Raw genomic sequence first — 72089 nt, 5'->3', positions numbered from 1 at the left:
CAGTCTAGTCACAGTCGATGCACGTTCCAAAATAACAGTCTTAATGGCAGCCCGTTTCCAGGGTCTGAGCGATGGAGCTTTAGCCCCTTCCCTCTCTTTCGCAGGCAAATACAGTCCAAAACTCCCCCCCCCTCTTCTCCTGCTTCCAAGGGGGGGGATTCACTATTTTTAATACTGGAAATCTAGACCTTTGCTATTAACTTTTCAAAGCTTTAGCTTCAGTCTTTTTGCTTCCGTCTATTTACAAAAGAGGAAGGCGGACTTCCTGTTTTCAGCCTCCCCCGTTCGTTGCCAAATGCAAACTTTTTAAAAACTCCAATTCTTCACTTTACTCACGGGTAGTTACTTTAAAGTCCAAGTGTCCTCAGGAAAAAGTCAGCGCTCTCCGGCAACGGCTATGCGGCTTCATTCCGTGGAAGTAGCGGTCGATTCACAGCACCGCGCCACTCACCCCACTTCACTTAGGATCGCCCGAAAATGGGTTTCCCTGAGATTGGGGGGGGGGTGCTAATGGTGCCCGCCGAATCCCAAGTTCACAGGCTTCACCCGCCTGTGATTTTTGATGGGTCTCCGCCTTCGCCGTGGCGGCCAGACCCGATTTCCGTGGAGCGGGTTCCTCTCTTTCAGAGGAATTCCGCCATTGCCGATGGTGCTAACCCAGAAGTCGAATCCGGACAGTTTTTGCCCACTGCCGTTTGTGTCGGATCCTGCCCAAGCCTGCCACACTCCACACTGCAGCTTCTATCCTCCAACATCGGATCTGAAATCACTCCTTTAAACCGGCACGTGGATTTTGCTGCTCCCGACCGGGCTCGAGCTGGAAGGGTCTCAGTTTCTCATTACAGATTCCCTTCATTGCGCTGTGTTGTGGTTCTTGGGATTGCTTGTGTGTAAATTGCCTTTACTCGTGGCTGTCTTGCATGGTTGAACCCTTTCTGACAGAGGAGCCTCTATCTCATGGCTGCCTCAGTCGCTGGCAGAATCCGTCAGTGGGCGTTTCTTAAACCTTTTCCAAAATAAAAGCTGCTTGACGCCCAGTCTCCTCCCCCGTTGCCTGCACGAAAGTTTTTTGCGCACTGTGGGCGTGGGCAACGGAGCACTTGTCCCCTCTCCGCTTGTCTCAAGCGAAGAGTCCTGGAGCCCAGTCTCTGCTTCCTCTATCTCTTCCCCTTCTCCACTGGTGTTGCGCTGATTTCCTTCCCCAGCGTATGGGCTATCCCTCCTCCTACTGGGACCCTCTCCACCATCATCCGGGAGCCCTCTCACCTCCTCCCGCTCCGATGGCAGTTCCCTGACACGCCGGCTGCTGTTTCATCAGCCCAAGTGTCAGAGGATTTCTCCGCGTGCCTTCCCACCCATATCCCGCTCTCTGCCTTAAATTTAAGGATCGGTAACGTATAAAGCCCCTTCATGGATTTCTGCCTTGCCGTGGCGAAGGGGCTTGAATGACTCAGAAGCTATGAACTATGCAGAGCAGGGCACCCAAGATGAACAGGTCATAGTGGAGAGTTTTGACCAAACGTGATCCACCTGGAGGAGGAACCGGCAAGCCACTCCAGTACCCCTGCTAAGAAAACTCCATGGACAAAGGCAACAGGCATATAAAAGTTATGATGCTGAAAGATGAGCCCCTCAGGTCGGAAGGTGTCCAACATGCTACTGAGGAAGAGCGGAGGACAAGTACAAGTAGATTCAGGACTTCCGGGTTGGCGCCTCCGGCAATGGTGGATTTCCTCTGATCTGGAGGAATCCGCTCCTTGAAAATTAGGGTCTGACCGCCACGGCAAGGCGGAGACCTATTAAAAACCACAGGCGGGAAAAGCCTGTGGACTTGGGGTTCGGCTGGCACCTTTTGCGCCTCCCCTACTCGCGGGGAGTTTCGGGGATCCGGAGCAACGTGGGGTGAGCGGCGCGGTGCTTCGAATCGATCGCTTTTTTCAAGGAGTGAAGCCGCATTGCTGTTGCCGGAGAGCGTTGACTTTTTCCTGTGGACATTTGGACTTTAAACAACTACTTGTAAGTAGAACGGAAAATTGGATTTTTAAACATCGTAATTTGGCTTTGAAATGGGAAGGTTCTAAACAGGAAGTCCGCCTTCCGTTTTGTAAATAGATCAAAGCAAAGACGTCGCAAGCTAAAGCCTGAGAAAAGTACTTTGTAAAGGATTAAATTTTCATCATCTAAAATATCAAACCCCCCTTGGAAGCAGGAGAAGAGGGGGAAATTCTTTTTGGACTATTTAAGCCTGCAGGAGAGAGAGCGAGGAGAGATAAATTACCACTGTTTTGAGCCTGGGATCGGGCTGTCAGTAAGATCGACGGTTTGAGAAAACTTATTGACTGTGAATAGTACATATGCTGACAGACAGCTAAATAAGAGATATACGTTGTTTCCACTGTTTCCTCTGCATTTAAAAAGGAGAAAAAGTAACTGAAATTTGAAAGGTAACTTTGTTATTGGATTTGGATTTAAAAGGACAGATACAAATAGAAACTGTTTCCTCTAGAGGGAGCCTTTGAAACTGTTGCAACAGTGAAGTGGAGCCAGGGAATTTTCCACTAAGAATTAAGGACCGTGAGAAATAAAAGTGACCTTGGATAAGAATGGCAAAACAAGAAGCCCTAGTGAATGCATTTTGCAAAATAAGTGCTCTGCTGGAACAACTTCATGAGAAGACGGATGTGATGGTTAAAAAAATTGACAATTTGGGACAAAAAACAACTGATTTTAGACAAAAAGTGAACATTTATACAGAAAATATTCGGGATTTGACTCAGGAACCCATCTCGAAATGGCAAGCTGTGGAGAAGACGATGGAAAAAACTGCTTTTGCATCTCAAGAAATACAAGTGGAGGTTTCATCCTCACAGAAACAATTTGATGGATATAAGTTGATGCCAGGGGTGATTGAGTTTGAAAGTCAGATTTGTAGAGACGGTGTCCTGCTTGGATCGGAGAAGGAATATTGGACAAACTCCCCTATGAAGGGATGCTCTGGACTTCGTGATTCGGATCTGGGCCAGGGGGAGATTGGAGTTGTGGAGGCCTTTAGCTCCAAAGGGACTTTGGAGCATGTCCTGAAACATTTTTTGGACTTCAATCCTGAATATGGAGCACGGGGTGACTTGTTAAGAAGGAATAAAGGAATTGTCAAGATGGAAATCCCTTGGGACTTACTCTTCGGCACCAAAGGAAGGAAACCAAGAACAAGCTCAGCAGAAGATAAAAGAAAATGTAAGCACAATTTTGAAGAAGATCTGCAGAAGGGACAGGGAGAAGAGTTAAGAGCCTCAGATAGAAGATCACCAGGTTGATGAGTCATATAGAACTGATAGAAAGACCTGACAGAATCCGAGACCAGGGAGAAGAGACGGTGGAAGATTGGGAAAAAAATATATAAAAATTTATTTAGAGAAATAATGTATAATTAATGAATGTTAGGAAATGGTGGAATGAAATTACATGACTTTAGTAGAAATATTATAAGGAGTTAAGTATAAATAAATTATAGGATTTTGATGGTAAGATAAGGTTAAAATAAACTAAGATAACTAAATGATAGAAAGCAGTGAAAGACGGAAAGGATTTGCTGATATAATTAATAACTGGAATACAAAATGGGAGGTGTGAGGAGGTTGAGGAAATAAGTTAATGAAAGATATGGATAAAGATTGGAGGTGCTTTTAATTGTTTTTGTGCTTTTTGTGTTTTGATGGATTGTGCTCTTGTTTTTGCTTTTCTATTATGTATCCCCCCCCCCCCACTTTTCTCTTTTTCTCTTTTTTCTTTTGTTTTTTTGTTTTTGTGTAACTTCTAAACTTTTAATAAATATCATTAAAAAAAAAAAAAAAGTACAAGTAGATTCAGAGCTGATGAAGTGGCTGGGCCAAAGCCGAAAGGACGCTCAGTTGTAGATATGCATGGAAGCGAAAGGAAAGTCCAATGCTGTAAAGAAAAATATTGCATAGGAACCTGGAATGTAAGAACCATGAACCTTGGTAAGTTGGATGTGGTCAAAAATGAGATGGCAAGAATAAATATTGACATCCTGGGCATCAGTGAACTAAAATGGACGGGAATGGGTGAATTCAGTTCGGATGACCATCATATCTACTACTGTGGGCAAGAAACCCGTAAAAGAAATGGAGTGGCCCTCATAGTCAACAAAAGAGTGGCGAAAGCTGTACTGCAATCTCAAAAACGATAGAATGATCTCGATACGAATCCAAGGCAGACCTTTTAACATCACAGTAATCCAAGTTTATGCACCAACTACTGGTGCTGAAGAAACTGAAATTGACCAATTCTATGAAGACTTACAACACCTTATAGAAGTGACACCAAAGAAGTATGTTCTTCTCATTATAGGGGATTGGAATGCTAAAGTAGGGAATCAAGAGATAAAAGGAACAACTGGCAAGTTTGGCCTTGAAGATCAAAATGAAGCAGGGTTCTGAACTAATAGAGTTCTGTCAAGAGAACAAGCTGGTCATCACAAACACGCTTTTCCAAGAACACAAGAGACAACTCTACACATGGACATCACCAGATGGGCAGCATCGAAATCAGATTGATTATATTCTCTGCAGCCAAAGATGGAGAAGCTGTATACAGTCAGCAAAAACAAGACTGGAGCTGACTGTGGCTCAGATCATCAGCTTCTTATAGCAAAATTCAAGCTTAAACTGAAGAAAGTAGGAAAAATCACTGGGCCGGTAAGATACAATCTAAATCAAATCCCTTATGAATACACAGTGGAAGTGAGGAACAGGTTTAAGGATTTAGATTTGGTGGACAGAGTGCCTGAAGAACTATGGATGGAGGCTCGCAACATTATACAGGAGGCAGCAACGAAAACCATTCCAATGAAAAGGAAATGCAAGAAAGCAAAGTGGCTGTCCAACGAGGCCTTACAAATAGCGGGGGAGAGAAGGCAAGCAAAATGCGAGGGAGATAGTGAAAGATACAGGAAATTGAATGCAGATTTCCAAAAAATAGCAAGGAGAGACAAGAAGGCCTTCTTAAACGATAAATGCAAAGAAATAGAGGAAAACAACAGAATGGGAAGAACCAGAGATCTGTTCAAGAAAATCGGAGAAATGAAAGGAACATTTCCTACAAAGATTACCATAATAAAGGACAAAAGTGGTAAGGACCTAACAGAAGCAGAAGACATCAAGAAGAGGTGGCAGGAATACACAGAGGAATTATACCAGAAAGATATGGATGGCTCGTACACCCCAGGTAGTGTGGTTGTTGTCCTTGAGCCTGACATCCTGGAGAGTGAAGTCAAATGGGCCTTAGAAAGCACTGCTAATAACAAGGCCAGTGGAAGTGATGACATTCCAGCTGAACTATTACAAATTTTAAAAGATGATGCTGTTAAGGTGCTACACTCAATATGCCAGCAAGTTTGGAAAACTCAGCAGTGGCCAGAGGATTGGAGAAGATCAGTCTACATCCCAGTCCCCAAGAAGGGCAGTGCCAAAGAATGCTCCAACTACTGCACAATTGCACTCATTTCACACGCTAGCAAGGTTATGCTTAAAATTCTACAAGGAAGGCTCAAGCAGTATGTGGACCGAGAACTCCCAGAAGTGCAAGCTGAATTTCGAAGGGGCAGAGGAACCAGAGACCAAATTGCAAACATGCGCTGGATTATGGAGAAAGCTAGAGAGTTCCAGAAAGACATCTACTTCTGCTTCATTGACTATGCAAAGGCCTTTGACTGTGTCGACCACAGCAAACTATGGCACTGCACAGTGGCAACACACAGACAAGCAATGACAAACCTAGACAGCATCTTAAAAAGCAGAGACATCACCTTGCCAACAAAGGTCCGTATAGTAAAAGCTATGGTTTTCCCAGTAGTGATGTATGGAAGTGAGAGCTGGACCATAAAGAAGGCTGATCGCCGAAGAATTGATGCTTTTGAATTATGGTGCTGGAGGAGATTCTTGAGAGTCCCATGGACTGCAAGAAGATCAAACGTATCCATTCTGAAGGAAATCAACCCTGAGTGCTCACTGGAAGGACAGATCCTGAAACTGAGGCTCCAATACTTTGGCCACCTCATGAGAAGAGAAGACTCTCTGGAAAAGACCCTGATGTTGGGAAAGATTGAGGGCACAAGGAGAAGGGGACGACAGAGGACAAGATGGTTGGACAGTGTTGTTGAAGCTACCAGCATGAGTTTGACCAAACTGCAGGAGGCAGTGGAAGACAGGAGTGCCTGGCGTGCTCTGGTCCATGGGGTCATGAAGAGTCGGACACGACTAAACGACTAAACAACAACAACAAAATGTATAAAGGGAAGCTTGATCTTGGGGGCTTGCTGGTCTCATACTGTGCGCGGTTTAAAAACTTCCTACGGAGGGTTTCCTTGGCGTTACGTTTCATTTAAAGTGAAGATTTTGTTTGGGGGCTTCTTTTTACATTGTGGTGGGGGGCAGAGACTTTGTACAGGGGATTTCCTCCCCGCTGCAGCTTAGTGCGGTGCCGGAAAGTACGTGGGGGTTTAGAATTTTATTAGCACTTGCCGTGGTTACCGCTGCATTGCGCAGCCATTTTGTGAGACCACGTGGTAATCCTTTGGCGGCCATCTTACGTGAGGCATCCCCTGGTCCGAATCAAAGTGATACAGCGAATTGGTGCTTACTCGCCTTCCCGCCCACTTGCTAAATCACCTGGGCCACCTTGGGGGGGGGTCATTTACCAGAGCCCTGAGTTCATATTGAAGAAATATTTTCTCCGTTAATAAAGCAGACTCTTAATAGCGCTTTTGGGAAATTATTGGACAGAAAGCATGCCAGGGAGCAGTCGGAGCGCATCTGTTGCATTGGGGAGCGCTTCTTCTTGCATTGGCATAACTTAAGGAGCTTTGCTGGGGTTACATTCTGTAGAGTGTGGTGGTTAAAGGGTTAACCTTCTGTGCTTCGAGTCTGAGGGAAGGGCTTCTACAGGAAGTCAGCCAGGATGTTACGTCACAGTTCTTTGTTCCTTGTTCTGTGAAAGTTGGTTTCGATTTCAGTCAGAGTTGTGCTTTGAGCCGGAGAAGATGTCTGAATTTTCTGGTGGACTGATTTACTGCTTGGCATGTAAATAAACGCTACTTAGATTAGAAGAACCGTGTCTCAGTAAATAATATAACTACAGAAGATATAAGAATAACCAAGGGTACAAGGCAGGGATCTCCTCTCTCCCCATTGTTATTCATTTTGGTACTGGAGGTATTCCTGAAATCAATAAGGAAAAATGAAGAAATAAAAGGGGTGACAGTAGGTCAAAATGAATATAAGGTTAAAGCTTTTGCCAATGATCTGGTACTAACAGTGGAAGAACCACTGAAAAGCGTAAAAAATATATTAGAAGAGATAGAGCAGTTCGGTCAAGTGGCAGGGTTTATACTGAATAAGAAAAAGACTAAAATAATCGCAAAAAATATGAATCAAGAGATGATAGAAACAATGGAACAACAAATCGAGATAGAAGTGGTAAAGAAAATCAAATATTTGGGGATATGGTTAACCCCCAAGAGTATTGATCTGTTTCAGAACAATTATATACCAGTGTGGAATGGAATAAAAAGAGATCTGGAGGTGTGGGGAAGGATGAAGTTATCATTTTGGGGGAGAATTTCAACGATAAAGATGAGTGTGCTGCCAAATATGTTATTTTTGTTTCAGACAATTCCTATAATCAAGGGGGCATCAATATTTAAAGAATGGCAAAGAGTAATTTCAAGGTATATCTGGCAGGGTAAGAAGCCAAGAATTCAATTTAAGTTATTAACGGATGCGAAAGAGAGAGGGGCTTCGCTCTGCCAGACCTGAAACTATATTATGAAGAATCATGCCTCTGTTGGTTAAAAGAGTGGATAAAATTAGAAAATGGAGAGTTGTTAGATTTGGAAGGTTTTGACAACAGATTTGGTTGGCACACATACTTATGGTGTGAAAAGAAGAAAATACATAAAGGTTTTGAAAACCACATTTTCCGTAGATCTCTCATAGAAATATGGGGTAGGTATAAAAACCTATTAGAACCAAAACTTCCTCACTGGTTATCTCCATTAGAGGTGATGAGTGTTAAAAAGATCAATATGAGGGGGAGATGGATAACATATGGAGAGTTGATAATTAAAGAAGGAGGGAAATGGAAAATAAAACCATATGAAGAGGTAAAAGAGTATGTATATGATTGGTTGCATTATTATCAGGTTAATGAAATGTTTAGAAAGGACATTAAAGAGTGCGGTTATGTGGGAAAAGACTCAAAATTTCAAAAAGAAATACTAAGTAATGATTACAAAATTTTATCAAAAATGTATAAAATGTTGCTGGAATGGTATACAAAAGATGAGGAAGTTAAATTGGTAATGGTACATTGGGCCAGAGATTTTGGATATAATATACAATTTGATGATTGGACAAAATTATGGAATGAAAGATTAAGATTTACGGCATGTACTGCGTTAAAGGAAAATGTTATGAAAATGGTATATAGATGGTATATTACACCAGTAAAACTTGCAAAAATGTTTAAAACGTGTAATAAGTGTTGGAAGTGTAAAGAAAAAGAAGGGACATTTTATCATATGTGGTGGGAATGTAAAAAGGTGAAAGGCTTCTGGGAAATGATTTATAATAAATTGAAAAAGATGTTGAAATATACATTTGTTAAGAAACCGGAGGCTATTATTTTAGGAATTATAGGAAATGAAATATGTAAAAAAGATTGTAAACTTTTCCAATACACAGCAACAGCGGCGGGAATACTCATGGCCCAAAAATGGAAACAGGAAGAATTACTGACGGTTGGAGAATGGAGACTGAAATTGACGGACTTTGCAGAACTGGATAAACTAACAGGGAAGATTTGATATTTGCGAGACCAGAAGTTCACCGAGGACTGGGGACAATTTACAGATTATCTGAAAAGTTTATGTGATGAACAGACAACGCTTGTAGGTTTCAAGATGTTCTATGAAAATATGAGGAATATTGTAAAAAAGGGAATAAGACTGAGGAGGTTATATTTCAAAGGCAAGATTAAAATTAGAAAATGCGTGAATAAATGTAATGGTTCTAGGGGTTGCTCGTGCGTAAGCCGGTGCCAACACCTGGCTGGGTTGCCTGAGTGAACCTTTTCTGTCCGGACAGCCACTCACCCATGGCTGTCTCAATCGCTGGCAGAATCCGTCAGTGGGCGTTTCTTAAACTTCTTCCAGCAAAGAAGCTCTTTGACGCCTAGTCTTCTCCTACTCTCTCTGCGTGGAAGCCTTCTGCGCAAGGAGGGTGTAGGCAGCGGAGGACCCTTACTCTCCCTGCTGGTCCATGGCAAGGAGTCATGGGACCGCCTCGCCGATTCCCCCATCTGCCCCCCTTCTCCACTGGTGCTACGCGGATTCTCCTCCCCAGAAGATGGGCTGCCTCTCCCAATCCCGGGACGCTCTCTGGAATCCCTCTGGAGCTTGCTCTCTCCCTCCGGCACTGATGGCAGTTCCCTGACATCCACCTCCTCCTCAGGACCCCCCACCCCACCCCTGGCGCAACTTTCCAATACAACCTCCTCTCTCTCCTCGGCCGACGATGTGGGGAATCCCCTGAAGGAACTGTCATCATCTTCTGAGGATTCAAAACCAGCCTCCCATCCGCTCGGATCTCTTCCCGCTGGTTGAACCTCCCAATCTGATTCTTCTCCCTCGGACACCTCCTCTCCCTCCTCTTCAGAGGCAGGAAAACCCACAAAGTCCCCTTCGTCGTCTGTGGGTCCAAATTCTTCCTCCCAGAATCTAGCTAATGGTTTGGGCTTATCGGGGAACAAACTGTGGAATTCTTCCACCAGATACCCGTCAGTGATTGATTCAGCAGGGACCCACATGTTTTCCGACCTAGGTTCCCCCTCCCAGGCTACCAAGTACTCTACCTGGCGACCTCGCCACCTTGAATCAAGTATTTCCGTGGCTTTGTTACAGTGTTCCCTCTCCTCTAGCCGCGGGTGGGTGGTAACCCCTCCCTCCCGCCCGGGGAATTCCCGCCCCTCCCTGTAAGGTGAAAGTAGGGACCTATGGAACACCGGATATATCTTCATGCTGTCAAGCAACTTGAGTTTAAATGCCACTGGGGTAACCTGCTGTATTACCTCAAAAGGCCCCAGCCACCTCGGCTGCAACTTCTTGCACCCTCCCTTTAGGGGCAACCCTTGGGATGACAACCACACCCGGTCTCCCACCCGTATGGCCTCCCCCTCCCGACGGTGCCTGTCCACCTGCCTCTTGTAAACTTCCTTGGCCCACTCCAAGTTCAGCCTGAGTTGCTGGTGTAAGGCCTCCATTTCCTCCACAAATTGCTCAGCCGCAGGTACACTCCATCCTTCCTCCCCCTGCCCTAGGAAGGCCCTGGGGTGACACCCATAATTGGCCATGAAAGGGCTCATTCCCGTGGACACATGTTCAGCGTTATTGTACACAAATTCAGCCAAAGCTAATTTCTCTACCCAATTTCTCTACCCTTTTCCTCAAACCCTCCATTGACTTCCTTTCCGTCCCCGAGTTCCCTGATTTTTGTCTGAGCAAACTCATTGTCTCTGGTGAGCCCTGCCCGTTCTCGTTTCCCAGCCAACGCTCCCCCCCACACCCACCAGTCCTCGGGGAACACGTGCCTGGTCTCTGGTGGCCCCTCTCCTTCCATGTACTCCGGTTTCCGGGAGAGAGCATCTGCCCTTACGTTTTCCTCTCCTGGCACGCATCGGATCTCTAAGGAAAACTTGGCGAACTCCTGGGACCATCTGATCTGTCTCTGGTTGAGCACTCGCACGGTCCACCAGTATTCCAAGTTCTTGTGGTCAGTTCGGACCTGGATCTTGTGCCACGCCCCTATCAATAGATGTCTCCATTGCCGAAATGCCGCATAGATCGCAAGCAGTTCTCAGTCATACACTGTGTAGTTTTGCTCTGACTTGCTCAGCTTCCTAGAGAAAAAGGCACACGGCCTCCAGTTCTGCTTGGCCCCGGGCTGCAAAAGGACCGCTCCAATGGCGTGGTTGGACGCGTCCGTCTCCAGTCTCATGGGCTTCTCCGGATCCACATGCAGGAGCTGCTCTTCCGAGGCAAACACCTTCTTCAGTTTTTCAAAGGATTGCTGCGCACCCTCTGTCCACGCGAACTTCTTTCTGCTACTAAGACAATCCGTTATGGGCACTGTCAAGTGAGCGAAGTTCTTTATGAACTTCCTGTAGAAGTTGCTGAAGCCTAGGAACCTCTGCACATCCTTTCTGTTTTGGGGGGCGTTCCATTCCAGCACTGCCTTCACTTTGCCCGGGTCCATGGCTAGTCCTTTGTCTGACAACCTGTACCCCAGGAACTTGACCTCCCTGGCATGGAATTGGCATTTTTCTAGCTTGTCCCACAACTGATGCTTCTTCAATCTCTGTAGCACCTCCCTGATGTCTCTGACGTGTTGCTCCTCATTGTCCGAATAGATTAAGACGTCATCCAGAAAGGCTACGCAATTCTTGTACAGCAGGGACCCCAAAACATGGTGCATGGAGGCTTGAAAGCAGGCGGACCCCAATTGTAATCCAAATGGCATGACTAAGTACTCAAAAGCCCCCAGGGGGGTGAACATGGTCGTTTTCCATTCGTCCCCCTCCCTTATCCTAATCAGATTGTATGCTCCCCTGAGGTCCAGCTTGGTAAAAATCTTCCCCTGCCTCACACGTGTCAAAATATCGTCAATCCTGGGCATTAGGAAAGTCACGGGTTCTGACACCAGGTTTAGGGCCCGGTAATCCACGACTAATCTGGGCTGATTGGTTGATTTTTTTGTCCACAAAGAACACTGGACTGCCCCCCACCGCCTTTGATTCCCTTATGAAACCTCTCTTCAGGTTCTTGTCAATAAACTGCCGCAACCCCTGCATCTCCCGGTCGGACATGGCATACAGCTTACCCACCGGTAACTGAGCCCCTGGAAGCAGGTTGATTTAGCAGTCAAAGGGCCTGTGGGGGGGCAGTCTATCTGCCTCCCTCTCGCTGAAGACCTCCTTCAAATCAGCATATTGTGGTGGCACCTTCCCCTTTTGCTCCAGGGCCAACCCAGCCACCCTGGCCACAGTCATTATTGGCTCCTTCCCTCCCAGACAGTGTTCTAAGCAGTAAGCTGACCCAAAGGTGAGCGACCGCTGATGCCATGACACCACTGGGTCATGTATTGCCAGCCAGCTCATTCCCAGTATTATCGGGGGTCCTGCCAGCGTGGCCATGTGAAAGGCAATGGTTTCCGTGTGCCTGGAGACCCTCATTCACATTGGCGGTGTCTGGTGTGTCACTTCCCCTCCCAGGAGTTCCCTGCCATTGATGGTGGTCACCTGCAAGGGAAAATCTAGTGGCAACAGGTGGAGTTGGTGCTCCAGAGCGAAGTCTCTGCTGAAGAAATTACACGAGCTGCCAGAATCTAGCAGTCCCTCCACTTTGACGGGGTGCCCATTTGGGAGTTCTAGCACCACCTCTATGGCTATAGCTGCCTTGGGGGGGTCAGGCTGGGGCACTTCTATTGGTTGCTGGCCTGGCTGCAGCCCCTGCTGGTTGGCAGCCAGGCGTTGTCGTTTCCCTGCACCGGCCCTTCCTCCCCCTTCTCGTCATGGCCTGCAGCCCCCATCATGCCTTGTCAGGCTTTTCGTTGAGGGCAGACCTTTGCAAAATGTCCCGGTCGCTGACAGAGGAAACACTTCTTGGTAGTTTTCGACTCCTTCCCCTCCCTTTTCCGACCTTCACCAGCGTTTGAAACTTCGCGCGCACGCCATCAATTTCCATCGGCCCTGGGAAGGCTCCCTCGGCATCTCCGGAATGCGGTTGTCATGGAAACATTCCGCCCTTATCTCCCGCTTCTCCTGAGCCCGCGCTTCCTGGCATACACCGATCGCAAGCACAGTCTTTGTGAGTTCATCCATCAACCGCGGCGGGCCGCTCGGGACAACTCGTCTTTCACTTTGGGGGACAAACCCGCTTCAAACAACATTTGCATTGGTTCAGAGTCCAGATCCCACCCGAGCTTGTGGACTAACATCGCAAAACGCGACCAGTAGTTTCTGACGAACAGGCCCCCCTGTTTGCACCCCATCAGCTCCCGCCATGTCACGCTTTGCTCAACCTCGCTGGAGAACATCGCGTCCATTCCCTGGTAGAATTTCTTAAGATTTTTCAATGCATCATTCTGCGTCGCCATTAGGGGCCTGATCCATTCGCACGCCCCATCCTGCAGATGTCTCACAATGTAAGCCACCCTCTCCCCCCCATCCGCAAAGTCATTTTTCTGCAATTCCAAAGCGTACTGAATTTCCATTCAGAAGGCATTGTAGTCTTGGGGCTTTCCACCAAACTTGTGTACCAGCCCCAGGACCTTCCTCCCTATCGGGGTGGCTCTGACCTGTGCACCCTGAGCCCGTCTCTCCTCCAGCCGCGCAGACAGGGTAGCTCCATGCACCTCCAGGTCTCGGTTCCTCTCGACCAGACCTCGCACCATGGCTTCTTGCTCTGTCTCTCCGGCCGGCCCTGTTTGGCTCATCGTGCTGCCTCTCCGGGGCTGCGCACAAGCAACGTCAGGGACTGACGGATTGCTGTAATGGTTCTAGGGGTTGCTCATGAGTAAGCCGGTGCCAACACCTGGCTGGGTTGCCTGAGTGAACCTTTTCTGTCCGGACAGCCACTCACCCGTGGCTGTCTCAATCGCTGGCAGAATCCGTCAGTGGGCGTTTCTTAAACTTCTTCCAGCAAAGAAGCTCTTTGACGCCTAGTCTTCTCCTACTCTCTCTGCGCGGAAGCCTTCTGCGCAAGGAGGGCATAGGCAGCAGAGGACCCTTACTTTCCCCGCTGGTCCCCGGCAAGGAGTCATGGGACCGCCTCACTGATTCCCCATCTGCCCCCCTTCTCCACTGGTGCTACGCTGATTCTCCTCCCCAGAAGATGGGCTGCCTCTCCCAATCCCGGGACGCTCTCTGGAATCCGTCTGGAGCTTGCTCTCTCCCTCCGGCACTGATGGCTGTTCCCTGACAATAGATAAACAAAATGGGAGATTGTCAGAGAAACTGAGGGAAGTAAAAAAAAAAAAAAAAATACCGGTATGTGATAAAATTTGATATTGGTTATATAAATTTGTATTTGAAAATGAATAAAAATATTAAAAAAAAAAAAGAAAGAAGAAGAACCATGTCTCTGGAATGTTTTACTCCCTGTTTTTCTTCACGGAAGCAACGTCGCTGCAGCTCTGCTATTTCCTGCCTTAGGTGGAGTCTTTCCAGAAGATTGCACTGAGCAGTGTTTTGTGCACAGGGGAAGCGCACCGGACAGGCAGAAGTTCAAGAGGTTATGGGTCAGTGGTTGTTTGGTTGCTATGTGATGAGAAGGGAGTGCAAGGAGATGCTGTGCCAGCTAGATCTCCTGCCAGGACTACAAAGGCAGTTATGAGGTCGCTGGAGAAGAATGGAGCCGATGTCTTTCTGGACGCCTGGTTGGCAAGAATGAGTGAGTACTCTAGCCACGAAAGGGAAGGGGAAAAGATGGCTCTGTACTTTGAGAGACTAAATGGACAAAATTGGCTTGAGTGGCCTTTTCAGATGGAATACCTGTTAGTGGGGGAACAGCTATGACAGTGTTTGCACCCCCCCCCCCATTGCCTGAAGCTGGGAAAGCTAAGGCTAAGATGGCTGCAGTCCAAAAGGAGATGGAGCAGCATGTGATGAGCATTTTTGAAGAAAGCGTTGAGGCTTGTCTTTTGCCAGTCCTGGAGTGTGTCAAAGAGCCAAGGGCCGTTTGGGAATCCCTCCGGAAAGCTTGTGAAGCTGGAGTGAGAGGCAGGGGCCGAGAAATGGCTGAAGTGACACCAGAGATGGTTGCAAAGAGCTCTGAGAAGGCAGGGAGCCTTGTGAGCCAAGATGGCACTGGCCAGAGCCCTGAGAGCTCATCAGAGATGAGCCTTGTGCCCCCAGAGGGGGGTGAAGGGACTGTTGCTGCGGCTGGTGCTGTTTCTGTGCCTGAAAGCTGTTTGGATGTTTCAGTATAGCTGTGTGAGGAGAAAGGAGAGAGGCTGAGAGCCAAGAGGACAGCAGTGGCAAGTTGTTCCTCAGGCTGTTTTTCTGGAAGCCCTGCATCCATCAGAGGGGGTGCAGGCAGATGTTCTGCTCCCAGCAGTGGGGGGGGGGGGGCAGTCAGCGGTGAAAGCTCTGAGAAGCCAAAAGTCCCCAAGTGCTGTTTACACCACGTCTAGCTGTGGGGAGCTTTGTGCTGCTAGAGTTCCCAAGGTCGCCCAGCTGGAAAAGCAGCTGATAACGGGCCGTTATCAGTCGGGGCAGCATGAGAACACCGGCAGAGATCCTGTCGCCATGACAACTGGGAGAGCTGCAACTACGGCAGCTGTGAAGGCCGTTGGCAAATCCCCCAGTTGGGGGAAGAGCGTTGCCATGGCAGTTCTTCAGGAATGTCAACAACCAGCCACCCTCACTGTTGTGATTGACAGTGGAGCGACAAACACTTTGGTTCCCTCTTCTGACTTTTTGAGGAACTGCAGGAAAGTGACAACTGTTTGATATGTTACGTTAACTGATGGAACCAGAAGACAGCTCACACAAGTTGGGACACTTTATTGTTCCTTTCTTAAACATGAAGTGCAAGCTTATGTTGTACCTGAGTTAGCAAATTGTCTGCTAAGCGTGTCTGATTTAATTGCTGCCAATTTCTGTGTGTCTTTTGCAGGTAACAAATGTGTTTTTTACAGGAACGCTGAAGAACTGTACACAGTGGAATCCAGAAACAAATTGTTTATTGTAGAGATGCCAGTTGCTACTGAGGATGCCACTGAAGATGAAAGGGTGCAATGTGTGAATGTAGCGCCCCATAGTGGTTGTTCTCATCTCTGGCACCGCAGATTTGCGCATTTGGGTTGGGGGTATGTTAAGAAAGCCCCGGAACTGACAGAAGGCTGTCAATTTAAGGATTGTGACAAATTCTTGGATTGTGGCACTTGCAAGCAATCAAAAGTTGTCACATGCTCTTATCCCAAGTCAGAGAGGAAGACCACACAACCTTTTGAGTTAGTGCATGCAAATTTGTGTGGACCAATGTCAGTTGAGTCACTGGGAGGTTCAAAATATGCGCTTCTCCTCATTGATGATTTTTCTAGGTCTGCTTGGGCTTTTTGTTTGCGAACCAAGGGGGAGGCTGCTGGGTTGATTGGATCACTGCAGTTGAGGTGACCTTCTCCACTAAGGTGAGAAACTTTCAGAGTGACCGTGGGGCGGAGTTTACTGGATCTGCTTTGCAGAATTTCTTCAGAGAGAAGGGGATTAGCCACAGGTTGACAGCTCCTTATAGTCCACAGCAGAATGGAATTGCGGAAAGGAAAAACAGGACTATTCAAGAGGGAGTGTCGGCCATCTTGTATGATGCAGGGCTACCCCAGCGCTATTGGGCGGAAGCCTGGAAATTTATTGTGTTCACACAGAACAGAGTGCACAATTCAAGTGTAGGGAACACACCCTATTTCCTGCTGCATGGTAAGAAACCCAAGGTGCATTACCTACGTGTGGTTGGTTGTGAGGCCTGGGTTCTTATTCCAAAGGCTCTACACAGGAAGGCTGAGCCAAGATCCAAGAAAATGATCTTTGTGGGGTATGGGCCTGGCTCAAAGGCTTGGAGGTTTGCGTACCCAAGTGGGAACCAGTCCAGACTGGTGATCAGCAATAGTGCTGAGTTCTGCGAACAGGCTGGTTGGTCACGTCTGCATGCTAATCCAGACGTGCTTTCGCAGCAGTTCTATGACTCAGACGGTGAGGAGGAAGAGGAACTTGTTGCTGAGGACCAAGGTCCGGAGCAACAGGGTCCGCCGCAGGGACAGAGTCCAAGGCAGGGACAGCTCAGGATCCCTCAGAGGGGGGAACCTAGAACACCTCCTACAACAACTGTTAAGTCTGAGCCAAAGAGTGAGCCTTCCTCGCCTGCTGGACCGGCTGTTAGGCCCAAGAGGCGCAGCAGGTCAGAGGGGGAAGTCACTGACATGGAGGATGATTTAGCTGGACCTAGTGGGTCAGAAGGAACACCAGGGTTCACGCTGAGGAGGTCAGCAAGGTCAACCAAAGGGAAGCCACCTGATAGGTTTGAAGCTACTGGTGTGTGGGTAGGTGTGAACATCCTTTGAGGATGTTCAGAATTTGCCTCAGGAAGAAGCCAGCAAATGGCATGAGGCGATGCAGAAAGAGATGAGATCCATGGAAGATCTAGGTGTGTTCTCACTCCCAGAGTTGCCACCAGGCAAACAAGCTGTGAGTTGCAGATGGGTTTACCGCCTTAAACCCACAGAAGCTGGAGAACCACAGTATAAAGCTAGATTAGTTGCCCGTGGGTTCACACAGAGAAAAAGGATTCATTTCACTGAAGTGTATTCGCCTACCAGAAGAGGTCATGGAAATGATTTTTCAAAAAAATAAAACTCCCAGGGCTAGAAAACACACAAAAAACAACTATTGATGTCTCCAGTATCAGAAGTCAAGATTAGGGAAACAATCTCAAATATGCCAAATGGCAAAGCACCAGGGCTAGGTGGCTTTCCAGTGGAATGGTATAAAACATATATTGATCTCCTGTCACCTAGATTATATCAGTTATATGATGAGATATTTAGAGAAGGTATCAGCTCAACATTATTCATCCAGGCTTACATTATTGTTATTCCAAAGCTCGGCAAGGACCTGACACAATGTGCCAACTATCACCCAATTTCTTTGATAAACATTGATACAAAATCTTAACAGCAATATTGGCAAACAGATTACAAGGAGTAATACCAACTATTATTAAAAATGACCAAACAGGGTTATAAAGACAAGACAAGCTGCAGATAACATCAGGCTGGTAGTGGATTTGATCAATTTAAACAGGAACAGTGAAGATTTAGCTATACTATCTCTAGATGCAGAAAAAGCTTTTGATAAGGTCCACAAACTATATATGGGAAAAGCACTACAAAAATTTGCTTTTCAATTAGACTTTATAAAATGGATAAACATATTATATTTCTCCCCTACATCTAGAGTTAAGACAAATGGCATAATGTTTGCACCTTTCGCATTATCCAGAGGTACTAGGCAAGGATGCCCGCTCTTGCCTTTGCTCTTTAATATCTGTTTGGAGCCCCTGGCATGTACTATTAGACATAAGGAAATATTTGTTGTAATTCATAACTCACTTGAATACAAACTAGTAATGTTTGCAGATGATATTCATGAAATCTCACAGTACTGTCCCAATATTAATGCAAAATATAGATGTTTTTGGCAATATCTCTGGATACACTATAAACTTCTCCAAATCGGAGTTGATGTTAATAGGAAATAACTTTTTGGTTCAACTATTTAAACAATACCAATTTCATATTTGCAAAGACAACATTAAATATCTAGGCATACTAATATCACAATACTTATCTAAATTTGTTGATGTCATTAAACATCCCCTCTCTCCACAGCTGTTAGCTGTAATCCAGAGGATTGGTGAACAGAAACTTTTTCGTAAGTATAAAATCAATGGCAAAGTTCTGGAAGATTTGATTGACACGGGCGCAGACATTTCTGTCATATCCAGCAATTGCTGGGACCCCACGTGGCCCCTTGAGTCTGCCTCTGCAGTTTGGGGTGTGGGTGGACCTCAAACCTCTTCCAAAAGCGTACAGTGGTTGCCTGTTTCTCTGCCTGATAGCTCTGAAACCATTGCATACATCCAGCCCTGTGTGCTGAAAATCCACCTCAATCTGTGGGGCAGAGACCTACTACAACAATTACAAGCTACCATTCAATTTAATGAGTAAGCTTGCACTCCCCCTCAACTGGAAATCCACCACCCCTGTATGGGTGGAACAATGGCCCATAACGGGGGGAAAGCTACTTGCTTTAAAACAATTGGTGAATGAACAATTATTGGCAGACCATATTGAGTTTTCTGTTAGCCCCTATAATACCCACATCTTCATCATAAAAAAGAGAAGTGGGAAATGGAGATTTCTCCAGGATTTAAGGAAGATTAATGACCCGGAAGTGTCTCCGGACAGCGCTGGCCCCTGGCCTCTTGAGTGAGATGGGCGCACAACCCTAGAGTCTGTCAAGACTGGCCCGTACGGGCAGGGGTACCTTTACCTTTAATGACATCCTTGAACCCATGGGGCCCTTGCAGTGTGGTCTGCCTAATCCGAATGTGATCCCCCATTCTTATCAATTGGCTATCATAGATTTGCAAGATTGCTTCTTCTCCATCCCCTTACAGGAGAAGGATCGTAAATTCTTTGCTTTCACTGTTCCAGTGTTAACTAACAGCAAGCCCACGGAACGGTATCAATGGAAAGTCCTACCGCAAGGAATGCTGAATTCCCCTACCATGTGCCAATATTATGTGAATCAAGCCCTCCAGCCTTTCCGTCTTCAGTATCCACACCTCTTACTCTATCATTACATGGATGATATTTTGATTACTGGCCCCCACCTTCCCCCTCAATGGAAACATTATATGGTAGCCTGTTTGTCAATTTATGGTTTGCAAATTGATCCCGAAAAGGTGCAAGAATCCTCTCCTTCTCATTATCTGGGACACAAAATGATAGCTAGCTATTCCATTCCCATAGTCCCTGAGCTTCATGTTCCGAAAACAATGAAATATGTCCAGCTACAACAATTGCTGGGCAATATCAATTGGATAAGACCATATTTTAAAATCCCTCTTGAAGTTTTACGACCGCTTTTTTCAGCCCTAAAAGGCCATCAATCTCCTGGTGAGCAAATTACCTTGACCTCCTCTCAACAGAAAATCGTTGCCCAGTTAAAGGAAATTATGCGTCTCCACTGGGTTGACCCATTTATTTATTAAGTTTTCCACAGATACAAAGACGAAGTTACAAAAATAAAAAGACCAAATACAACAAAATAAAAGGAGGAAAAGGGGGGGGGGAGCAAAAACCCAAAAATAGATAAAAGAAACACCCTCCCTCCACCCCCCCAACACAAAAAACCCCAAAAACATTCAAAAAGAAAAAATTCCCATTTTTCAAATTCCATCTTTCAATAACTTGTTTCTTCGGCCTCCTCCCACCTCCCTTCTTGTATTCCAGTTATTAATCGAATCAGCAAATTCTTTCCATCTTTCACTGCTTACTCACTTATTTACCTTAATCCCTTTAAATCTTATTCTCCCATCAAGTAAGCATCTAAAAAAAAATTGTCCATACTCCAATTCACTAAATGAAAAAAGAAAGAAAAGAAAAAACCTTAGATCTTATACCCTTAAATCCTAACATCATATACCCTTAAATCCTAATATCTCAAATCTTTATCTTATTTCCACTAAAGCCAAATAAATCATTCCACCATCCCCCAAAAATTCTTAATCATACAATAATATACCAAATATTATTTTTAAAAGTACCCAATTTCTCCCACCATCTCTTCCCCCTGGTTTCGGATTCTGCCAGTCCTTTTTACAAATTTTATCGGTCTTTCCTGTCAGTGATTATTTCCCTCAGCCCGGTTCCCTTATGTCCAAGGCTCTCAAATCATCTCCCTGTACTCTCCGCAAGTTTCTTTCCCAGCCTAAAATTGAGTCCCAAAAAACTTCTTTCCCGACGTCTCCTTTAATCCTCTTCAGCACGCTTGCCCAAACTCCATATTCCACTTTGTAGAACAAGCAATATTCCAAAGCGTACTCCTCAGTCTCTTTGGGGTTGAGGAAATCCATCTTTCCAAACTTTCCCACAGTGCCACCCTCCAACATATTGAATATCCATCCGGCTTTACTCAGTTCAAGTGGGGCACTGCCTCTCCAAGTCAGTCCTTCAACCTCCATAGCTTCAAACTTAAATTTATGTCCATCAATTTGAGGCCCTAATATTGGGGCTTCCACATAAAATTCTTCTTGCAGGAACAGAACCGGTTTTGATTGTCCCATCCTCTTCTCCAATGCTCGTCCTTAATTTCAGTTACAAAGTTACAGATCAGCTCCTTTCCTTCCAGATACCACAAAATCAGTACCTAGAAAAATAAATCTCTGATTGTCCTTCCATAACAATATGCTCCATTCCTCCGTTATTGTTATTTTTAAGTTATAAAACTTTTTGACAGCCCGATCCCAGGCTCGAGAGGGTAGCGAATCAGTTCGTATTTTTTTACTGTCCTGCAGGTCTCAAACATCCACCAAAGAAATCTCCCCCTCTTCCCCTGCTTCCGAGGGGGGGGGGGGGTAAAAAACTTAAATGATGAAAATTTATACTTTGCCAAGTGCTTTTCATAGGCTCCAGCTTAAAGCGGCTTTGCTTTGTTCTTTCTACAAAACGGAAGGTGGGCTTCCTGTTTAAACCTTCACGTTCAAGTGCCAAATTCCAAAAATTTTGTAATCCAATTCCATTTACTTACGAAGTTTATTTAAGTCCAAATGTCCACAGGAAAAGTTGGTGCTTTCTGGTAACAGCTGTGCGGCTTCACTCCCCGAAAACAGCGATCGATTCGAAGTGCCGCGCCACTCACCTTACGTTGCTCCGGAGCCCCGAAACCGGGTCACCCCGTGAGTAGGGGAGGCGCAAAAGGCACGTGCCGAATCCCAAGCCCACGGTCTTCCTCCGACCGTGGTTTTTTGCGGGTCTCCGCCTCGCAGTGGCGGTCAGACCCTTCTTTTCAGAGAGCGGTTTCCTCCGAGACGGAGGAAATCCGCCATTATCCAGCCGCGCCAACCCGGAAGCCCGATTGCTGCCAAATTATTTTGCCCATGCCCTTGGAGCAATGGGAGACTGTTCTTTCCACAAGCATGGATTTGCAGTGCGCTTTAGCCGATTTTGTCGGTTTGGTGGACTGCCATGCCCCACCGACCCTCGCCTGCAAATGGGTAGACAATTTTCCCTATCTTTCTCTTCCATATTGTCTCCTGTCCCTTTGGATGCCCCTACTGTTTTCACTGATGGAGCCCCCTCCAGGGGGGTGGTTGCATGGCAACAAAATGAGGAATGGCACAGCCTCTATACTCTCCCACAAAAATCAGTTCAGCGTTCTGAGTTGGCAGCTGCCATTAAAGCTCTGCATCATTTCTCCTCACAGCCAATTAATTTGGTAGTGGATAGCCTTTATGTTGCCAATGTTATAACTCGTTTACAGGGCAGCTATGTAAGTCCCTTATTGGATCCCAATATTGAGCCTTTTCCTGTCCTTACAATTGCTTCTCTCCAATCGCTCCCACCCACTATTTGTGGTGCACATTCGCTCTCACCAACCCTTCCCAGGCTTTCTCACTGATGGTAATGCCAAAGCAGACTCTTTGCTTAGGGTTTTGCCTGTCTCCCCCATTGAAAGTCATGCTTTCCATCATCAGAATGCAAAATCTCTTAGCCGCCAATTCCAATTTCCGTTGGAAGCGGCTCGTGGAATTATCCAACAATGCCCTCAATGCTCCAATCAGATTGGCCACCCCAGCCCTGGTGTCAATCCCCGTGGGCTGCAGGCCAACCAGTTGTGGCAAATGGATGTGACTCACTTCTCCCCTTTCTCACCTTGGAAGTTCATACATGTCTGCATTGATACGTTTTCTGGCTTTATTTGGGCCACCCCTCAAAGGGGAGAACAGGTTAAACATGTTTGCAATCATCTTGTTCGTACCATGTCAGTCATGGGCAAGCCTCATTCCTTAAAAACTGACAATGCTCCAGCGTATTGTGCAAAACCCTGGGCTCAGTTCTGTGAAACTTGGAATATTCACCATTTATTTGGCATCCCTTACAATTCTCAAGGCAAAGCTATTTTTGAACGTGCCAACCACACCCTAAAAACTGCCTTAATTCGGCAGGAAAAAAAGGCCGGAGTCCCAGCCTCACTTTCAGAAAAGGAAGGCTGCTTGGCTAGTGTTCTCTTTACTCTCAATCATTTGAATGTCTCCATACAGGATCATCAACCCTATACTCGCCTCCAAAAACATTTCCAGCAAAAAGAGATACTTCCAGCCCCGCTGGTCCGTTATAAAATATTACCCTCCAACGAATGGAGTGAACCAATAAAACTGATTACCTGGGGAAAGGATTATGCTGCAGTTTCTTCTCCACAGGGTGCTCACTGGGTTCCCGCACACTGCGTCCGCCTCTACCATGGCATGGCAACAGGCCCTGCAGAATCCGATACCGCAGTTCGACTGTCAACTCCAGATCACCCAGGATGCGGCGCCCAGCGCCCCCCCCCCCCCCCAGGACTCGCAAGCGGGGAAATTGTAATGGACCAGTGACGTGGGGCCAAATAAAATCACTCTCATTTCAAGCTGAACAGCTTAGAAAGGAAAAGCAGATAGAAGCAACCCCTGATAATTTGCTTCTGTGTCTTATTTCCTGCCTTAATATAAATTCCATGATAGTGCTCATTTTCAGCGTTTTGTTTTTGCCCCTCTCTGCTTCCGCTCCTAATAGCGGTGGTTCCACACCAATAAATGTGTGGGAATCTTTTGCAAAAACCCTCAATGTTTCTTCCTTTTGCCTAGCCCAGCAGGTATCAATAGGTGAAATCCTTGGCTCTTGCCTTATCCCTGTTTGCCATGACCCTTTTGATATGCAAAATGATACCTGGTTTTATTCATTCCTATCCCAAAATGATTCTCTCCGCACCCTTGGTTATTCCTGTTACCATAACTGGGGTACCCAAGTGCGCCAACGCCCACCTCTGGCCATTGATTTGTTGACCCCATACGTGGCTTCCTTTAATGTCACTTGTGCCCGTATGGTCAATTGCACAAAAACCAACTGTGTGAAAATGGGCAAGGATAATTTTAATTGCTCTAATTATGTAAAGATTTCCTATGTATATAAGTATACAGAGCTGCCTGAAGGCTGGTTTTGGTCATGCCCAGGCTATACATTCAATTATATTCCAGCAAACATCAGCCATGGCACACCCTGCTGCTTAAGCCATTTGTCCATCATTTTACCCAAAAAGCATCATTTGTTCCGCTCTCGATATCGTCGCTCTGTGGAATTGACTAATGATTGTGATGATTCTGTCTCTCTTCCCAGTAGATCTGAATATATCTCTTTAGCTGTTTCTCTCTTAGGAGTCCCTGGATTGGCTGTACGGAATAGCATTGCTTGCTCTGCAGCAAAAGCTCTGAATTTTACTTCACAAGCTCTTCACCTTTTGAATAAAGAACAGAGTGAACTTCATCATGGACTTCTACAAAATCGTGCTGCCATTGACTATTTGCTCATGCTTCATCATTATGGCTGTGAACAAGTGAATGACATGTGTTGTTTCAATATTACTGATAATTCTAAAGCCATTCAAAAGCAAATTTCTCATTTGCAAAATCTTACACACCACATTAAACAGGACGTTGGATTTTCTGGCCTCTGGGATTCGTTCACCCAGTGGCTTACTGGCTGGTTGCCAAATCTGAATTGGCTTCGTACTCTTTTTCAATATGCTATTGTCATAATGTGTATATTAATTTTGCTATGTTGCTTCATCCAATGCATTCCTGGTCTCATGCGCCTTTGGTCTTCGTTTCTTTCTCCTCCTCAGCCACCTAATAAAATCATTGCTGCCTACTTTGCGAAGTGGCAGCACCAACAGTAAATAATAGGGGAGATGTGGGCAGACTTACTTCGGGCATGTGCTGGCAAACCACGTATCCCAAAGTATTCTTGTCCCATTCACCCTGAAATCACATAGCAATATCTCGCAAAAAGAAAAAGAAAAGAAAGGGGGAGATGATGGGAAGTTTTGCTTCTGCCTAGAATGTTCAGTTCACATCGAGTTCATGAAACATCATACCCTGACCTGTTCTTAATGCATGGTTGACCACATCTATGGAATAAAATAGTTATGCCCTTTTAAGTTTTGCTATATCAATCACTAGTAATAGTTTAATAAGGAGGTTTTCATGCTTGTCCAATTCTGTGTTCCCTTTCCCAACCTTTAATCTATTGATGATTGATGCCTATATGCAACCCTTGCATATGATTTGTGTTAACCAATCAGCAACAAGCACATACGTGGCAATGCTGTAATATTCAATAAAAGGGACTCCCTGAGACATGCTCGATAGATGCCTCCCATATGACACTTGTCAGTCGTCTGTCATTTATTTCAACCCAACAATCAACAAAATATATCATGAGGTATCAAGAGACATTGACAGATGAGAGTCATTGAACCTGACCCTGTGGGGGGAAAGTCAATGCTCTTAAAATGAACATAATACCTAGACTAGTTTATATCTTAAGAGGAATTCCAATTCAAATACCGAGCAAATACTTTCTCAAAATTAAATCTTTGTTTAGAAAATGCCTTTGGGGCTCTTCAGTTCCAAGAATATTTATGCAAAAAATGCAAATACAGATAAAAGGAGGATTTGGGATCCCAGACTTAGAATTCTACTACCAAGCACTTGGGTCTAACTACATTAATACTAAAGATGCTATTGAAACAATAACATTAGTTTGAATGATATGGCACCACATGTCCAAAAAATATAAATTTCACCTTTTCTCCCATGACAAAATGACTTTGTGGGGAAACCCGTCTTTAAAAACCCATCTTTAAAAATCGGGAAAGAAATGGTTGTGTGGAAGAGGTGGATGAATTTGGGTATATTAACCTTAGACCAGCTGATAAACAAAGAGGATGAATTTTATACATATTCCATTTTAAGAGATAAATACAGATTACCTACAAATGCTCAATGGCAATATCTCCAGATAAAATACTTGCTAACAACCATCTACGGACCAGCAGCTTTTACAGTCTCAGAGACCCCAGAGATATTGAAGCAGTTGATTAATTCTTACACAACAACAAAAAATGGCCATCAACTTATATAAATCTTAGTTACAGTGGTGCCCCGCAAGACGAATGCCTTGCAAGACGGAAAACCCGCTAGACGAAAGGGTTTTCCGTTTTTCAATGCGCTTCGCCGGATGAATTTCCCTATGGGCTTGCTTCGCAAGACGAAAATGTCTTGCGAGTGTTGAGATTTTTTTTCGCTCCCCACCCCCTTTTTCTAAGCCGCTAAACCGCTAATAGCCTTTTAGCAGCTAATCCGCTAATCCCTTAAGCCTTTAATAGCTGCTAATAGCCGCTAAATCGCTAATAGCGCTAAACCGCTAAGCCGCTAATAGGGTTGCTTCGCAAGACGAAAAAACCGCTAGACGAAGAGACTCTCAGAACGAATTAATTTTGTCTTGCGAGGCACCACTGTATTAACAAACGAATTTGATAGACAGGTATTGAGGAAGGATTGAAATAAGAATTAGAGATCTCAATTTCAACCACACAGTGGAAAACTGTTTTAACAGCTATAACAAGGGTGTCTCTGGATCTTAAACTGTGGCTCATACAACAAAAAATAATATTTAGAATATACTGGACCCCATTACGTTTGTTTTTAAAAGGGCTATCTAAGGTATCTAACTGTTGGAGATGCAATAGGGATAATGCTTCTTTAAACATATGTTTCTTCATTGTCCTATATTAAAAGATTTTGGGCAGAAGGTAACTGAAACTATCAACAGAATTGTACGGAACAACTTTACATTTACAGAGCAAAATATCCTCTTGAATTATATACCCAGCACATGGAACCTTATGAAAGGACAGTATGAGTGGACTCTCCGTGCCCTTTCCACGGCAAAAAGACTGATACTGATGAATTGGAAAAATAAAAATGTGGCTCCCTTTTACGATTGGATCGAAGACTTATACAAACTCGCAACGTATGAACAACTTGCATATAAACGCAGACTTGCCATGGACAAATTCAGTGATATTTGGAATCCATTATTACAAATACTGTAATAGGTTAAGATCTGGTGAAGTACAACAACAACCTTGTAAAATACGTAGTTTTGGGTTTCCCCCCTCCCCCCTTTGTTTCCCCTTCTGCATGGGTTATGTTTCTGTTTCTCTTTTTTGTTTGCGTCTCAACATGTCTGGTGCACATATAGTTATGTATTTTTTGAACTTGCAATAAAGATGTTAATTAAAAATAAATAAATCTGTCAAATAGGGTAGGTGAGGGGTACAGCCTGTGTAGAGGGGGTGTAGCTAAGGAGACTATGTGGCCTGGGGAGAGTCCCAAAAACCAACTAGAGAGAGAAGCCTGGAGGACTGCATTTGGCCCCTGGGGCTGAGGTTTCCCACCTCCTTCTCTAATGCCCAGGAAATCAAGGGGGCAAGTCAACTGGCTTGGCAAATTTGGCAATGTGAGTTTTCTAAGAAATAAGGCTAGACACTAGGGCTTGGTCCCTCTTGCACTGTGGTATTACAGGCCATTCTTTCATTAGTGGGAGATCTATAAGGAATTGCTAGTATTACCAAAGTCCATTAAACCAAATGCATGTGGGGAAAATCGCAGTTTGATTTAGTCAAGCAACACGGCAAGATTGGCAAGATGATCACATAAAAGTGACACCATTTATGGTTGAGCTGTTTGATTTTATGTCAGTGTGTTTCAATTTCACACATTTCACACATCATATATAGGTCTAATGTATGCATTAACCAGCGTAAAGGTTAGATAGATTGTTTTAGCATTTCAGCATAAAGATTGGAGCTGACGCACTGAGTCTGAAGAATTATAATCAGAATGCAAAGTGCGGGTTGTTCCTGCAACCTGGTCTCTCTCCCTCCTTCCCTCTCCCCTCAGTTACTAGCACAGTGTGGTCTGCAAAAGAACAAACCAACTTTCTTCCAGTTTACAGTAGAACCTTAAATAACAGCTAGTGTAGGTTAAGAAACACATAGATTTTTATCTGATGATGCAGAAAAGCAATGGTATTGTGTAGCGGGAAAACATGCAATCAGATCGTTTAAAATCACAAATCAGATCGTTTAAAATCACAAATTGGTTCCTCTTCATCCTGGAGAAGAGTGACTAGTGGGGTGCCACAGGGTTCTGTCTTGGGCCCGGTCTTCTTCAACATCTTTATCAACGACTTGGATGATGGACTCAAGGGCATCCTGATCAAATTTGCAGATGACACCAAACTGGGAGGGGTGGCTAACACCCCAGAGGACAGGATCACACTTCAAAACGACCTTGACAGATTAGAGAACTGGGCCAAAACAAACAAGATGAATTTTAACAGGGAGAAATGTAAAGTATTGCACTTGGGCAAAAAAAATGAGAGGCACAAATACAAGATGGGTGACACCTGGCTTGAGAGCAGTACATGTGAAAAGGATCTAGGAGTCTTGGTTGACCACAAACTTGACATGAGCCAACAGTGTGACGCGGCAACTAAAAAAGCCAATGCAATTCTGGGCTGCATCAATAGGAGTATAGCATCTAGATCAAGGGAAGTAATAGTGCCACTGTATTCTGCTCTGGTCAGACCTCACCTGGAGTACTGTGTCCAGTTCTGGGCACCACAGTTCAAGAAGGACACTGACAAACTGGAACGTGTCCAGAGGAGGGCAATCAAAATGGTCAAAGGCCTGGAAACGATGCCTTATGAGGAACGGCTAAGGGAGCTGGGCATGTTTAGCCTGGAGAAGAGGAGGTTAAAGGGTGATATGATAGCCATGTTCAAATATATAAAAGGATGTCACATAGAGGAGGGAGAAAGGTTGTTTTCTGCTGCTCCAGAGAAGCGGACACGGAGCAATGGATCCAAACTACAAGAAAGAAGATTCCATCTAAACATTAGGAAGAACTTCCTGACAGTAAGAGCTGTTCGACAGCGGAATTTGCTGCCAAGGAGTGTGGTGGAGTCTTCTTCTTTGGAGGTCTTTAAGCAGAGGCTTGACAACCATATGTCAGGAGTGCTCTGATGGTGTTTCCTGCTTGGCAGGGGGTTGGACTCGATGGCCCTTGTGGTCTCTTCCAACTCTATGATTCTATGATTCTATGACTCGTAGGGCTTATCCAGACTTACCTCCCCTCTGTGCTCTTCAGGCATGGTTTGCACTTTAAAGCTCCATGTCTGATTGCTCTCTTTTTTGCTCCAGATCTTTCCCCATGAAAACCTGCTCTTTACTGCAAACAGAAATCCTCAGAAATCCCCAATTGCTGTTAGTTGTGTTTCTGTTTTAAAGAGTGGGTTTTCATGGGGAAAACTCTAGGGTGCAAGAAAAAACAGACATGGAGCTTTCAAGCACTGACCCGTGCCTGGAAACATGGGACAAAAGTTAAGTGTGAATAAGCCCTTACTTAGCACTGAGGAATATCAAAAAGTGTTGCTGCCCTGTTATGCAGCTGCAAAAAAACTATTTTTGTATAAGGCCTCTGCTAAATAAAACGACGACAACAGTGTTGGAGATTTCATTCAGCATTCCTTCAAAACCAAAGGCAATATCCAAGGGCAACCCCAGAATTTTATTTTTATTTCCCAAAAAAGTTATCTTGGAAGTGGCATGTAATTCACTGCCTTCACTTTGCAGGAGCTGTCAATAGCCTGATACAGGTGAAACTCAGAAAATTAGAATATCGTGGAAAAATTCATTTATTTCAGTAATTCAACTGAAAAGGTGAAACTAATATATGAGATAGACTCATGACATGCAAAGCGAGATATGTCAAGCCTTTATTTGTTATAATTGTGATGATTATGGTGTACAGCTGATGAAAACCCCAAATTAACAATCTCAGAAAATTAGATTATTAAATGAAATCAGCAAAACAAGGATTGCAAATAGAGCAATATTGAACTTCTGAGAAGTAGAAGCATGCTTACAGTCAAATTACATTCAAAAAATAAATGCAGAATACATCACACATATGGAAATCAGCTTTGTTTACATCAGACTTTGAAGCCTGAAGGACTCCAGTGAAGGGAGAGCACTCCACCTTTCTAGGCATTTGCTTGAATTGTCAAACTGTCCTCCATTAAGATGATTCTTTTGGGGGACATCCCTGTCTAAAACCTTTTAAGTTATTGTATAGCATTTCAAAGTAATTATGCATGTGCTTTAAGTCTTGCACATTTTTATTTTCTGTAAATGACATCTGTCTACAGCAGAACTAAAACAAGTAAGCTACTGGGCATCGTCTGCTAGCTGTCAGTTATTATCAACACATAACAGCTGATCAATGCATTCTGCTTCATGGCCACCAACAAATTCAGACACTCTGACCATACAGGTGAAACTCGGAAAATTAGAATATTGTGGAAAAGTTCATTTATTTCAGTAATTCAACTGAAAAGATGAAAGATTTGAGATATGAAAACCATTGAAGGGATGGAAGGAAGTCCGGGCGCAATAAGCCGCAGGGTAAATAAGAAGCCATACAATTTTTTGAATGTAAGAATATTTGTTTTATTTGTTGTTGTTACAAAAAAGCAATAAAAAGTATTTGGGGAAGGGAAAAAAAACCCTGGAGGAGGAAGCATGTACAGATCCTCCTGGAGGTCTGAGTTCAAGTAGGCTACATCCACATCAAAGTGGTGCACCTGCAAACCTCTTTGTGCAGCAATGGCTAAGAGCATGTACAGAGTTTCACTTCGGGAAGTAGGAGCATACACCTCGGTGTAATGCAACCCCTTTCGCTGCGAGAACCCTCTGGCTACTAGCCTAGCCTTGTACTGTGGTTCTCCAGTTGCTGTGGGTTTAAGCCTGTAAACCCAGCAGCTGCTCACGGCCTGCTTGCCAGCTGGCAACATTGTAAGACAGAGAACACACCTAGAGACTCCATTGAGCTCATCTCCTTCTGCATTGCCTCTTGCCATTTACTGGCTTCTTCCTGAGGCAGTTTCTGAACATCCTCAAAACTTTTAGGTTCACACTGAGCTATATCAACCCACACACTTGTGACCTCAAACCTGTCGGGTGGTTTACCTTTAGTGGCCCAAGTCACACGTCTCAGCGCAACTTCATGTACCCCCTCTGACCCACTAGGGCCAGCCAGAATGTCCTTGGCGTCAGAGAGCTCCCCCTCTGATTTGCTCCACCTTCTGGACTTCTCAACTGGACTTGTGGGTGAGGACGGTGCACTTCTTGGCTCTAACTTGACAGCTTTAGGAGAGCCTCTTGGCTGCTCCTGTTCTGGACTCTGTGCCTCAGCAGCAGAATCAGTCTCTACCTCATCCTCATCAGCAGAGTCAAGCAGATTCTCTGAAAGTACATCTGGGTTCCCATGTATGCGTGTCCACCCACTTTGCTCACAAAACTCAGCACTCCTGCTGACTAGAAGTCTGGACTGATTGCCTTCTGGATAGGCAAATCTCCACCCCTTGGTCCCTGGCTCATACCCACAGAAGATCATTTTCCTGGACCTTGGTCCACCCTTTCTGCATTTGGCCTTTGGCACAAGAACCCAAGCCTCATAATCAAAACCACGGAAGAAATGCACCTTGGGCTTCTTTCCGTGCAACAGAAAATAGGGTGTGTCCCCTACAACAGAACAGAACAAGCGATTCAGAGAAAAAGACGCACACTTCCATGCTTCTCCCCAAAATTTCTGAGGGAGCCCAGCATCAAAAAGCATAGCCACAACAGCCTCTTGTAGCATTCTGTTCCTGCATTCGACAATGCCATTCTCCTGGGGAGAATTCAGAACCGTCAACCTGTGACATATCCCCTTCTGGCGGAAGAAACTCTGCAGCGCAGACCCGGTGAACTCCCCACCACGATCAGATTGAAAGCTTTTAACACGCAAAGAGAACTCTAGTTCAATTGCTGTTATCCAGTCTCTCAACAATGCTGCAGCTTCACCTTTGTGTTTAATTGAGAAGACCCAACCATTCCTCGAATAATCGTCCACAATCGAAAGAATGAATTTGGCCCCACACAGACTGGCTACTGGCATAGGGCCACACAAGTCTACATGCACCAGCTCAAAGGGTTTGGTTATTACCCTGTCAGATCTGGGGTAACTGCATGTCTGAACCTTGGCTGGTTTGCATGCCCTACAATCAAGGAATTTGTCACATGCCTTCATTTTGCACCCCTCAGTGCATCCTGGGACCTTCTTCACGTATCCCCAGTTCACGTGTGCCATTCTTCTGTGCCAGAGGTGGTGGCATGCATCATGGACTGGAACATTGGCACATTGCGCTTGAGCTGCCTCAGTGGTACCTGGTCCTGCAAGAGAGGTTTCTAGCACAAACGGCCTATCTTTGCCTTCCACACTGACCAGTTGTTGCCCACCCCTGGAAATGAGACACATGTTATTCTCAAAACAAACTCTGAAGCCGTCAGCAACAAGAGCAGAAACAGATAACAGACAGCAGGACAATTCGGGGACGACATAAGCTTCAATCGGCGCCTGTAAGAAAGAACAAAACAGTGAGCCAGACATAGACAAAGCACGTTTGCTTCCATCTGCAAGACAGATTCTTTTTCCAGATTTTACAGAGGTGCAGTTACACAAAAAACCACCAGATGGCACTAGGTGGTGCGATGCTCCACTGTCAATCACAAAGGTCAGCATGTCTTTGTTTGTGAGTTACTTTCACTTTTCTGCCAAGAAGAAGAAGAGGAGGAGTTTGGATTTGCTATCCCGCCTTTCACTCCCTTTAAGGAGTCTCAAAGTGGCTAATATTCTCCTTTCCCTTCCTCCCCCACAACAAACACTCTGTGAGGTGAGTGGGGCTGAGAGACTTCAAAGAAATGTGACTGGCTCAAGGTCACCCAGCAGCTGCATGTGGAGGAGCGGAGACGCGAACCCAGTTCCCCAGATTACGAGACTACCGCTCTTAACCACTACACCACACTGGCTCTCATGCCTGCTGTCTCGGATGGTCTGTTTGTTATTTCACTGTTCTGCTGTAAATAAAGCTGTTAGTTTAGAACAACAGCGTGTGGACTCTGTCTTCTGCAAGCTTCTACACCAACGGCCGCGCTGTGCACACTCTGCTGAGTCCAGAATGCAGATGGTACCACAGGGAAGTCTGCCAGTCCCTTCCACAGGTTATGGGAGAAGCAGTCATGTCCGTGCCGTGTGTGTGTGTGAGAGAAGCTGCAGAGCTGAAGTCCAGCTGGAGATCCTTCCTGCTGCTGTGCTGAGATCAGAGGCAGTCTGAGCCCGCTGGTGAAGGCAGGAGCCTGCTGGAGGAGGCATCTTCGAGGCAACCGGCTGGTGGCAGAAAGCGTGAGTAGGCTTAGCCCCCGGGGAGAAGATGGCAGAAGTCCAGGCTCAGGAAGCTTTCACCATCCCTTTTGAAAGGCTTAATGGGCGCAATTGGGAGGACTGGTCACGAAGAGTGAAGTACTGGCTTCTAGGCATGCAGCTTTGGGACTGCACCCAGAACGAACCCCAGATAGCTGCTGCTGGGGCTAATGATGCTGAGGCTGCCAGAGCTGCAGCTGCAGCCAAGAAGGACCAAAGAGCAATGGCCCATATAGTGCTCGCCTTGGACTCTACCCAATTGCCCCATGTTGATGGCTTAATGAGCTGCAAGGGCATGTGGGACGCTTTGGTATGTGTACACCAGCATACAATGGCTGGTGCCAAGATTCATGTGACACGCTCTCTTTTTGAGATGCAGCTGGCTCCAGGGGGGACATAGGAAGCGAGTCATAATTTATACCATAAACAATAATATTTGTATACCGAATAGTTCATAAACAGGGCTGTTCTTAAACCGAGGTACCACTGTACTGGCTCACTGGGAAAACTTTAGAAAGTCATATAAAATTACTCCAGTATGGATTTGTGCCATTCCCCTGTTCAGGAAAGGAATGGCTACAAACGGGGAAGTCTGGGATGTGGGCAGCCATATTCCCTGAAATGTGGGATCAGGTACACAGTAACCTCTTGCACAAGAGATAATCACTGACATCCTGGCAAATGGGTTCCAGACAGGCAGTCATCCCTTGGACAATGGCAAACCATCCAGGAATAGATTAAGTCCTTGGTCAGGACAAAGGAGTGTGATTACCTGACCCACTGGGGAAAACCAGGAATTTGTAAATATTCCTATTGTATCACTTAATGGGTGTATGGTGGTGGGCAAGGAAGGTTGGGGGCAAACCTGACGAACTGGTTTCTACCAGAAAACCCCTCCCTGTTTGTGACATATATATGATGTATCTATGATGCATGCATGATACTTCACCAAAGGTGTTTATGGGAAAAGGGAATACTTATAAAAGAGGAAGCATCCCTTTGTTCAGGGCTTCTTCCTGCTTCTTCCATGTGGTGGGTGGAAGTCCTATTGCAAATGTCTTTTAATAAAGACCAAGCCTAAAGGCTACTGTTTTGCTCCTATATTCTTGGCTGGTGTCTTCATTTGGCAATCCAAGTAAGCCCAGGAAATTTCCTTTAACAACTTGAACTAGGGTGGAGAGGCATGTATGTTATTTGTATGGATATACCTCTGAGAGGTCTCTAATGGGGGGCAGAAATCTGATTCAATTTGATTCATTTAAAGGTGAACCTTCTGAAATAACATGTGGACCAAAACACAGTCGTCCTTCAGAATTCACACATACCCAAGTTTTGCAACCAAGTTCACCAGCTAAGTAATGTGTATAAGAAGTGTAAAGTGTGCATAAAAGTGCATATCGTTGCACCCCACCCCAATCTCCGAGTTGTGTGAGGCTCCAGGGGTTCCGGGTGCTTACCCAAGGTTTGGTTTCCTTGGGATAAGTGACTGTGGTGTCTTTATGATATATGGTTTATTTACATCTATATACAACCTGAGCCTACAATTGAGGGGCTCACCCCCAGATGGTTTTGCTTCTTCTGTAACCATAGCCTGGGGTTCAAGCAGAAATAAGGCATGGCTTTGGCTCTGAGGTTTATAGCCTGCTTTGTCCTCCTCCTAGCTCACACACTTTGTCTCTCTAGCTACCAGCAAGTTGAGAAAAGGGGAAACACTCATTTGTTTTCTGGCACAGAGCCACTTCCTTTGCTACCTTAACAACTTTAGGAGCTGTTACCAAAAAAAATTCTGGCTATTCCAGCAATTGGATCCTTGTTGAATCAAGGAATTAGAAGGGACTTAGGCATACAGCCCACCCTACCCGCAACTCACAACAATATATAAGTGAAAATCACACACACACTTGCAAATTTTGGTTTGCAAAAGTGCATATGAAATGTGTATTATAGAGTTGGGAGGGTGCCAAAGGGTCATCCAGTCCACCCCTGAAATTCAGGCATCACAGCATTAGTAGAATTTCACACCAAAATGCTGATGGATCTCAATGAGGATTAAAAACTAAAATAAAAACCCACAGTGATGTGGAAGCATGGGGAACTTAACTGATCAATGGAAAAATGAGAAACTGAGAGAAACCAAAAGTCTCATCCCTACCTTGGACTTACTATGGTAAAGGTCAGAGTCACATCCGTCGCTCTGTGCACTTTCTGGCCCTGTCCACTGCTGGCACATGGCCTCTAGGTGGTTTCCCAGAAAGGAATGTGGCCCTCAGTCCGAAAAAGATTCCCCATCCTTGGTATACAGTGGTACCTCAGGTTAAGTACTTAATTCGTTTCAGAGGTCCGTTCTTAACCTGAAACTGTTCTTAACCTGAAGCACCACTTTAGCTAACGGGGCCTCCTGCTGCTGCTGCCGCGCCGCCGGAGCACGATTTCTGTTCTCACCCTGAAGCAAAGTTCTTAACCTGAGGCACTATTTCTGGGTTAGCAGAGTCTGTAACCTGAAGCGTACGTAACCTGAGGTACCACTGTACACTATACAGCAAGGAAAATTCCAGGTTAACTTCTCAGCTGCCTCCCTCATTTTCCTCTCCCAAAGCCAGTTCACCAAGTAGGCTAGCCCAGCTGAAGGCAGAGGGACTGAGAGACAGTCTGATCAGTCTGACAGCCAGGTTTTATCTGTTTCCATCCTGGTCACCTTCTCCTGCCCTAGTTGACACGCAAGGAACTCAGCCAGTTTCTGGATAATGATATTTCTCCCTCTGTCCTGCTTTCCTCCCCTTTCTCCCAGGGATACAAAAATAAATAAATAAAGTTTGTGAAGCCATGTGCAGCTCTGTTAACACTACATTATGAAAACCAGTCCTGGGAGCCTGTTATGGCTGCACACTGTTAGGATATTTCCTTTCCACCTTAAAAGGGAGCAGGCTTTGAGTCACAGAGTCTGCGCATTTCCTGTTTTCACAGGATGTGTCTGTTGTGTCTTTGCTTTCATTTCTCTCTCTCTCTGCCGGAACTCTCAAGCAGGCAGTCATGTTTTTCTTTGTTCTGATCAACACTGAATAAACTTGTAAATCATGCTCTCCTGACTGCATCTTTCGCTGTGCGTTATCTGCTGATAGAGCGTGCATCAGTTCTGGAATGTAGCAAGCTATTTCTAGAGCTCGTGTTGCTAATTGCTGATACTGCGTGTCTACGGGAGATCAATGGAAGTCCGGAGACGACGTGGAGTCAAGATGAACTATGTCTCCCTGGCAGTATCCCAACAACAGGTTTCGGGCCCAGATACACAGCACTTACAGGAGAGTAAGACTGCGACAGACTGCTGAGGTATGTGGGAAAAGCAAATAAGGCTTTTCTGTTGCCGGCAGAGTGCCTTTGATGTCCGGCTGGCTTAATTTGGCCTGGGAGTCGAGCCAAAGGCTTCGTGATTTATGGGCAGACAAGATAAGAAGCCTCTGAAGTGAAAAGGGCTCACGGCTTAAGTGAATAGCTGAAATGGATCTTTTACAATCCTCAGACGCTGCTCCGTCTCCACCAAAGCTCAATGGCCGCAACTATCAGACCTGGGTAAGGTACTGTGAGGGCCAGATGAGGAAGCTTGGTGTGTGGAATCCTATTACTGAGGACCCCCCAGCCCCTGTGACAGATGATTGGAGGGCACAGGATTCAAGAGCCATGGGGATAATTTTGCTCTCAGTAGCTCCTGAAGAGTTAATCACCCTGGCTGGCAAGGCCACTGCCCGTGAGATGTGGGATGAGCTTAAAGCCTGTCATCTCCGACAAGAGGCTGGGTCTGTGTTGCTTTACTTCAGAAAGCTACACAGGAAGCGTTTGGAGCCAGGGGAAGACCTTAGACCCCATGTTTTACATTTGCAGCATCTCAGACAGGAATTGACTCAGAGAGGTTTCAATATGCCTGAGTCACTGTTTGCAATTCTCATCCTGGACTCCCTGGATGAAAGCTACCATGCCGTGGCAAGTCAGCTGGCGACCCTACCTGCACAAGACCTCACTGCTACAAAGGTCTTGGCGACTTTGCAAAACGAATACGATAGAAGGAATGCAGCTGAGTCGGCTTGTGCGCTCCAGGGGGAGCAATGTGGGACAGCATTCCAGCCTCCAGGGGGAGCCAAAGCGTTGGCAGCTGTGAAATGCTGGAACTGTGGGACCCAAGGTCACACTCAGAAGTTTTGTCCAAAGACTGGAAATAAACAAAGGAAAAAGCCAGCAGATGGCCAGAAGCAGAAGGGGGTGGAAAGCCCAAGCCAGGGAAAAACAAGGCTTTGTTTGCTGGCACTGCTTCTCCAAAGGCTAAAGGCAAGTTTGATGGCCAGGAGCAGGGGGGCAAGCAGTTTAAGCACACGCTGGTGGAAAACAAGGTTTTGCTTGCCAGAAAAGCTGCTCCAAAGGCCAAGGCCAGATTTGTTGTAGATTCTGGATGCACCCGCCATCTTGCAAAAGATAAGCATCTGTTTATCTCCTTCACACCTCAAGATGGTGAGATCCACCTGGCTGACGGAAGGACATTGCGGATCTCAGGAGAAGGGACTGTGAGACTGGCAAGTCTGCGCACTACCATCAAAGATGTACTTTATGTTCCAGGTGCTGCAAGCAATTTGCTCAGTGTCCCACAGCTGACTGGGCGTGGTTTTCAGATTTCCTTCAAGAGGAGCGTCTGTGTCATCAGGAAAGGCAAAGAGGACATTTTGCATGCAAAGTTTATGGATGGCTTGTTCTGTATAACTTATGACGACAATGGTGCTGTTGTGTCTAATGTTGATTCTTGTTGTGTTGCACAAACTAACAAGGTTCTTCATGCAGGATGTGTTCACGAAGCACACAGAAGATTTTGTCACATGTCTTGGCAGGCACTGGCCAAGATGCCGGGATTGGTTGAGGGTTTGAACATCAAACCCTGTAGGTTTCACATGAAATGTGTATCTTGTGCAGAGAACAAGGTGAAGGTTGCTCCAAAAGGCAAGGAGTCTAGCAGGCAGGCTTCCAAACCCTACCAGCTAGTCTACGCTGACCTGGTTGGTCCACTTGCACCCTCTTTGGGTGGAGCAAGGTACTTCATGGTTCTAATTGATTCTTTTTCTTTTTTCTTTTTTAATAAATGTTTTATTAGGTTTTACAATAAGTATGAAACGAGAAAAAGTTAAAAACAGCACAACAAAAAATAGAAAAATACAATAACATACAAACACAAAACAACAAAAAATATGAAAAAGAAAAGTAGAAAAAATAAAAACAATTTTTATCCTCATTATATTCTTTGCATTAACTTTTTTCTCCGACCTCCCCAGACCTTCCTTCTCTGTATTCCAGATCATATATTCTATCAGCAAATTCCTTCCCTCTGTCTTAATTTAATTTTGTCATAATTTTAATGTTGTTGTTTAGTCGTTCAGTCGTGTCCGACTCTTCGTGACCCCATGGACCAGAGCACGCCAGGCACTTCTGTCTTCCACTGCCACCCGCAGTTTGGTCAGATTCATGTTTGTAGCTTCGAGAACACTGTCTAACCATCTCGTCCTCTGTCGTCCCCTTCTCCTTGTGCCCTCCATCTTTCCCAGCATCAAGGTCTTTTCCAGTGAGTCTTCTCTTCTCATGAGGTGGCCAAAGTATTGGAGTCTCAGCTTCACGATCTGTCCTTCCAGTGAGCACTCAGGGCTGATTTCCTTAAGAATGGATGTGTTTGATCTTCTTGCAGTCCATGGGACTCTCAAGAGTCTCCTCCAGCACCATAATTCAAAAGCGTCAATTCTTCGGCGATCAGCCTTCTTTATGGTCCAGCTCTCACTTCCATACATCACTACTGGGAAAACCATGGCTTTTACTATACGGACCTTTGTTGGCAAGGTGATGTCTCTACTTTTTAAAATGCTATCTAGGTTTGTCATTGCTTTCCTCCCAAGAAGCAGGCGTCTCTTAATTTCGTGGCTGCTGTCACCATCTGCAGTGATCATGGAGCCCAAGAAAGTAAAATCTCTCACTGCCTCCATTTCCTCCCCTTCTATTTGCCAGGAGGTGATGGGACCAGTGGCCATGATCTTCGTTTTTTTGATGTTGAGCTTCAGACCATATTTTGTGCTCTCCTCTTTCACCCTCAATAAAAGGTTTTTTAATTCCTCCTCACTTTCTGCCATCAAGGTTGTGTCATCTGCATATCTGAGGTTGTTGATATTTCTTCCAGCAATCTTAATTCCAGCTAGGGATTCATCCAGCCCAGCCTTTCGCATGATGAATTCTGCATATAAGTTAAATAAGCAGGGAGACAAAATACAGCCTTGTCGTACTCCTTTCCCAATTTTGAACCAATCAGTTGTTCCATATCCAGTTCTAACTGTAGCTTCTTGTCCCACATAGAGATTTCTCAGGAGACAGATGAGGTGATCAGGCACTCCCATTTCTTTAAGAACTTGCCATAGTTTGCTGTGATCGACACAGTCAAAGGCTTTTGCATAGTCAATGAAGCAGAAGTAGATGTCTTTCTGGAACTCTCTAGCTTTCTCCATAATCCAGCGCATGTTTGCAATTTGATCTCTGGTTCCCCTGCCTCTTCTAAATCCAGCTTGCACTTCTGGGAGTTCTCGGTCCACATACTGCTTGAGCCTTCCTTGAAGAATTTTAAGCATAACCTTGCTAGCGTGTGAAATGAGTGCAATTGTGCGGTAGTTGGAGCATTCTTTAGCACTGCCCTTCTTTGGGATTGGGATGTAGACTGATCTTCTCCAATCTTCTGGCCACTGCTGAGTTTTCCAAACTTGCTGGCATATTGAGTGTAGCACCTTAACAGCATCATCTTTTAAAATTTTAAATAGTTCAGCTGGAATACCATCACTTCCACTGGCCTTGTTATTTGCAATGCTTTCTAAGGCCCATTTGACTTCACTCTCCAGGATGTCTGGCTCAAGGTCAGCAACCACACTACCTGGGGTGTACGAGACATCCATATCTTTCTGGTATAGTTCCTCTGTGTATTCTTGCCACCTCTTCTTGATGTCTTCTGCTTCTGTTAGGTCCTTACCACTTTTGTCCTTTATTATGGTAATCTTTGAACGAAATGTTCCTTTCATATCTCCAATTTTCTTGAACAGATCTCTGGTTCTTCCCATTCTGTTGTTTTCCTCTATTTCTTTGCATTGCTCATTTAAGAAGGCCTTCTTGTCTCTCCTTGCTATTTTTTGGAATTCTGCATTCAATTTCCTGTATCTTTCTCTATCTCCCTCGCATTTTGCTTGCCTTCTCTCCTCCGCTATTTGTAAGGCCTCATTGGACAGCCACTTTGCTTTCTTGCATTTCCTTTTCATTGGGATGGTTTTCGTTGCTGCCTCCTGTATAATGTTTCGAGCCTCCATCCATAGTTCTTCAGGCACTCTGTCCAGCAATTCTAAATCCTTAAACCTGTTCCTCACTTCCACTGTGTATTCATAAGGGATTTGGTTTAGATTGTATCTTACCGGCCCAGTGCTTTTTCCTACTTTCTTCAGTTTAAGCTTGAATTTTGCTATAAGAAGCTGATGATCTGAGCCACAGTCAGCTCCAGGTCTTGTTTTTGCTGACTGTATAGAGCTTCTCCATCTTTGGCTGCAGAGAATATAATCAATCTGATTTCGATGCTGCCCATCTGGTGATGTCCATGTGTAGAGTCGTCTCTTGTGTTGTTGGAAAAGAGTGTTTGTGATGACCAGCTTGTTCTCTTGACAGAACTCTATTAGCCTTTGCCCTGCTTCGTTTTGAATTCCAAGACCAAATTTGCCAGTTGTTCCTTTTATCTCTTGACTCCCTACTTTAGCATTCCAATCCCCTATAATGAGAAGAACATCCTTCTTTGGTGTCACTTCTATAAGGTGTTGTAAGTCTTCATAGAATTGGTCAATTTCAGTTTCTTCAGCACCAGTAGTTGGTGCATAAACTTGGATTACTGTGATGTTAAAAGGTCTGCCTTGGATTCGTATCGAGATCATTCTATCATTTTTGAGATTGCATCCCAGTACAGCTTTCGCCACTCTTTTGTTGACTATGAGGGCCACTCCATTTCTTTTACGGGTTTCTTGCCCACAGTAGTAGATATGATAGTCATCCGAACTGAATTCGCCCATTCCCGTCCATTTTAGTTCACTGATGCCCAGGATGTCAATGTTTATTCTTGCCATCTCATTTTTGACCACATCCAACTTACCCAGGTTCATGGTTCTTACATTCCAGGTTCCTATGCAATATTTTTCTTTACAGCATTGGACTTTCCTTTCGCTTCCATGCATATCCGCAACTGAGCGTCCTTTCGGCTTTGGCCCAGCCGCTTCATCAGCTCTGGATCTACTTGTACTTGTCCTCCGCTCTTCCCCAGTAGCATGTTGGACGCCTTCCGACCTGAGGGGCTCATCTTCCAGCGTCATATCTTTTATATGCCTGTTGTCTTTGTCCATGGAGTTTTCTTGGCAGGGATACTGGAGTGGCTTGCCGGTTCCTGCTCCAGGTGGATCACGTTTGGTCCAAACTCTCCACTATGACCTGTTCATCTTGGGTGCCCTGCTCGGCATAGTTCATAGCTTCTCTGAGTTCTTCAAGCCCCTTCGCCACGGCAAGGCAGTGATCCATGAAGGGGCATAATTTTAATATCTTAACATAATTACATTTCCTTATATCTTAAAATATTTAATCTTTTTTAATCTTTAAACTTTTTACTAATACTCTTTTACATTCAATCTGGTGTCATCAAACATTCATTATCTTATAGTGTTTCTGTAGATAGTCTTTAAACTTCCTCCAATCTTCCTTCACAGTCTCTTCTCCCTGGTCTCTGATTCTGCCAGTCATTTCTGCCAATTCCATATAGTCCATGACTTTCATCTGCCATTCTTCCAGCGTGGGTAGTTCCTGTGTCTTCCAATACTGTGCGATGAGTATTCTTGCTGCTGTTGTAGCGTACATGAAAAATGTCCTGTCCTTCTTATGTACCTGTTGGTTGACCATGCCCAGGAGAAAGGCCTCTGGTTTCTTCGGGAAGGTGTATTTAAACACTTTTTTCAGTTCATTATAGATCATCTCCCAGAAGTTCTTAATCCTTGGGCACGTCCACCAGAGGTGAAAGAATGTACCTTCAGTTTCTTTACATTTCCAGCATTTATTATCGGGCAAGTGATAAATTTTTGCTAGCTTGACTGGTGTCATGTACCATCTGTATATCATTTTCATAATATTCTCTCTTATGGCATTACATGCCGTAAATTTCATACCAGTGGTCCATAACCATTCCCAGTCAGCTAGCATTATATTATGACCAACATCTTGTGCCCACTTAATCATTACTGATTTCACTTCCTCATCCTGTGTATTCCATTTCAACAGCAAGTTATACATTCTTGACAGAATCTTAGTTTTGGGTTCTAACAGTTCTGTTTCCAATTTTGATTTTTCCACCTGGAAACCAATTTTTCTATCCAATTTGTAAGCCTCCATTATCTGATGGTAATGAAGCCAATCACAGACTCTACTTTTTAATTTGTCAAAACTCTGTAGTTTCAGTTTGTCTCCATCTTGTTCTAGGATCTCCCAATATTTTGGCCAATTGGCCTCCATATTGGGTCTTTTTAAAGCTTTTGCTTCCGTTGGAGACAACCACCTTGGGGTCTTATTTTCAAATAGGTCCTTATATCTAATCCATACATTAAACAATGCTTTCCTGACAATGTGAATTTTAAACATTCTGTGCACTTTGACTTTGTCATACCATAGATATGCATGCCAACCAAACACATTATTAAATCCTTCTAGAGCCAATATATCCGTATTTTCAAGAAGTAGCCATTCTTTCAACCAGCAGAAAGCTGCTGCTTCATAGTAAAGTTTTAAGTCTGGCAGGGCAAAGCCTCCTCTTTCCTTTGCATCCGTTAATATTTTAAATTTTATCCTTGGCTTTTTGTCCTGCCAGACAAATCTAGATATGTCTTTCTGCCACTTCTTGAAACAGTCAGTTTTGTCAATAATTTGCAATGTCTGGAATAAAAACAACATTCTTGGCAATACATTCATCTTTATCACAGCAATTCGACCCAATAGTGAGAGTTTCAGATTTGACCATATTTCTAGATCTTTCTTTATCTCCATCCAACATTTATCATAATTGTCTTTATATAAATTCCCGTTTTTTGCAGTCATAATAATTCCCAAATATTTTACTTTTTTCACCACTGTCAAGCCTGTCTCATTCTGAAACCTTTCTTTCTCAATTTCTGTTAAATTCTTTTCCAAAACCTTTGTTTTTGTCTTATTCAGTTTAAAACCTGCCAATCGACCAAACTCCTGAATCAGTTCTAAAACTCTTTTCACACTAGATTCTGGCTCCTGTAAAGTCAGAACTAGGTCATCTGCAAATGCTCTTAATTTATACTGTTTAGCTCCGACCTGTATCCCTCTGACCAATTGGTCCTTTCTAATCATGTTCAGCAATACCTCCAGGACTGATATAAAAAGCAATGGGGAAATTGGGCAACCTTGTCATGTTCCTTTTTCTATTCTGAACTCCTCAGTCACAACGTTATTAACAATTAGTCTAGCTTTTTGTTCAGAATAGATTGCCCCTATACCATTTTCAAATTCTTGGCCTACCCCCATTCCTTGGAGATTCTTCTTCATAAAATTCCAAGAAATATTATCAAAGGCTTTCTCCGCATCCACAAATATCAAAACTGCTTTTGTATTTATCTTTTCCTGTAGAAGTTCCAAAATGTTTATTATATTCCTCACATTGTCAGATAAATGCCTTCCTGGAAGAAAGCCTGCTTGGTCCTTATGAATCTCCTCTACTAAAACTTTATTTAATCTTCTAGCCAAAATATCTGCAAATATTTTGTAATCCACATTAAGTAATGATATAGGGCGGTAGTTCTTAAGTTGATGTTTTTCAGATTCTGTCTTTGGTATAAGAGTCACAAAAGCTTCTTTCCACGTTTCTGGTGCCCTTTTCCCCTGGAGTATGTCATTACAGACTTCCTTCAGGGGCTGAATTAACCAGTCTTTCAATGATTTGTAGTATCTCGAAATCAGCCCGTCAGGTCCTGGAGATTTGCCCAGTTGCATATTCTGAATGGCACTCTCAACCTCTTGTTCTGTTATCTTATAGCTCAGTTTAGATCTGCTTTCTTGAGATATTTTTGGTAGCCCGTTCACTTTCAAAAATTCCTCTATATCTACTTCCTTCTGTGGTTGTTGAGAATAGAGCTGTTTAAAATATTTTTGAAAAGCACTCCTAATTTCCACTGGGTTCTGTATAATTCTTCCTTCCACTTCCAAATTTGTTATCGTGTTCAGTTTCTGTCTCTTCTTTATTTGCCACACCAATAACTTCCCACATTTATTTGCTGACTCAAAAGTTTTTTGTCTCATTTGTCTAATCTTCCATTCAATCTCTTGATTTATCATTTGCATATATTGAACTTGATATAATTTTATCTCTCTTAAAATTTCCTGTGATTTTGGTTTTGTTCTCAATCTCTTTTCACCTTCCTTTATCTTTTCCAAAATCTTTTCTCTTTTTTCCTGTTGTAGTCCCTTCTTAAGTGCATTCTGTTGTATCAGAAACCCTCTCATAACAGCTTTGCTTATGTCCCAAACAGTTCTCTTCTCCACTGTAGTATTCAAATTTATCTCAAAGTAATCTTTCAGGGTTTTCTGGGCCTTTTTGGTCATTTCCTCATCTCTAAACAGAGAGGCATTCATCCTCCATCTAAAGGAACCAGGTGGTAATAAGTTCATTGCCATCTTTACTGCATTATGGTCGGAGCAAGTCTTTGGGCAGATTTCCACTTTTTTTGTCTTCGGTGCCAGTCCTCTAGTGATCCAAATTTGGTCAATTCGTGTCCAAGTCATTTTGGCTTCAGAAAAGAAGGTTCCCTCTCTTCCTAAAGGGTTTTTAGTTCTCCAAATATCAACGAAGTCCAAGTTATCATTCAATTCAAAGAAAGTTTTCGGTAGTCTCCCATCTTTGGTGACTACCTGCCGTTGTGCCTTGTCCATATTTGTTGAAACTACTCCATTCATATCTCCCATCAGAATCACGTTGTACTCCAAATAGTCTGTCAATGTCTCATGCAACTTCTTCAAAAACTCAGATTTTCCTTCGTTTGGTGCATATACACCTACTATCAAATATTTCTGTCCATGGTATTGAATTTCAATTGCCAAATATCTTCCTTGCTCGTCCTTAAAGATAAATTTTGGTGACAGGCTCTCTTTGGCATAAATTACAATTCCTCTTTTTTTAACCTTGTCCGATGAGATGAATTCTTGACCCAATCTTTTATTAATTAAAAATTTTCTATGGAGCCTAGTCACATGTGTTTCTTGCAAACAAATCAAGTCCAGTTGTTCTTTTTTTAAGATATGAAAGATTGATTTCCTTTTTTTAACCGAGTTCAAACCATTACAATTCCAGCTTAAAAGTTGCAGAGACATGATGAGTTTATTCTGTTATGTTCCTCCAGATGCACCCAAAGTCTTCTCCTCTTCCGATCCCGGCGGTGTCTTTTTCTCCAAATTCAGGTTCAATATTGCTGCTGCGATGTCTTTCCTTCTTTCCTCTAATGAGTCAGACGGGTCTGTTCCTTTTAAAGTTCCTTTCTGTAGATCCTCCTCGTAGACTTCCAGAAAATTGTCTTTGTCTTCCACTGATCTTATTTTTATCTTTCTTCCTTTAATGCTGAAAGAAAGCCCTTCAGGAAATTCCCACCTAAAAATAATGTTGTTCTTTCTCAACTGAGTGACCAAATCTCTGTAATTGGACCTAAGGTCCAAAAGGTGTTTCGGTATATCCTTGAAAATTTCGGCTCTAGATTGGCTGATTTCCAATGGTTTTTGGAAGTGCAATCCCAAAATCTTGTCCCTTTCTTCTTTGGATCTAAGCGTCACCAAACAGTCTCTAATTTTAATTCTTCTACTTGTTTTTCCCAGTCGAAAAGCACTTACTATTTTAAATTCCTCTTTTTCCAAATCCAATTCCCAAAATTTTTCAAATTCTTGTGTAAGAAGATCCCGTAGGCCCTCTTTCTCAATTTCTGGCACTCCTCTGATTCTCAAATTGGTTTGCTTGTCTTTTAATTCGATCATAGAGAATCTTGCTCTATGGTCCTCAAGTTGTCTGTTCATCGGTGGTAGTTTCTCCTCAGTAGCAGCTACAGCCTCCCTTGCTTCTTCTGCAATCTTTTTTGTTTTGGCAGATTCCTCCAGCAATTGTTTAATTGAATCTGTATTCTGCTTAATACTTGCAGTATTCTGATCTATTTTAGAGGATGCCTCTGCTACCCTTTTATTTGTTTCTGCAACTTGTTTATTTGTTTCTGCAACTTCTTCTGTCAATTTGTCTATTGATCCTTGAAGTCTTGCAAATCCTGCACTTATAAGTTCTTCTGTTGATGACATCCCTTTTGCTTTGGATTGTGCAGAGGCACCTCCTGTTGGGTCAGGGATAGATCCTCTTCTTCCCGTGAGAAAAGATTTGCCAGATCTTGTGGTTTTCTCTTGAAACAGTTCTATTTTCCCTTTTCCCTCTGCCATAACATATCAAATTGTCTCAAGGTCACACTGCAGCTGCAACTTATTTGTCAGCTTCAAAACCGAAACAGTGGAAAGTTCCTCAGCTGCCTTGTTTACTTTGTAACAATGTCCATGCCCACCAGGGGGACCCAATAGTCACGGAGTCAAAAAAAGTAAAATGTCTCCCGTCTTTCACAACAACTTTGTAGCAATATTGTCCCTTCTAAAGTATCCAATGTTCTCAGTAAAAAATTTAATCCTGTTGCAGCAGTAAAATTCCTTTAAAAGCTTTCCGCGATCACTTTCCGAGGCTTTACTTTCAATTTGACAGCTCAGGACCAGGGAGTCTGAGCGGTGGTCTCCGATGTTTAAAGCCTCTTCTCACGCAGGCAATAAAAGTCTTTAAACTTCCCCCCTCATTCCCTGCCTCCCGAGGGGGGATTGATCCTTCCCAGGACTTCAGATTTTGATATTCTCAGTCCCTTTTTTCTAGGTATTAGCGCACACAGTCTTTGCTTTCAGCTATTTACAGGCAGAAGGCTGACTTCCTGTTTAACCCTTACCGCTTCGGTTCCAAATCTTTAAAAAAAATTTTAGGTCCCAAATCTTTCCCGTATTTAAAATGCTTGAATCCTTTAAACTTTTTTATGTTTCCCCTACTCACGGGTACTTCTTTTGTAATCCAAATTGTCCCAAGAAGAAGCTGAGCGCTCTCCGATCCCAGCGATGCGACGTCGCTCCGAGGAAGTAGCGATTGACTCTCAGCACCGCGCCAGCCCCCGCCACACTCCAGAACCCTTATTGGGCTCCAGAGACGTTTTGGAGTCGCGCTAGTGGTGCCCGCCGAGTCCCACGGTCGTAGGCTTCCTCCGCCTACGATTTCATGGGTTCACCGCGTCGCCGTTGCGGTAGAACCCCGTCTTTTTCGGAGCTCTCCCCTCCGCTGTTCAGAGGGAAGCAGCCATTATCGATGGCGCTCAGCCCGGAAGTCTCCTAATTGATTCTTTTTCCAGGTACATTCATGTGTTTATGCTTGAGCAGAAATCGCAAGCGTTTCCTAGGTTCAAGGCATTCTGTGCTTGGTTGGAGAATGTTCACAGTAAACGTATCGGCTGTCTCTTTACTGATCGAGGCGGGGAATTCACTTCTCAGCAGTTTGAAGCTTTTCTGACTGAGAAGGGAATCCAGCATGACTTGTCAACGCCTAGATCGCCATGGATGAATGGGCTTGCGGAGCGAGCAAATCAAACGTTGCTGCAAGGACTGAAAACCTTGTTGCATGATGCCAATCTCCCTGATAAGTTTTCGGGGGTGGCTCTGTCGACTTTTGTTTACACTTTTAATCGGAGACTGGCATCACCTATTGGTTGTACCCCCTACCAGAAGATGTTTGGTAAGAAACCAAATGTCAAGCACATGAGAATCTTTGGTTCTGACATGTGGGTATACACCCCACAAAGCAACAAGCTTGGGAAGCGTGGGGCACATGGTTTGTTCATGGGGTACAAAAAAAGAGCATACAGGGTATGGATGATTGACTCTAAGTCTATTAAGTTCACAAAGAGAGTTGAGTACAATCCTAAGGGGGGGGGGGAATGTGGGAATTTTCCAGAGTTACCCAGAGGAGGATGAAGGTGATGTGAAAAAAGCAGATAATGTTGAGAAAGCTGCGGAAGCTGAGGATGATGGTGATGATGATCAGAGTTCGGATTCCAGTTCAGTGGGCGGCGCTGCTGCTGATGTCAGTGACAGTGATGACACAGCAGACTACAAGAGCACAAAGGCCTCAGTCAGACCATCTGATGCATCTGACAATGAACTGGAAGAACCACTGTTCACCATTGATCATTTTTCTCCTAAGAAGGAGGAGATGAGTCCAGAAGACTTGCGTATAGTACGCAGATCTGAAAGGGCGACCAAAGGCAGACCTCCAAAGAGATTTGCTGATGAGTTTGCTAATACAGCAACTGCTGTTCTTAGTAGCTCAGAGAAGGTGTGGGAACCTTCAAGCTTCAAAGAGGTTCAGGAGTTAACCTCTAAAGATGCTGAGCCTTGGCTTAATGCCATGAAGGCTGAAGTTGATTCCTTGAACAGGAACCAAACTTGGGAATTGGTACCGGTAGTCCCAGGAATGAGACTGGTTGGCAGCAAATGGGTCTTCAAGGCCAAGACAGACCAGAATGGCAAGGTTGTCAGACACAAAGCCAGATTGTTTGCCAGAGGTTTTTCACAGGTACCAGGACAGGATTACCACGATACCTACTCACCCACCGTCAAATATGAGAGCATTCGACTGATGCTCAAGATTGCTGCGGAGGAGAAACTGCATGTTTCCCATCATGACATTAATACAGCTTTTTTGTACGGGAATTTGGGGGAGGAGCTGTATATGCTTCCACCTGATGGAATACAGATACAGAAGCGAATGGTCTGTAAACTGCGGAAATCCATATATGATCTCAAGCAGAGTGCCAGGTGTTGGAACACAACACTCACTAAGACGTTGCTTTCTCTAGGTTTTCACCAGGGCAAGGCTGATCCGTGTGTGTTTGTCAAGGAGGAGGGGCAAAACAAAGTGTATTGTTTATGTTTTGTTGATGATCTTCTGATGTTTTGGAAGAATCAGGCTTTGTACCAAAGCACCCTAGCTCAGCTGAAGGAGCACTTTGACATGAAGGATCTTGGTGAGGTATCCAACTATCTTTCTCTGCAGGTGGAGAGGGACCAAGAAGGTAATTTTCTGGTACACCAAACACAGAAAATTGCTGATGTATTAACCAGGTTGAATTTGGTTGATGCAAACCCAGCAGACACACCGATGGTGACAGGTTACCAGGTAGATAGTACTGCTGAAGCATTTTCTGACACAACGCTGTACAGATGCATTCTAGGCAAGTTGAATTTCATTGCTAGATGTTCAAGACCTGACATAGCTGTAAGCACTGACCCGCTATTTGAAAGGGACTTTGCACTACAGGCTGAGGTTCACCAGTCAGAAGACTGGAGGTCTTGAAATCTTTGCAGATGCAAGTTTTGGAAGTGACACCACAGATGGTACAAGCACTTCTGGAGTATGCTACGTGTACAACCACTGTCTGTTTGACTGGTTGTGCAAGAAGCAGACGACAGTGAGCCTAAGTTCCTGTGAAGCAGAATTCAATGCTCTGTCATTTTCACTCATGGATTGTGAATGGTTGATGCAACTGTTTAAGGACATCAGAGTTTCTGTGAAATGTCCTGAGCAAGTGTATCAAGACAATAGATCCTGTTTGGCTTTGCTGAACTCAGAGAGTTGCAAGCAAAGAACCAAGTACTTGCAGATTAAGCTACATCGTGCAAGAGAGTGTATTCAGAAAGGACTCATTCAGGTGTCCTAACATGCCAGGAAATGAAATTCCTGCTGATCTGTTGTCTAAGGTTGTTAACAGAGAACAACTTAAGGTTTATGTACAAAGGTTACAATTGGGTTGAACCACAGGTACTACAGGTTACACGGAAAGGGGGAGGATGTTAGGATATTTCCGTTCCACCTTAAAAGGGAGCAGGCTTTGAGTCACAGAGTCTGCGCATTTCCTGTTTTCACAGGATGTGTCTGTTGTGTCTTTGCTTTCGTTTCTCTCTCTCTCTGCCGGAACTCTCAAGCAGGCAGTCATGTTTTTCTTTGTTCTGATCAACGCTGAATAAACTTGTAAATCATGCTCTCCTGACTGCATCTTTCGCTGTGCGTTATCTGCTGATAGAGCGTGCATCAGTTCTGGAATGTGGCAAGCTATTTCTAGAGCTCGTGTCGCTAATTGCTGATACTGCGTGTCTACGGGAGATCAATGGAAGTCCGGAGACGACGTGGAGTCATGATGGACTATGTCTCCCTGGCAGTATCCCAACAACACCTCACTGGCTCCAGCCCTTCTTTACGTTGATTTGCATTTGTGCCATTTTGTGTAAACAAGGCAGTTAGCAGGATATAAATGGCCCTAACTGTTAGGATATTTCTGTTCCTCCTTAAAAAGGGAACAGGCTTTTGTGTGTCACATGCCTGTGTACTTCCTGCTCACTGGGAGTTTCTGTTTTGTCTATAGCTTTTGTTCTGGCTTTTTTCCTCGACATGGATGCAAGCAGTCATGTTTTTTCCTTTGTTCTGATCAACGTTGAATAAAGCTGTAAATATGCTCTTCTGTTTGAACCTTCCGTTGCGGAGTCTGCTGAAAAGGGTGTGCATGTGGAAAGAAGCTGAAGCACATACATCAAGCGAAGTACGAGTGATAAGACTGCTGATTAATGCATCTCTGTGACTGGAGCGACGGGAGGGACAAATAAATCAAGTGATGAACCACCATTAAGAGACTGGTATGTTTGGAGCGAAAAAGGAAGGGGGGTGGAGGAAAAAACTTTTCTTTTCTTTGCCTTATGTGAGTATTAATAACCCTCCACCCCAGAAAGACGAATTGTTGCCTTTTACTAATCACAAGCAGGATCTCAAGAGCTGTGTGGAGTGAATTATTGATCGAAGAGAGGACTCGTAAATATCGGAGAACGGAGGAAAAATTTTATGACGCAGTTTTAAATGGCGTCTTGCTAAGACAGGCTTGTCTAAGAAAGACGGGGGGAGCAGGACCAGGATCATTGGAATGTGAATGATGAATGGAATGTGATCTAAACCTGGCAGAGCCCCTTTGTGATATACTTGGCATACCTGGGAAAATTAAAGGACAGACCGAGGATAAATTCTTTACGGAAATGTGGAATGACATCTGTTCCTATGTGATATGATTTGTGGGAGAGTTTTAAACCCACACAGAGGATGTTTGTCTCCAATCCGCTTGTGAAGATTATCAGAGATTGCAAAGAAAGGAATATATGATAACAACAAGAAGATGAAGAAAGTAATAAAGAGACTATCTGGACAGAACTGGATAGAACTGTCTAATTAAAGCAGCAATATAAGTGATGTTTGGATCCCCGTCCGGAGCTTGGAGTATGGGCACCCCCAACAAAAGTTAAAAATCTGGATGTATAATTTGGAACTAATGTGATTTGGAAAATGTGATTTGATTGGCTTGTTAATAAAAATTATATTTTTAAAAAAAAGAAGAAAAGGGCGTGCATGAGTCTTGGAATGTGTGTGAGTCTTGTGTCACTAATTGACTGTTACTGTTCCAACCGGAGACCGGGAGATCGTCCGGAGAAGACGTGGAAGGCTGCCTGATGCCTCTGTCTCCCTGGCAGTATCCCAACAATAGGTTTCGGGCCCAGATTCACCGCACTTACAAGAGAGTAAGACTGCTGAAGACTGCGAGAGGTATGTGGGGAAAAGCAAGACTTTCCTGTGCTGCAGCAGAGTCTTTGAAGTCTGGCAGGCTAATTAGGCTGGCAGAGAAGAGCCAGCAGACCTCATAATTTATGACCTGCCAAAGATAAGGAGTCTTTGAAGGGAATAAGGCTCACGGCTGAAGTAAAGAGCTGAAATGGAGCTTTTACAAGCCTCAGATGGCGCTCCGTGCCCAAAGCTCAATGGCCACAATTATCAGACCTGGGCAAGGTACTGTGAGGGCCAGATGAGAAGGCTTGGTGTGTGGAAAACTATTTCTGAGGACCCCCCAGCGCCTCTGACAGATGAATGGAAAGCACTGGATTCAAGAGCCATGGGCATAATTTTACTCTCAGTACCTCCTGAAGAGTTAATCACCCTGGCTGGCAAAGCCAGTGCCCATGAGATGTGGGAAGGGCTTAAGGCCTGTCATCTCCAACAAGAAGCTGGGTCTGTGTTGCTTTACTTCAGAAAGCTGCACAGGAAGCGTTTGGAGCCAGGGGAAGACCTTAGACCCCATGTTTTACATTTGCAGCATCTCAGACACGAATTGACTCATAGAGGTTTCAATATGCCTGAGTCTCTGTTTGCAATCCTTATCCTGGACTCCCTGGATGAAAGCTATCATGCTGTGGCAAGCCAGCTGGCAACTCTTCCTGCGCAGGACCTCACTGCTACAAAGGTTTTGGTGATCTTGCAAAACCAATATGATAGGAGGAATGCATCTGAGTCAGCTTGTGCGCTTCAGGGGGAGCAATGTGGGACAGCATTCCAGCCTCCAGGGGGAGCCAAGGCGTTGGCAGCTGTGAAGTGCTGGAACTGTGGGACCCAAGGTCATATTCAGAAATTTTGCCCAAAGACTGGAAACAAACAAAAGAAGAAGCCTGCAGATGGCCAGAAGCGGAAGGGGGGTGGAAAGCCCAGGACAGTGAAAAACAAGGCTTTGTTTGCTGGCACTGCTTCTCCAAAAGTCAAAGGCAAATTTGTTGTTGATTCTGGAGTGACAAGGCACATTACGAAGGATTGACGCCTGTTTATCTCCTTCACGCCTCAAGATGGAGAGATTCAACAGGCTGATGGAAAGACGTTGAGAGTTGCAGGAGTCGGGACAGTGAAACTGGCAAGTCTGCATACAACCATCAGTGAAGTACTTTTTGTTCCAGATTCTGCAGAAAATTTGCTCAGCGTCCCACAGCTGACTGAAGCGAGGCTTTGAGATTTCCTTCAAGAAGAGCATCTCTGTCATCAGGAAAGGCAAAGAGGACATTTTGCATGCAAAGTTTATAGATGGCTTGTTCTGTATAACTTATGATGACAATCCTGTTGCTGTGTCTAATGTTGAATCTTGTTGTGTTGCAAAAACTAACAAAGTTCTTCATGCAGGATGTATTCACAAGGCACACCGAAAATTTGGTCACATGTCTTGGCAGGCACTGGCCAAGATGCCTGGGTTTGGTTAAGGGTTTGAACATTAAGCCCTGTATGTTTCACATGAAATGTGTATCTTGTGCAGAGAACAAGGTGAAGGTTGTTCCGAAAGGCAAGGTGTCTAGCAGACAGGCTTCCAAGCCATATCAGCTAGTCCACACAGACCTAGTTGGTCCACTTGCACCCTCTTTGGGTGGAGTAAGGTACTTCATGGTTTTAATTGATTCTTTTTCCAGGTACATTCATGTGTTTATGCTCCAACAGAAGTCAGAAGCGTTTCCTAAGTTCAAGGCGTTCTGTGCTTGGTTGGAGAATGCTCACAGTAAACACATTGGCTGTTTGTTTACTGATTGAGGCGATGAATTCACTTCTCAGCAGTTTGAAGCTTTCCTGACTGAGAAGGGAATCCAGCATTGAGGATGTTTCACCCCTCCCATTGCAAGAATCTGCTGACAATGTTTCAGAAAGGGGGGGCACTATCCTTCTTTAACACCAATTGGCCGACCATCCCCAGGAGAAAGGCCTCTGGTTTCTTCAGAAAGGTATATTTAAATACCTTTTTCATTTCATTATATATCATTTCCCAGAAGGTCTTACTCATTGGGCACGTCCACCAAAGATGAAAGAAAGTACCTTCCACTTCTTTACATTTCCAGCATCTATTGTCGGACAAATGAAAAATTTTTGCGAGCTTGACTGTTGTTAAGTACCACCTATACATCATTTTCATTAAGTTCTCCTTTAAGGCATTACATGCCGTAAATTTCCCAGTCAACCATCATAATGTTGTGTCCGACATCCTGTGCCCATTTAATCATAACAGATTTCACCATTTCATCTTGGGTATTCCATTTCAACAGCAAGTTATACATTCTTGACAAATTTTTAACTTTGGGTTCTAACAATTCTGTTTCCAACTTTGATTTTTCCACCTGGAAGCCTAATTTTTTGTCCAATTTATATGCCTCCATTATTTGATAATAATGGAGCCAATCTCTCACTCTATTTTTTAATTTTTCAAAGCTCTGCAGTTTTAGTTTGTCTCCCTCTTGCTCCAAAATTTCACAATATTTCGGCCACTTGGCCTCCATATTGAGTTTTTTCAATGCTTTCGCTTCCATTGGTGACAGCCATATTGGGGTTTTACTTTCTAACAAGTCCTTATACCTTATCCAAACGTTAAACAGTGCTTTCCTAATAATATGGTTCTTAAAGGCCCTGTAGGCCTTAACCTTATCATACCACAAATATGCATGCCAATCAAATACATTATTAAAGCCTTCCAAATCCAGAACATCAGTGTTTTCAAGAAGCATCCATTCTTTCAGCCAGCAAAAGGCGGCTGATTCATAATAAAGTTTAAGGTCTGGCAGGGCAAAACCACCTCTTTCTTTAGCATCTGTTAATATCTTAAATTTTATTCGAGGCTTCTTGCCCTGCCGGACTCATTTAGAGATATCTCCCTGCCACTTCTTGAAACAGTCCATTTTGTCCAAAATTTGCAATGTTTGGAACAAAAACAGCATCCTTGGCAATACATTCATCTTTATAACAGCAATTCGGCCTAGCAATGATAATTTCAAATTTGACCATATTTCTAAATCCTTTTTCACTTCAGACCAGCATTTTTCATAATTATCTTTAAATAAGTTCACATTCTTAGAAGTTATATTAACCCCCAAATATTTCACTTTCTTAACCAATGATAGTCCTGTCTCCTTCTGGAACTTATCTCTCTCCATTGCGGTTAAGTTTTGTCCCAGCACTTTTGTTTTCATTTTATTTAACTTGAAACCTGCTACCTGACCAAAATCTTGGATTAATTTCAGTGCTCTTTTAGTACTAGTCTCAGGCTCCTGTAAAGTTAATACCAAATCATCAGCAAATGCTTTCAATTTGTACTGTTTAGCCCCCACCTGTATCCCTTCCACCTGCTGGTCCCTTCTTATCATATTCAGCAAAACCTCCAGGACCGATATAAAGAGCAAAGGAGAGATTGGGCACCCTTGTCGCGTTCCTTTATCAATTTTAAATTCTTCCGTCACTACATTGTTCACAATTAATTTGGCCTTCTGTTCAGTATAAATTGCACCTATACCATTTCCAATACTTTCACCAACCCCCATCCCCTCTAAATTCTTTTTCATAAAACTCCAAGAAATGTTGTCGAAGGCTTTCTCCGCATCCACAAATATCAAAACTGCTTTAGTATTTATATTCTCCTGTAATTTTAAAAGAATAAAAGAACTTATACTTCAGAGCTGTTGTTTGTGTGGTTCATACTCTGCTGTGCTCCGCTGACTTTTGGAACTGAGTTTGGTCTCACAACTTTAAGTTGTGAGTCTACAGCACTTAGACCTGCTCCCTGCAGTGGAAGGTCTCTGGGAGTGCTTTTCCAGCTCGCCTGGCCCAGTCGGGGCTGAAGAGGTTGAGCCCAGTCGTTGGCACTGGCCCAAAGGCGAAGCTGACAAGCATAGCCTCTCAACTCCTAGATCTCCATGGATGAATGGACTTTGTGAGTGAGCAAACAAAACTTTGCTGCAAGGCCTAAAAACCTTGTTGCATGATGCCAATCTCCCTGAGAAGTTTTTGGGGGAGTCTTTGAATACGTTTGCTTATTCCTATAACAGGAGATTGTCATCACCTATTGGTTGTACTCCCTATGAGAAGATGTTTGGTAAGAAACCTTACGTCAAGCACATGAGAATCTTTGGTTCTGACATGTGGGTCCACACCCCACAGAGCAGCAAGCTTGGGAAGCATAGGGCACATGGTTTGTTCATGGGGTACGAAAAAGGTGCATACAGGGACTTCCGGTGAGGCAGCATGGCGGCTGCAACAGCAGAAAACAGCTCCTGAAGCCAGCGAGAGTAAAAGGCTCTGTCTGGCCGACTCCCGGGCTCCCAGGGCTGCTGCCGCCAGCACCTCCAGTGGAGAGGAATCGGGGGTGCCCGGGGCGTCTATCAAAGGAGCCAAAACACCCCCCCCCCACGACCTTGATTGAGCCGGAAAGGCACCCGATCACCCACCCAACAGACCAGAGGAGCTCCAAAACCAGGAGGACAGTGGAGCTAACGCAAAGAGGGAGAAAAAAAGGGGGAAAGAGGAAGAAAAAGAAAGAAAGAAAAAGGAGCCCCAACTTTACTGCTGCTGCCCCTATCTCTGCCGCCGACGGGAAAGAAGAGGAGAGGTAGGTGAGCACCGGGAAGGCAAAAGAGGCTCCGAAAAACACGTGGCTGAGCCCGACCGGAGCCTACCCCTCCAGTGTTGAATTGACCTGGCTCCGATAAATCTCTTTGGATAGATTTATGGCTTTATTGCTGGCGTCCGGCACGCTCCCTCTGCGCGAGCTTCTGCAGGCCGTAAAATCATCAGCAGAATAGCACAGCAGCGTGTGATAAAAGGAGGACTCTCCAAGACTTTGCTTCTGTTTCTAAAGTCACTTTATTGTTCCAAAAGCAAGTTATTTACAGATCAAAACTCCATCTGAATGCAACTGCATGTTTCTGCTCCCTCTTCGGAGCTGCGCAGTTAGTAGACTGCACTTTCGGTTTCCCACACTGAACTCAGACAGCATTCCAAAATGCTTCCGTCACATCCTGCTGGCTCACTTCCCTCGCAAGCCCTTCCCCTCAGCCTCGAGGCACAGAAGGTTAACCCTTCACTACACCCAACATCCAGCGGCAAGGAAAACAGAGGAAAGCCGCATGACAAAGGAGATTGCAGAACGGAAGAAACTACCCTTTTTTTCCTTCTTCTTTTTTAATCCCTTTTTTTAACCCCTTCCTCCCCCTCCCCTCCTTTTTTTTAAAAAAAAACTTTTTTATTCCCCCCCATATACCTACTTTTATCATTTTTCTTTTTAAAAGAGGGACCACTGCTGCTGCAGCCACCCTTTATTTGAATTTTTATTTTTAGTTCTACCTTTTCTACACACCATTTAAAGACACACATTTCCACACACACACCCTCAATTTAAACCTCATTTTATTTTCACCTCAAACTCTCCTCTTAAGAATTAAAATGGTAGTACCCAGAAAAGAGCCCTGAACCAGCACAGGCCATTTCCTGGGACTGCCACTTTGCCCTAGACTTTCCACTCTCTTTTACCTATCCTCTTCATACTTTACTCTCATATATATATATATATATATATATACTCCCCCCCCCCTTTAATTCTCATTTTTATCTTTTACCCGTACATTTTAATTACTTTTTTATGAACAAAAAATAATAATAATAATCAAGGGGAAATAGTTTTTTTAAAAAAAACCCAAACAATAAAAAGGGGGGGTTAATGCCTTTCTACTCTATTTGTTAGCTTGTTCTTGAGGGGGGAATCCTTCGCCCTCAGTTACGACCACCACTCTCTTTTAAAACAAAAATTTTCTCCATATCACTGCTATTGCTATTGATACTCTCCCTCTCAACTCCCCCCTTTATTTTTCTCTTCCTTTTTGCTCTCCTCTCTCTCTCTCTCTCTCTTCACCCCTCCTTGTTTTTTCCTTTTATCCCACCTTTCACTTTCCATCCCCAATTTTGTTTTCTATCCCTTTTATTTTTAAAAAATCAACCCCCCCTTTTTAGCCTGTTCGTCAGTTTGTTTTTGAGGGGGGAGCCCTTTCCCCCACCCCCTCTTTTAAAATAAGACTCCCCCCCATACCATTGCCACAGTTCACCCTCCCTCTCTCCCCCTCTCTTTTATTCTCCTTCCTTTTCCCATCCTTCCCCCCCTCCTCTCCTTTTCTCTCCCTCCTCCCTCTCTCCATCCCCCTCCCCTTCCCCTAAAGGAAACACATACACACATTCATATCACCGTATCATACTTTGCCCCCCCATACTATAGCTAAAACTACTGCTGCACTCTTTCAACTCTCTTTTTGTCTCTCTCTCTTCTCTTTTACTCCAATTTCCCCTCTCCCCCTGTCTCCCCACTTTTTCTTCCTTTCTTCTTCTTCCTTCTTCTCCCTCCATCCTTTACTTATAGCCTATTTGTCTGTCTCTGTTTCTGAGCGCATTCCCAACCCCAACTTCCACCTTAACTGGACCCCAGTACCCCTTTTGGGTATATACAACCCCCTCCTAAACACATATTTCCCCTGGCCCCACCCCTCTAATCTCTTGCATCTCTACCTGCTAACCCCTCCCTTTATATAAACTATCTGTCCGTTAGTCTACCCATCTCTGCTTACCTGCCCCCCCCCCCCCCGCTTTGGTGGCACCGCTGAGGCAACTACAGAAACCCTAGAGAAGTTCTTAAAACACAGGCTAGAAGTGACACAAATGACCACCTAATCCAAACGCTCTGTAAAAGCCACCAGCCAACAACGCCTGATCAGCTCAGCAACCCAGGAATCACCACTGCCACAACTCCTAACCACCACACGCCCTACTTCAATAGGATGCCAAGCCAACCTCAAACCAAAACCATTAGGGAGACTGAGATGACACCAACCAGGGAGATGGCAAACAACTCCCCTTCAAGATGATGACCACCCAGTAACGAAACGAGATCTGAGGGAAATGGAAACAAGATTAGAAGCAAGATTAAAAGAAACACTGAAGGCCACAATGGCTCCCATGCAGGTACTAATCAACAATCTAACCTCCAAAGTGGAAGCTCTAGAGAACAAGAACCAAATGCAAGAAAGAATAATAGAGCAATACCGGGAGGAGAACGCACGTGTGAACAAGAAACTGGACGAACTGGTAAACCACATGGAAGCAGAACACAGAGAGATGAAAATTAAGCAAGCCGACCTTGAAGATCGCAATAGACGTTGTAACATCCGCTTCCGCAACTTTCCTGAAAAACAGAGGAGAAAAGCCCAGCAGACCTAATTATACGCTGGCTGAAAACACAATCCCAAGCCTGACACTCGAGGCAGACGACTTGGAGAGGGCTCACAGAGCCCTAAAACCTATGCCAAAACCCAGCGCCCCCCCCCCCCGAGACATCATTGTATGCTTCACATGCTACAAAAAGAAGGAAGAGGTATGGAACAACCTCAGAAACTCAACCAACCTTCCATATGGAGAAACACCCATTCTGGCCTTACAGGACTTATCTCAGGATACCCTAAACCGGAGGAAAAGCCTACGCCCATGCACCCAGCGTCTCCAACAAGCAGGGATCAAATACCAATGGGGCTTCCCCTTCATTGTAACAACCAATACAACACAACACACGGCTACCAACATACCTGACGCCCTCCCACCAGAATGGCAACCGACCAAGTGACAGCCCCAACCACGAGGAAACAACAGCAAACAACTGGACGAGGGTACAGAAGAAAAAGAAACAACAGAAGCAGCACAACAATGCAAACCAATACAGACAAGCATCACGCTCAGAACCGTCCCACCGACCATACGACACAAGAAAACCAGACCAAGATTAACCAAACCAATTCAACACAGATGGACAACCCTACAACAACAACAACAACCCCAGCTGAATGAAGCAACCAGGAAAAAACCACAAACTGAAGGACTGGTGATCCCCCCCCTTTCCCTCTCTCTCCCCCCCAAAACATAGATATAGTTAACACCATCAACATCTCCCCCAGCCCCGCACCCCCACAGAAATCCCCACCCCAACACCAGCCCAGACGACCTCAACCACATTCCCCATCACCCACACCTTCAACATCCCCATACTCCATACTAAGGAAAAACAACTCCTCCAACCTTAATAACACAACCCACAATCAGACTAAAATCTGATACCCAACCAGCACTATGGTGGCGCCAGCGCGTACCAACACCCACATCCCCACCCCAACACACCAACAATGTTGCTCATAACATTGGCAACATTGCTTATGAACCTTATACCTGACAGCGACGTTACAAAGTCACTTCACACTGTCTTGCTGATCACCCCCTATCGCAAACAACAGGGGGGGTGGCCTGTCCTTAAACATGGCCTTCCACACCAGCTGAGACCTAGGACCAACCGGCTAAATGCCAGATGGCCCCAAATACCCCAAACACACACCTATATGACTACATATAGGAAACTCTCTACAACTTACCCCTTACTCTTTAACCCAAATCTTACTCTAATCCCACTAGCCCCCACCCACCACACCCTAGGTCAGCGCAACCCCACTGGTTCTTTAAACAACACGAAGAGAGAGACACAAGACAACGGGTTGGCAGGTAATCGCCCCACATAATAGATAAGCAAGATGGCTAACCTAAAAGCAATTACATTAAATGTGAGGGGGCTGGGAAACCCAATCAAAAGAAAACGCATCACCTCATACATAAACACCATGAAACCACACATCACCTTCCTACAAGAAATACACAACCCACCCAAAGGCAGCAAATTCCTGAGCGACCCCCGCTTCAGTCAACAGTGGGTCGCACGAGGCTCAGGGAAAGCTCGTGGTGTAGCCATAATACTCAGTAGAGACCTGAACTTCACTGCCACAACAGTCCTCAAGGACAAAAAAGGCAGATTCATTTTCGCTAAAGGGACACTAGATGGCAAAATTAAACTGACAATCGGCTCCATATATGCCCCAAATGCAAAACAATTAGAATTCTTCCAGAAGACACTAAACAAATTCCTCTCATTCTCTGAAGGGGAAGCAATCCTAGGAGGGGACCTCAATCTAAATATGAAAGGTATATCCCTGAAAGATATCCACCCTACAACCCCATGGGCAATCTTCCTCCAAAGGAAACCCCCAACAACTAGGAACTCTTACAAGTTACTAAAAACGCTAAAAAACAGGGGTCTCTACGACATTTGGGGTGAGCAAAACCTGGGAGACACCAGCCATACATTCCAATCGGGACTCCATGATACAGTGTCCAGACAGGACAGCGTTCTACTCACACAGGGTCTGATCCCCTCAGTGGAATCAACAAACATAGGTAACATTAAAATCACAGATCACGCCCCAGTAGAAGTCATCGTTAAAATAGGAGAAGGGACATAAACCACCCCATCATGGTCCTTCAGTCCCATCCTAACTACATACAAACAAATTAGAGAGAGTCTCACAAAAACCCTCCAAAACTACTTCAAGGAAAATGATGTAGACAATATAACAACCCCCCTCCTATGGGACGCAATGAAAGCGGTCACCAGAGGAGCTTGCATAAAAGAGAAAATATTCCTTAAAAAACAAACCTCCTCAAAAATTAGCAAAATAGAACAAGACATCACAGCCCTCTCATCACGCTACAAACAAACAGGATCTAAAAAACTTATAGAACAAAAAAGGAGAGAACTAGACTCCCTAGAAATCAACAAAACAATGATCAACATTCTATACTCTAAACAACGTTTCTATGAATATGGAGGGAAGAATTCCAGATTACTAGCAAATAGATGTAGGAAAAAAGCACTCAAAACAAGAATACATTGCATCACCAAAAAAGACCACCAAGATAACTAGCGCTAATACACCCAGGAACCTCACCAAAATGCTGGAGAGGGTGCACCTCCACAGGCACATACCTCCGCATGTGGTGTGAGTGTCCCAAAATCCAACTATTCTGGACAACAGCCAGACGAGGAATATGTAAAATAACTAAGCAAGTATTAGACATCACCCCAGAATTGGCCCTACTAAACATCTTCCAAGACAACAATGCCCATTTACACCACAAAGAACTCATAACCCACCTACTTTCAGCAGCCAGAAACACCATAACCAGACACTGGAGAGACCTGTCAGGAGTAAGCATGGACCAATGGTACCAAATAGTATGGGAAACAGCCCTGCTAGAAAAATTAACCAATTGTCAGGGGTTCAGGAGCAGAGGCACAGGATAGGGAGGAAATGGAGAGCGAGGGGGAGGAGTCCGAAGGAAATGTCAGCGATGACAGCGGTCCGAGGTCTCTGAGTCTTTCCAGTGAATCGGAGGATTCACAAAAAGGGGCTCCCATGGTCAGGGCAAGGGGAGTGCCCAGGGGGGCACTTCAGGAAGAAGGGGCCAGAGGGGACTCAGAGAGCAGCAGTTGGAAATCCGGACCAGCGTCCACACCAGAGTGCAGTAGGGGGGAGGAGTCCCAGGCATCGGGATCAGGCGGCGCGCTACCAGCGGGAGAACATGAGGCAGGATTGACCACGCCTCCGTCGGGGAGCGAGGAAACGGTCAAGAGGAAGGTTAAAAGCTGCGCGCGCGCGCCAAGTTCAAATGTACAGGAGAGCAGCACAGTTGGCAGCCCGGATAGGGAGCCGGGTCCTAAAGCCCGGTGAAGAGAGAGGGAGGAGTCAGGGGGGTCAACGTCTGCGTCGGAAGAGTCCAGGAAAGAAGGGACCCAGGGGGGTAGCAGGACCCAGAGGAGAAAGGAGAGAAGGAAGAGGTGGAGTAAGGTTAGAGTCTTAAACTGGTGTACAGGGGGCGGAGATTCAGATGGAGCTTCGCCGGTCTAAACCCTAGACGTAGAGCTGGGGCGCTGCGGCTTGGAAATGGAAACTGTACTTCAATAAAGACTTTTGTACATTACTACCGGCTAGCGTTGGTCCTCTGTGAGCTGGGACCAGGAGCCAGCTCTGACAGTAAGCTCCATCTCCTTAAAAGTTTTGCACCAAGAACCTCGCAACGTGAGTCGACGCAGCGAGGGCAGAGGAGTGGTGCTTCGCGAGCTCACACAAATCAGGCAAGATGACTACAGAACAGCAACTAACAGAACTGCGAAATGCAGTGAGTCAACTCAACGCGGAGGTACTGGCCTCCAAGAAAAGGGAAGAGGAAATGGATGCCGCCTGCAGAGATCTCCGAGCCAGGTTGGAAGTGCTTTCTACACTGGGGCAACCGGGACCCAAATCAGAGGGCATTGGACTGGGGAGAAGGGGAGGCAGCCTGGTATCTCATTTCGACGGGAGTTTACAGCAGTACCCTAACTTCCGAGCAGACCTGCTGTTTGCGCTGGATCTGCTGGAAAAAGACTTTAGAGATGAGCGAGAGAAAGTGGGGTTTATCTTGTCCCATTTGCATGGGGAGGCCAAAACGTGGCTGAGGAATTTATGCAGAGATAATGATCCGGCGCTCCAAAATGCGAATGCTTTCATTAAAGCGATGGATTCGTGTTTTTTATCAAAGATAGGCATCGATATTGCCAGAAGAGACATACATGGGCTTAAACAAGGCAGAGCCAGTGTGAGGCAGTACCATGCCCGCTTTTTTGGATTAGTCCATGCGCTGGGATGGGAGAAAGATTCTGCTCCAGTGAGAGACCTTTTTTGGGAAGGCTTGAATGGAAATGTGAAAGATGAGATTGCAAGGGGGGAGAGACCAAAGAGCACTCAGCAAGTGGTCCAGAGGGCGCTGGAGATTGGGGTGCGTCTGGAAGAACGTCCTTGGAACAGAGAAGAAGGACGTTGGGGACGGGCGCCAGCCAGAGCACCTCCCCTCTTTCCCAAAGATGCAGCGCGTGCGCAATCCACACCCTCGCAGGGAGGGGGAGAAGAACCGATGGAGATTGGAGGTGCCAGGGCTCAGTCAGCTACCAGAGCCCTAACACCGGGAGCAGTCAAAGCGAAGCCTCCTAGAGGGAACAGGAAGTGCTACATCTGCGACAGTGCTCAGCACATGGCGAAAGAGTGTCCCCAGAGGCTCCATAAGCACACTGCAGCCTCTGCAACAGTCACAGACGCAACTCAGCAGAGAGCACCACAGCAGGGAAACGACAGAGTCTGGCTGGAGGAAGAGGCACTGGGGTCCAGCCAGACAAGTCAATGAAGCAATCCCCAGCAATTTTGCAGCCCACAGACCCCCTCCCACCCAAGCCAGTGGTGCAGCTTACAGCGTCGCTCCAACTGCCCAATGGACTCACTATGGAAGTACCAATTACCATTGACTCTGGTAGTAACGCAGACTTTATAGGACTGGATTTCATTCAACAGCACAACGTAGCACTACTGCCAGCCACGCTGCCTCTGCAGGTTGTCACGGTGGATGGCAGGGAATTGCTGGGGGGGCAAGTGGTGCACCAAACGCCTCCCATGGTGATGCAAATTGGGAATCACCGAGAAGTCATCAGCTTCAATGTCACCCACTTGTCGGACACGCCTGTAGTATTGGGCATGAGTTGGCTGCACAGGCACAGCCCAGCCTTGGCGTGGTACCAGCGTCAACTGACCTTCGGCTCCTCCTACTGTGCGGAACATTGCATTCTGCCTAACCCGGAAGGGGAAGAGGATGACCCGCAGCTACAATTAGGCACGCTGCAAGCAGTGCCTCGCAAGTATGCAGCATTTTTGGAGGTTTTCTGTGAGAAAGAAGCGGACAAGCTGCCTCCCCACAGGCCCTATGACTGCAAGATTGACCTCCTGCCAGGGGCGACGCTGCCAACCGGGAAACTGTATTCCATGTCTGAAGACGAGCTGCAGGAACTCAGGGAGTTCATAGACCTCAACTTGAAACGCGGTTTCATCCGGGAGTCGAAGGCAGTGGGGGGCAGTCCTGTATTCTTTGTGAAGAAGAAGGACACGCCCCAAAAGAGGCTTGTAGTAGACTTCAGGATCTTAAATTCCAAGACCAAGCCCACGGCCTTTCCTATGCCCAAAATAGACGACCTGCTCGCAACGGTGAGGAAAGGACGCGTTTTCACGAAGTTGGATCTGCGAGGGGCGTACAACCTGGTTCGCATACGAGAGGGCGACGAATGGAAGACTGCCATGTTCACGCCCCTGGGCACCTATGAATACAGAGTTATGCCCTTTGGATTACAAAATGGCTCCCACTGTTTTCAAGCCTTCATGCATCACGTACTGGCGGGTCTCCTCTACAAGAAATGCGTCTGCTTCTTGGACGACATCCTGATATTCTCAGAATCAGAGGAGACCCACGAGGGAGACGTCAAGGAAGTTCTGCAGAGACTGCAGGAGCATAGGCTGTACGCCAAGCTGGAAAAGTGCCAGTTCGACAGGAAGGAGGTAGACTTCCTGGGCTACAAGTTGTCGGACAAGGGGCTCGCCATGGACAGCGCCAAGGTTCGCGCAGTGTTGGACTGGAAGAGCCCGCGTAATCGGAAGGAGGTCCAGCGGTTTGTGGGTTTCGCCAACTTTTACCGCAAGTTCATCAAGGGGTTCGCGATGCAGACAGCGGCCATTACCGACACGCTCAGCTCCAAGAAGAAGAAGTTCATCTGGACGGAGCAAGCGGAGCAGTCCTTTCAGAACCTCAAGCGTCTCTTCTCGTCCGAAGAGCAGCTACTGCACGTGAATCCCAGCAGACCGCTGAGAGTTGAAACGGACGCCTCGGACAGAGCCGTGGGTGCAGTACTGTTGCAGCAGGACCCGCATGGGGACTGGAGACCGTGTGCCTTCTACTCTCGAAAGCTCAGCAAGTCAGAGCAGAACTACACCATCTGGGACAGGGAGTTGCTCGCCATTCATGCAGCATTCAAGGCATGGCGGCACTTCCTCATCGGAGCCAAACACACAGTGCAGGTTCGCACGGACCATAAGAACCTGGAGTACTGGCGCACGGCAAGGTTCTTGAACCAGCGGCACATACGATGGGCGGAGTTCTTTGCGGATTTCGACTTCAGGATAGAGTACATCCCAGGCGACAACAACGTCATGGCAGATGCACTGTCCAGAAAGCCGCAATACCTCGAAGAGGCGGCACCAGCAGCGGCCAAGCACATTTTCGCACCGGAAGCGTGGGCGTGCGCCTCAGCAACCGTGGACCTGGAAGCTGTCCGTCGAGCGCTGCAGGAAGACCCCTTTGCACAGGCCAAGATGGAGGAGGTGCACAAGGGCACGGCGAAGGACGACGAGTTCCAGATACGCGACGGATTGCTCATCCGCAGAGGGGCCCTCTACGTACCGGGAGACGACCTCCGCGCGAAAGTACTGCAGCAGTTGCACGACGCACCCACCGCCGGGCACTTTGGCAAAGAGAAGACGGCAGAATTAGTAGCCAGAGATTTTTGGTGGCCCAAGATGCGGGGGGAAGTCGCGGATTACGTCGTGAGGTGTGACACCTGCCAAAGGGCCAAGTCAGTGCACAAACCTCCGGCGGGACTGCTCGAACCGCTGCAGACCCCGAGCGAACCGTGGGAGAGGGTGGCCCTGGACTTTGTCACGGATTTACCCAGCTCGAGAGGCAAGACGGCAGTGCTAGTGGTGGTGGACATGTTCACCAAAATGGCCCACTTCATTCCGTGCGCGAAGGTGGCCACGGCGGAACAGACCGCCAAACTGTTCATAGACCACGTCTTCAGGGTGCACGATCTGCCACGGTCTATCTTGTCCGACAGGGGGCGACAGTTCATCTCGAACTTCTGGCAGAAGCTGATGGGTTTCCTGAACGTCAAGATCAACTTAGCGTCGGCGAGACACCCGCAGACCAACGGACAAGCGGAGCGCGTCAACGCCATCATGCAGCAGTACCTGAGATGCTATGCAAATCAGCAGCCGGCAACATGGGTGGACTACCTGCCGCTCGCTGAGTTCGCTTACAACAACACGAAGCACGTGTCCACGGGGGTGACACCGTTCTTCACCAACAACGGGAGGCATCCCAGAACCTTCCCGGGATTAGAGAGACTGGGGGAGGGGGAGCCACAGGCAGCGGAAGTCTTAGCGTCAGAATTGCAGGAAGTTCACGAACAGCTTCGGAGGCAGTTAGAACTAGCAAAGCACGCATACAAACTGCAGGCTGACAAGCACAGAAGGGTTGGGGAGGACATACAGGTGGGAGACTGGGTTTGGTTAGCAGCCCAAGCAGTGCCGACCAGATCGTTAGCGAAGAAGAAACTCGGACATAAGCAGCTAGGACCTTACCAAGTCGAGGCACAGATCAATCCAGTGGCCTTCCGGTTGACACTTCCGGAGGGATCCAGAATGCACCCAGTGTTCCATAGGTCAGTGCTCATGCCCCACAAAGCACCTCACAGATTTCAGGCGCAGGGCACGGCACCAGACCCGTATAGGGAGACGCCCACAAGGAGGGGGTCGCCAAGAGGGGAACCCATCAACCAGGTCACAGAGATTTTAGACTCGAGATGGGGGGAAGAGGGAGTAGAATATTTTCTCGCCAGCGAAGGTACCCCGGCCAGCGCCAACCGTTGGGTGCCGGACTATGCCTTGGACGAGCCTCTTCTCAAGGAAGAGTTTCATGCCTTGTTCCCACACAGGCCCATGCCAGCCGCGTATTTTGACGACTGGCTTTTCACACCCACGCTTTCAGCCAGCACGTTCCAGGGGTTCACCTCGGACGAAGAACCGGCACTAGACACACGTTCCCCGGAGGGATCGCCCTCGGGGTCTGCCTCAGACCGCTCTTTTTGGTGGGACGATCGACCAGAGGAGCGGTGGAGCAGGAAGTGGCTGGGGGGTCCTTGGCAGGCAACGGCCCCAGAGGTGACCGGGGGAGAGATGGACATGGACGTGCTGGGGGAGGACCTTGGGTTCGAGCACGGCGGCACAGAGATGGAAGCAGAGGAAATCGAGGTCGGCGAGAGCACGGAGGACGAGCCGGACTTATCCGGCTGGATGCACGCCAAGGGGGACGAACTGTATCCGCCATTCACCCCCACAACGACGGAGCACCCAGCACCCACACCTGAAGGAGGGGAGGGGGGAAGGGGGGGCTTCGAGGGGGGGATGGATGTCAGGGGTTCAGGAGCAGAGGCACAGGATAGGGAGGAAATGGAGAGCGAGGGGGAGGAGTCCGAAGGAAATGTCAGCGATGACAGCGGTCCGAGGTCTCTGAGTCTTTCCAGTGAATCGGAGGATTCACAAAAAGGGGCTCCCATGGTCAGGGCAAGGGGAGTGCCCAGGGGGGCACTTCAGGAAGAAGGGGCCAGAGGGGACTCAGAGAGCAGCAGTTGGAAATCCGGACCAGCGTCCACACCAGAGTGCAGTAGGGGGGAGGAGTCCCAGGCATCGGGATCAGGCGGCGCGCTACCAGCGGGAGAACATGTGGCAGGATTGACCACGCCTCCGTCGGGGAGCGAGGAAACGGTCAAGAGGAAGGTTAAAAGCTGCGCGCGCGCGCCAAGTTCAAATGTACAGGAGAGCAGCACAGTTGGCAGCCCGGATAGGGAGCCGGGTCCTAAAGCCTGGCGAAGAGAGAGGGAGGAGTCAGGGGGGTCAACGTCTGCGTCGGAAGAGTCCAGGAAAGAAGGGACCCAGGGGGGTAGCAGGACCCAGAGGAGAAAGGAGAGAAGGAAGAGGTGGAGTAAGGTTAGAGTCTTAAACTGGTGTACAGGGGGCGGAGATTCAGATGGAGCTTCGCCGGTCTAAACCCTAGACGTAGAGCTGGGGCGCTGCGGCTTGGAAATGGAAACTGTACTTCAATAAAGACTTTTGTACATTACTACCGGCTAGCGTTGGTCCTCTGTGAGCTGGGACCAGGAGCCAGCTCTGACACCAATAAATAATGATTTTAATAATATAATAATTTATTATTTGTACCCTGCCCATCTGGCTGTGTTTCCCCAGCCACTCTGGGTGGCTTCCACAGAAACCAAAAATACACTAAAATCAAACATTAAAAACTTCCCTGAACAGGGCTCCCTTAAGATGTCTTCTGAATGTCAGGTAGTTGTTTATCGCTTTGACATCTGATGGGAGGGCATTCCACAGGGCGGGCGCCACTACCGAGAAGGCCCTCTGCCTGGTTCCCTGTAGCTTTGCTTCTCGCAATGAGGGAACCGCCAGAAGGCCCTCGGCACTTGACCTCAGCGTCCGGGCAGAACGATGGGGGTGGAGACGCTCCTTCAGGTATACTGGGCCGAGGCCGTTTAGGGCTTTAAAGGTCAGCACCAATACTTTGAATTGTGCTCGGAAATGTACTGAGAGCCAATGTAGGTCTTTTAAGACCAGTGTTATGTGGTCTCGGTGGCCGCTCCCAGTCACCAGTCTAGCTGCCGCGTTCTGGATTAGTTGTAGTTTCCAAGTCACCTTCAAAGGTAGCCCCACGTAGAGCGCATTGCAGTAGTCCAAGCGAGAGATAACCAGAGCATGCACCACTCTGGTGAGGCAGTCCGCAGACAGATAGGGTCTCAGCCTGCATACCAGATGGAGCTGGTAGACAGCTGCCCTGGATACAGAATTGACCTATGCCTCCATGGACAGCTGCGAGTCCAAAATGACTCCCAGGCTGCGCACCTGGTCCTTCAGGGGCATAGTTACCCCATTCAGGACCAGGGAATCCTCCACACCTGCCTGCCTCCTGTCCCCCAAGAACAGTACTTCTGTCTTGTCAGGATTCAACCTCAATCTGTTAGCCGCCATCCAACCTCCAACCGCCTCCAAGCACTCACATAGGACCTTCACCGCCTTCACTGTTTCTGATTTGAAAGGGAGGTAGAGCTGGGTATCATCCGCATACTGATGAACACCCAGCCCAAACCCCCTGATGATCTCTCCCAGCGGCTGCATATAGATGTTGAAAAGCATGGGGGAGAGGACAGAACCCTGAGGCACCCCACAAGTGAGAGCCCAGGGGTCTGAACACTCATCCCCCACCACCACTTTCTGAACACGGCCCAGGAGAAAGGAGTGGAACCACTGTTTGACAGTGCCCCCAGCTCCCAGCCCCTCAAGATGGTCCAGAAGGATGTTATGTTCGATGGTATCAAACGCCGCTGAGAGATCCAGCAGAACTAGGAAACAGCTCTCACCTTTGTCCCTAGCCCGCCGGAGATCATCATCCAGTGCGACCAAGGCAGTTTCAGTCCCATGATGAGGCCTGAATCCCGACTGGAAGCCCAAGCCCAAGCCCAAGGTGGAAAATGGGCTTCAAGGGGGAGCGGTCCTCCCCAAGACTCACCGGCAGAGCGGCAGCAGAAATGTCCCAGGCCTCCTTGGAGTCTTATATGCTGTGGTGGAGTATGGGGCCCACCCCCAAGCCCAAAGTGGAAAATGGGCTTCAAGGCGGAGCGGTCCTCCCCAAGACTCACCGGCAGAGCGGCAGCAGCAATGTCCCGGGCCTCCTTGGAGCCTTATATGCTGTGGTGGAGTATGGGGCCCGCCCCCAAGCCCAAGGTGGAAAATGGGCTTCAAGGCGGAGCGGTCCTCCCCACAAACTCACGGCAGAGCGGCAGAAGCCTGAAACTGACTCAGGGACAAACAGAAGAAGACGCCTTCACCCCGGTATGGCTCCCCTTTATCACATACACAGCCCAACAAGACAATGACAATAATCCACCGACAGCATACAAATCAATATGGCTAACCTGATCCAAAACACCCACCCACCCCACTCACACACGAAAACAAAGATCACCACAGCCAATCACAAACAAACAATCACACCCTAGGCCAACCCCAACCTCTCTCACCACCAAATGAACACAAGTGAACAACACAAGCAATGCTGACACCAAACTCTACATACATTAAGCATAATAGAAACATCGCCACCGGACCCCACCCCCATCCATCTTCCCTCCCTCCACCCCCCTTTCTTTCCTCCCCCCTTTTTTTCCTTCTCCCCCTAATGTCTCAACAAATGAAACGGATTTGTAAAAATGTTACACGGAAAAAAAATATGAGCAATTCTTTTTCTTTTTTCTTTTTTCCAATTATGTTTTTTGATTTTCCAATTTTAACCCAATTATAGAAATTATACCAATTAATAATAATAATAATAATAATAATAATAATAATAATAATAATAATTTATTTATATCCCGCCCTCCCCAGCCGAAGCCAGGCTCAGGGCGGCTAACAACAATAAAACAGTACAAAGGTATGTTGGGTTGGAAATAAACTGGCAGACAGTTGTAGGTGTCCATGTGGGAGGCGTCTCGTAGCTCGAGGCTAAGAGTGTCCCTTTTATTGTATATTACCTCCATTGCAGCATATACGCTTGGTGCTGATTGGATACACGTGGGCTACGTATAAGCGTCACACATATTACATATAATGTGTAGAGTTACATACAGACATACGCATCACTAGATAGAGAGAGAGCACAGGAACATGGCAATCTATGATAGATAGGGGGTGTCTTACGCAGGGATTATCAGAGTGCACTTAACATTCTTCTAGTCTGTGGTAATAAACAAGGGAAGTTTATAGTTAGATTACAGGGTCATGACATCAGCTTAGAGAGGGAGCTTTCCGTACCAGGGTACCATACTGAAGGCGCAAAGTGAGAACTTTCACCTACGCAGTGCCTCTGAGATATGCAGCAAGAACACACAAAGGACAGGACGAAACATATCCCTCTAGTCACACAGGGATCCAGAATACACTCTACATCTCCCCCTTTCTTTTATTATATACAAGGTTTTTATAGTGGAGGTAAGATAAGAAAAACAAAAATATTTCGGGATACGTGGTGTGCCAACGCATGCCCAAAATAGATTCGCTCCTATTTACCCCCAAGAGTTACTGCTGGTGTTGCCACTTAGTAAAGTGGGCGGCAATGAGTTTTTGCGGAGGTCGAGCGGGGGAGAAGAGTTGAGACCAGAGGCGTATGAGACTAGGAATGCATTGAATGAAGCAGCATAACAAAATTAGAATTCATATTATGGCAATAGCGTATTGGAAGAGTTTGCGAAGCCAGTCCAGGTTTGGCAGCCAGCCAGTGAGCCACTGGGTGAATGAATCCCAGAGGCTGGAGAATCCAACGTCCTGTTTAATGTGGTGAGTAAGGTTTTGCAGGTGGGAGATTTGCTGTCTAACGGCCTTAGAATTGTCAGAAATATTGAAACAGCACATCGCATCCACTTGTTCACAGCCATAATGATGAAGCATCAGCAAATAGTCAATAGCAGCACGATTT

This window comes from Podarcis tiliguerta, assembly GCF_965153285.1.
Source record: "Podarcis tiliguerta genome assembly, chromosome: W".
Lineage (NCBI taxonomy): Eukaryota > Metazoa > Chordata > Lepidosauria > Squamata > Lacertidae > Podarcis > Podarcis tiliguerta.
Note: the sequence above shows the minus strand (reverse complement) of the source record.